The following is a 66,284-nucleotide window of genomic DNA, read 5'->3' as shown; positions in this document are numbered from 1 at the left end:
AAGTTCCTGTATATCTTTTATTATATTTATTATGAATATCTTATGCTTGTGGTTTTATGGTAAATTATATCAGCATAGACTGGGATTCAATCCCTACAACTATTCCAGACACCAACCTTCTGTTTAGCATTGGCTTATAGAAGTAAAAAACCATTTTTTTGACGGTCATGGGACTCGAACTCAGAGCCTGGGCGCTGTCCCTGAGCTTTTTCACTCAAGGGTAGTGCTCTACCACTTGAGCCACAGCGCCACTTCCGGTTTTCTCGTGGTTAATTGGAGATAAGAGTTTCAGGGAGTTTCCTGCCTGGGCTGGCTTTGAACCTGGATCCTCAGATCTCAGCTTCTTGACTAGCTGGGATTACCGGCGTGGGCCACCAGTGCCCAGCTAAAATGTGTTTTTATAGTGACTTTGTAGCCAGCAACTCTGCAGAGCCTTCTTTACACTTTACTAATTTCAATCTGTTGATTGCTTTGGCTTCCCGTGTTAGGAAGTATCGTATGAGAATAATGGCGGTTTGACCTCCTCTTACTAGCCCTTGTCGTGCTTCTTTCTGTGCTGTTTCTGCAATAATTGAATAGAAGTGGTAATAATAGTCTCCGTTGTTGAGCTCCCAGAATGGGAGAAGGCAAGCTTTCCATCCCACCATGAAGTGTAATTTTGCTGTGGGTTTGATAGCTCCCTTTAGCAGACTAAGTTTCCTTCTACTGTTAATTTACCAAGTGTTCTTTTAAAAATCACAAATAGATGTTGTCAAGTGTGTTTTCTGCACCTATTACAATGATTATAACTTTCTCCTTTATTCTGTTAATGTGTTAGATTACATTGATAAATGTTTAATGTAAAACTAATTTTGTATTCCTGGGATAAATCCACATGATTGTGATATATTATGTTCCCAATACTGCTGGGCTTGGTTGGGTAATATTTTGCATAAGAATTTTTGCACTTATTTTCATTGGTCTATAATTTGTCTTTTTCCTAAAGTCCTGTGGGCTTTAAGCACCAAGGTTATATATTTGTGCATGAATAGCTGGGTGTGTTCCTCCCTCCCTCCTCTTTTTTCCTATTCTCTGGATGCATTCTTGTAAAGCTCATACTAATTTCACGTTAAATGTTTGGTTGAATTTTTTGATGAAGCCATCAGCCTATTTGGACTAAGACACTTTTTTGGGTGTGTGTGGGAGGTGGTCAGTTGTGGGGCTGGAGCTCAGGGCCTGGGTGTACCCCTGAGCTTTTTTGCTCAAGGCTAGCACTCTACCACTTCAGCCACAGCTCTACTTCTGGCTTTTTTGGTACTTTGTTAGAGATAAGCGTCTCATGGACTTTCCTGCCTGGGTTGGCTTTGAACCATGCTTCTCAGAGTAGCTAAGACTGCAGTTTTGAGCTAGTAGTGCCCTTCTTTTTCTTTCTTTTTTTTTTTAAATTTAATTTTGTTGCCAAGGTGATGTACAGCGGGGTTACAGTTACATGGTGAGGCAATGAGACCTCTCCCTCCTTTTTCTCCCACTTTCCCCTCCCAATCCCTTCCACTATGATCATTTTTGTTTTTCAACTGGAGCATTTACTCCATTTGTATTTATTCTAATTATTAATATACTATTTTCATTAAGTCTATAACTTTCTATTTTCCCCTTGTTCTATGCTTTTACTCTCTCTGTCTTCTGTTGCACTGATACCATTGAATTATTCCCTTTTTCCTCTATGTAACTTCTAGAACCCCGGCTTGTTTTTGGTGTTTGGGATAGTACCTCGATTGAGGTATCTCTGACTTTCTCCTGTTTTCCATTCTTGAAATATAATTATAGGTATAAAAAGATCTGTTCATAGGACCCTGTGTGCTTCTCCATCTTATCTGCATTTTCTTTTTGTGCTGTATTCTGAATGTTTTTGTATGATCTATTTTCCAGGCTTTTTTCTTTGCTGTATCAAATCTACTATTAAAGTTACTCATTGTATTCTTTCAGTTTTTCTTGTAAGACTTTATATATTGAGTGTTTAATGCTTTCGGATGCTTGGCTGAACTTCTCAGCCTAACCTTTTATGTCCCTGAGCATGGAAAACAAGGTAAGTATGCTTGCTGTTAACATTTGTGTCTAAAACTGCATTCGTTTCAGCCTCTGTGGGGTTTCCCTTCTGTCTGTTCTTTTTTTTTTTTTTTGTCGGTTGTGGGGCTTGAACTCTGGGCCTGAGTGCTGTCCTTGAGCTCTTCAGCTCAAGGCTAATGCTCTACCACTTGAGCCACAGCGCCACTTCCGGTTTTCTAGTGGTTTATTGGAGATAAGAGTCTCACAGACTTTCCTTCCCAGGCTGGCTTTGAACTATGATCCTCAGATCTCAGCCTCCTGAGTAGCTAGGATTACAGGCGTGAGCCACGGGCGCCCGGCTTTCTCTGTTGGGTTGTTGTTTGTTTTTAATTTATGTGGTCTTTTCTCTGTGTCCCTGGTTATTTTGAGTTTTGTGCTGGGTACAGTACCTGCAAGAATAGTCTTTGAAATCCCTTGACTGTTTCATTTCCCTCCAGAGAGGATGTTAGTCTGATCCTTGGGACTATTTTGCTAATATGTTTTCTTTTTTTTTTTGGTGTCATTCCTAGGCTTGAACTCAGGGCCTGGACACTGTCCCCAAGCTCTTGTGTTTAGGCTGAGGCTCTACCCTTAAGCCATACCTCTGCTTCTGGCTTTTTGGTGTTTAATTGGAGACAAGAGTCTGACAGACTCTCTTGCCCAGCCGGCTTCAAACTGTGATTTTTCAGATCTCAGCTTCCTGAGTAGCTAGGATTATAGGCATGAGCCACGAGCACTATGAGTTAAAATAAATTTCAGTTTTTCTTTTCTTTTTGTCTTGTTTACTTGTTTTTGGGAAGGTAAGGGGGGAACAGAAATGGAGGGACAAAGAGGGAACAAATGTGGCAGTGATACTCACTGGACACTACAGTGACAATGAACTGTACAACTTGTGGGTGGGGACAAGAGGGAGAACCAGGAGAGAGGGGGGAGAGAGAGAGAGGGAGGGGAGATGGGGGGGAGAGAGAGAGATGGGGAGAGAGGGGGGAGAGAGACAGAGAGAGAGATGGGGGAGAGGGGGGGAGAGAGAGATGGGGGAGAGAGAGAGGGGAGAGAGAGAGAGATGGGGGAGACAGAGATGGGGGAGAGAGAGGGGGGATGGGGGGGAGAGAGAGACAGAGACAGAGAGATGGGGAGAGAGGGGGGAGAGAGAGGGGGGAGAGAGAGATGGGGGAGAGAGAGGGGGGAGAGAGAGATGGGGAGAGAGAGAGGGGGGTAGAGAGAGAGATGGGGGAGAGAGAGGGGGGGAGGTGGGGGAGAGAGAGGGGGGGAGAGAGAGATGGGGAGAGAGGGGGGGAGAGAGATGGGGGAGAAAGAGAGACAGAGAGATGGGGAGAGAGAGGGGGGGAGAGAGAGAGGGGGGAGAGGGGGAGGAGAGAGAGAGAAGCGGAGAGAGAGAGAGAGGGAGAGAGACAGAGAGGGGGGAGAGAGAGACAGAGAGAGATGGGGGAGAGAGAGAGAGAGGGGAGAGAGAGAGATGGGGAGAGAGAGATGGGGAGAGAGAGATGGGGGAGAGGGGGGGAGAGGTGGGGGATGGGGGAGAGAGAGGGGGAGAGAGAGAGACAGAGAGATGGGGGAGAGAGAGAGAGGTGGGGGAGAGAGGTGAGGGAGAGAGGGGGGGAGAGAAAGAGGGGGGAGAGGTGGGGGAGGGGGGGAGAGAGAGATGGGGGAGAGAGAGACAGAGAGAGACAGAGAGAGACAGAGATGGGGGAGAGAGAGAGGGGGGAGAGAGAGACAGAGAGATGGGGGAGAGAGAGAGGGGGAGAGAGATGGGAGAGAGAGAGAGATAGGGAGAGAGACAGAGATATGGGGAGAGAGGGGGGAGAGAGAGAGATGGGGAGAGAGAGAGAGATGGGGGAGAGAGAGGGGGGAGAGGTGGGGGAGGGGGGAGAGAGAGAAGGGGAGAGAGGGGGGAGAGAGAGGAGGAGGAGAGAGAGAGATAGGGGAGAGAGAGGAGGGAGAGAGGGGGAGTAGAGGGGGGAGAGAGAGAAGGAGAGAGAGAGAGAGAGAGAGAGAGAGAGAGAGAGAGAGAGAGAGAGAGGGAGGGAGGACTAGGGGCAACATTGTCCAAAGAAACTACTGTTTACCTGACTTATGTAACTGCAATCCTTCTCTACCTCACCTTTATAATAATAATAATAATTAATAATAAATAAAATAAGAATTCAGATATAATGACAAAAAGTGACAACACTATCCATTAGAGTTGATAGGCACATGACGTGCACCTTGACGTGGGGAGCCGGGCGGTGTACGTGGTAGTGAAAGCAGAGATGGCAGGGCAGCACCCACGGGGTCAGCGGGCAGGAAGGGCAGCACCCACGGGGTCAGTGGGCAGCGCAGGGCAGCACCCACGGGGTCAGTGGGCAGCGCAGGGCAGCACCCACGGGGTCAGCAGGCAGCGCAGGGCAGCACCCACGGGGTCAGCGGGCAGTGCAGGGCAGCACCCACGGGTTCAGCGGGCAGCGCAGGGCAGGACCCACGGGGTCAGCAGGCAGTGCAGGGCAGCACCCACGGGGTCAGCGGGCAATGCAGGGCAGCACCCACGGGGTCAGCGGGCAGCGCACAGAAGGAGAGGACCAGCCGGCTCCGGGGAGGAGGAGGGCAGCAGAGACACGGCCAGCCAGGCCCTCAGTGGGATGAAGCGGAGACCCAGGTAGCCGCAGTACTCTGGGTACTGCCCAGAAGCCTCTTCCTTCCGTCCACCTGTGACAGAGCCTTCTGGAGTCTGAGATGTAGTCTTCATCAAGCTCATGTTGGCCACCACTATCTCTTTCCATGTCACTGTTGTGGAAGCTTCCGGAGTCGATTTCCTGCATTAAGGACATGCAGTGCTTTCTTAGCAGCAAGGAGGGCCCTACTTGGGGGTCATCTGCACCCCATTACTGTGGTGGGGCTGTTTACCGACAGGAGCCCTCTGGCACTAGCAAGGGTCAGGCTTTGTGTGGTCACTAAATGATGTGGTCAGGTTTGGGTCTGAACCCGTGTCAGGTGCTCTGGTCTCCTGTTCAGCTGGGTCTGTACCTGTGTCAGGTGCTCTGGTCTCCTGTTCAGCTGGGTCTGTACCCGTGTCAGGTGCTCTCGTCTCCTGTTCAGCTGGGTCTGTACCTGTGTCAGGTGCTCTGGTCTCCTGCTCAGCTGGGTCTGTACCCATGTCAGGTGCTCTGGTCTCCTGCTCAGCTGGGTCTGTACCTGTGTCAGGTGCTCTGGTCTCCTGCTCAGCTGGGTCTGTACCTGTGTCAGGTGCTCTGGTCTCCTGTTCAGCTGGGTCTGTACCCGTGTCAGGTGCTCTGGTCTCCTGTTCAGCTGGGTCTGTACCTGTGTCAGGTGCTCTGGTCTCCTGTTCAGCTGGGTCTGTACCTGTGTCAGGTGCTCTGGTCTCCTGCTCAGTTTGAGTTTGTACTCAAACTCAGGAGGAAGGCAGGGAGGGGACCTGGGCCTCACTCCATGTGGGAAAGCACTGTCCAGTTAGTAGGGACAGCCCTTTCTCTATTCCTCGTTTTCCAAGGATGGAGAGTGTACTTTCATTTGGTGGCACTAGAGCTTGTACTTAGGGCCTTGTGATTGTTGTGACTCTACTGCTGAGGTGCAGGGCAGCCCCTGTGCTGTGGGACTGGCCACAACAATCTCCTGTGAATTTCAGGCTGTATCCCGAGCAGATGCCTTTGTTTCCTGGGAATTAGCACCTTTTCTTGATTTGTGAAATATCCTGTGTTCCTGCTGCAGAGCTCAATGGGAGGAAGCTCTTTGCTATCCAAGGAGCCCCTGAGATGGTGGAGTTTGGCTTGATGCTAACAAGGTGACACAGGCCTGGATAGCCTCAAGATGAGGCTGACCACTAGAGAGGCCAGGAGAGCAGCCGGTGCCCTGTCCATCCCATGGGGGGAGGTTGGGCAGGCTGGGCCCGGGGACCTGCCCGGCCCGTCAGGGGAGCACTGAGGACCCCACTAAGGGAACTCGCAGACGGCTGGTGCGTGGAGTGCCGTGGGATGGCCAAGAGGGCAGGGGTCCCTCAGTCCGTGAAGTTCTTGTGGTTCTGATCTGGCTGCTTACCAATACCCTTGTAGCACATCTTAAACAGGCAGGCAAACCTAAGAGGGCATTCCTGTGCGGTGACCTGCCCCTCCAAAGTAATCCAGGCCAACGGGGTGGGGTGGGGCTATGAGGACTTGCCCGGGGATGGTCTTGGGGACCGAGCCCTCAGCCTGTCAGTCTGTCTCAGCTAGATGGCAGCAGAAGAAACTGGAATCAGGAAAAGCCCAGCTGTGTCCGTGGAAGCCTTTGGTGGGAGAGCAGAGGTGTTGGACCGGCAGAGCTCTGCTCTTGGAGCAACAGGGCAGAGAGTGGAGAGCGTAATGTGACACACAGCTGATCTGCGCGTGTGCGTGTGTACATGCGTGTACACAGGGTATGTGTGCGTGTGTGTGCACAGGGTGTGTGTGTGCACATGGGCACAAGTGTGTGTGTGCGTGCATGTGTGCATGCGTGTGTGTGCAAGGGTGTGTGCATGTGTGCGCGCATGTGTGCACATGTCCATGTGTACCGTGTATGCAGTGGTGGCTCTCCTGTCAGGTGGTCTGCACTACTGAATGCACGCCAGCTGTGCACAGGTATGTGTGTGTGTGTGTGCGTGTGTGCACAATCCATGTGCACCGTGTATGCAGTGGTGGCTCTCCTGTCAGGTGGTCTGCACTATTGAATGCATGCTAGCTGTGCACAGGTATGTGTGTGTGCGCGTGTGCACATGTCCATGTGCACCGTGTGTGCAGTGGTGGCTCCCCTGTCAGGTGGTTTGCTCTACAGAACGCACACCAGCTGTGCAGAGGTGTGTGCGCGTGTGCACATGTCCATGTGCACCGTGTGTGCAGTGGTGGCTCCCCTGTCAGGTGGTTTGCTCTACAGAACGCACGCCAGCTGTGCACAGGTGTGTGTGCGTATGCACACGTCCATGTGCACCGTGTGTGCAGTGGCGGCTCCCCTGTCAGGTGGTTTGCTCTACTGAATGCACGCTAGCTGTGCACAGGTATGTGTGTGTGCGCGTGTGCACATGTCCATGTGCACCGTGTGTGCAGTGGCGGCTCCCCTGTCAGGTGGTTTGCTCTACTGAATGCACGCCAGCTGTGCACAGGTATGTGTGTGTGTGCGTGTGCACACGTCCGTGCACACCCGTGTGTGCAGTGGCGGCTTCCCTGTCAGGTGGCCTGTGCTACTGAATGCATACCCTCTGAGGCGTCCTTGACCTGTTGACAAGCCCATTGCAAACAGCCCTGATCTTTGAAAGTAAACTTTAGAACATCTCGTTAGCTGGATTTAAACAGACTTGACAGCCGTAAGCCTGACTGCCTCCTTGCGGCCAGGCAGTGTGGATCAAGGCCGGGCAGCGGCTGGCGGCAGCTTGCGCTAGAGCCTGTGTGTTTGCCCCGGGCCCTGCAGGGTGCTTTCTGGTGGGTGTTGGGGCCTCTGTCCTCAGGCTGTCCCTGCACTAGGCTAGACAGCACGCGGGTACCTTGGGGCCAGCTCGCGGGAGCCCAGCCTCAGGATGGTCATCACACCCATCCATGCCCCGCCGTGGAAGAAGAGGGCTGTCACAGAAGCTTGTCTGGCGCAGTGCGAAGCAGAAGCGGGTCTCCAGACACCAGATCTGCAGGTGCGAGAAGAGGGTGCTCCCAGGTTGGTTTGGATGGAGTTGACAATGGTGGCTGAGAAGCAGCTCCTGCCAGCGGCCGACATGTCAGACGGTGGTCCCGGTGACCACTGTGCTGGGCTCCAAGTCACACCACCAGTGGATCCACTTCGTGATGACAACAACAAACCAGAACCGGAGGTCACTAACACAAGGCATGGCTGAGGTCCTAGGCTGAGATAGATCCTTGGCTGAGGTCCTAGGCTGAGTCCTGGGCTGAGGTCCTAGGCTGAGTCCTGGGCTGAGTCCTAGGCTGAGTCCTAGGCTGAGTCCTGGGCTGAGTCCTGGGCTGAGTCCTGGGCTGAGTCCTAGGCTGAGGTCCTGGGCTGAGTCCTGGGCTGAGTCCTAGGCTGAGGTCCTAGGCTGAGGTCCTAGGCTGAGTCCTAGGCTGAGGTCCTGGGCTGAGTCCTAGGCTGAGTCCTAGGCTGAGTCCTGGGCTGAGTCCTGGGCTGAGGTCCTAGGCTGAGTCCTGGGCTGAGGTCCTGGGCTGAGTCCTAGGCTGAGTCCTGGGCTGAGGTCCTGGGCTGAGTCCTAGGCTGAGTCCTGGGCTGAGGTCCTAGGCTGAGGTCCTGGGCTGAGTCCTGGGCTGAGTCCTAGGCTGAGGTCCTAGGCTGAGGTCCTGGGCTGAGTCCTAGGCTGAGTCCTGGGCTGAGGTCCTAGGCTGAGTCCTGGGCTGAGGTCCTAGGCTGAGTCCTAGGCTGAGTCCTAGGCTGAGGTCCTGGGCTGAGGTCCTAGGCTGAGGTCCTAGGCTGAGTCCTGGGCTGAGGTCCTAGGCTGAGTCCTGGGCTGAGGTCCTAGGCTGAGTCCTGGGCTGAGGTCCTAGGCTGAGTCCTAGGCTGAGTCCTAGGCTGAGTCCTAGGCTGAGTCCTGGGCTGAGGTCCTAGGCTGAGTCCTAGGCTGAGTCCTGGGCTGAGTCCTAGGCTGAGTCCTGGGCTGAGTCCTAGGCTGAGTCCTAGGCTGAGTCCTAGGTTGAGGTCCTAGGCTGAGTCCTAGGCTGAGTCCTAGGCTGAGTCCTGGGCTGAGTCCTAGGCTGAGGTCCTAGGCTGAGTCCTAGGTTGAGGTCCTGGGCTGAGTCCTAGGCTGAGTCCTAGGCTGAGGTCCTGGGCTGAGGTCCTAGGCTGAGTCCTGGGCTGAGGTCCTAGGCTGAGTCCTAGGCTGAGTCCTAGGCTGAGGTCCTGGGCTGAGTCCTGGGCTGAGTCCTGGGCTGAGTCCTGGGCTGAGTCCTAGGCTGAGTCCTGGGCTGAGTCCTGGGCTGAGTCCTGGGCTGAGTCCTAGGCTGAGGTCCTGGGCTGAGATAGATCCTTGGCTGAGTCCTAGGCTGAGTCCTGGGCTGAGTCCTAGGCTGAGGTCCTAGGCTGAGTCCTAGGTTGAGGTCCTGGGCTGAGTCCTAGGCTGAGTCCTGGGCTGAGTCCTAGGTTGAGGTCCTGGCTGAGTCCTAGGCTGAGTCCTGGGCTGAGTCCTGGGCTGAGTCCTGGGCTGAGTCCTAGGCTGAGGTCCTAGGCTGAGTCCTGGGCTGAGTCCTAGGCTGAGGTCCTAGGCTGAGTCCTGGGCTGAGTCCTAGGCTGAGGTCCTAGGCTGAGTCCTAGGCTGAGTCCTGGGCTGAGTCCTAGGCTGAGTCCTAGGCTAGTCCTGGGCTGAGTCCTGGGCTGAGTCCTAGGCTGAGTCCTAGGCTGAGTCCTAGGCTGAGTCCTGTGCTGAGTCCTAGGCTGAGGTCCTAGGCTGAGGTCCTTGGCTGAGTCCTGGGCTGAGTCCTGGGCTGAGGTCCTTGGCTGAGTCCTGGGCTGAGTCCTGGGCTGTCCCGAGGAGCCTGAATGTGGGCCTGCAGTAGTCTCCCCACCACAGGACCAGGGTGGTCCCCAGAGGTCACTGCCTCTCTCACAAAGAAGCAGCTCCCCACGTGCCTGGCTTAAGTGGGGTGATGAAGTTCTGACAGGCTCTTCCGCTCCTTCCTCCTCGGGTCTCCTTCCTGACACTGATCTCTAGGAACCAGAACCCCTAGAGTCTGGGTATGGTGGGGGAAGGGAGGGGTGCTGGTCTGGGCCCTTCTGGGTTCTTCTCATGCAAGGCCCAGGCGCTTCCTTCCTCTCTCTGGAGGGTCTTTCTTCCCCACACGCAGCTTTGTCCGCAGAGCCTCTGGCAGTGGCCTGCCCTGGCCTGCGCTGTGCCAGCACTCTCCTCCACGTCTGCGTCCACCCCAAGCTTCCGTCCTCTGCTGGGTCGGCTCTGTGTGCTTCTGCCCCGGCCCACTGTGGTGCCCGTCTCCAGGTGCAGGCTGCAGCCGTATTACTCGACACTGGGCCTGAGTCTGCACCAGGTGGGAGCTGCCACATGCCGGCGGAGGGGGGCCACTCAGAGTAGGCTGAGGGAAATCATGGGGGTGTTCTGACACCCGTCCCACCCAGACCAAGGCCCACAAGACAACCCTGGGCTGGGACCACTGAACCCAAGAAATGCCAGCAGTCCTGGACAGCTGCCACTGCTGCAGGGAGCTGAGGCTCGGGGGTGGATGCTGTGGCCAGGCCGGGTATGGCCACTGTTGCTGCTTTGGGCGGGGATGTGACATGTGACAGGTAGTTTACATAGCATTGACAAGGGGCTGACCAGGAATACGTGACCTGCAGATTGATAGATCTCACAGCGTCCTGAGACTGATGCCCCTGCTCCCACAGGGCCATGGACAGCCCCCTCCACCCCCGCCCCTGCAGTCCAGGCTGGCCCTCCCAGAGGAGGGTCTGGGCTGCTGCTGGAGGGAGGGGTGGGGTGGGGAGAAGGGGGAGGGGAAGGCTGGGGAGGGGTGGGAAGAGGGAAGGGTGGAGTGGAGAGGGGGGCTTGGGCTCCTGGTGCAAAGCTATCAGTCAGGAGGAGCTTGGTGAGGAGCTCGGTGAGCCCAGAGGAGAGGACACTGGCTGCATGACCTGGCCAAGGAGGCCCAATGCCCACCGGCCTCCGCAGTCCAGCCCCATCTCCTGGACCGGACCCTGTGTCTGCAGCGTCCCAGCATGGGACCTCTTGAGGGCCCCAGTGTCCCCCCAACCCGGCTGCCCAGGCTTCTGAACTTGCTGTGCGTCAGCTGGCTCTATGTGGTGACACTGAGTCTGGGTGCTCTGGCTCCTCCCTGCTTCTAACCCGTGTGCCCAGTGCAGACAGCACCTTCTGCCACACACACAGCCATGTGTATCCTTCTACACACTCCCGTGTGCACACGCACCATCCTCACACCACCAGCACAGCACAAACTCCTGTGCACGCTCCTGCCACACGCTGACACCACACTGCCTGCCACACGCATGCTCACAAAGGTAGGAAGGGGACCCACACATCTGCAGGCAGGGCCCCGTGTGTCCCCTGGTTCAGTGTCTCGTGCTCCTGGACACAGCTACACTGGAAATCCTCACGCTCAGCGGCAGGGCACGCTGGTCCTGCCCCCATGTGGACGTGGGAGGAGAAAGCAGCATTGAAACACAAGCTTCCATGTTTAATGCAGAATTTTTCTGGCGGTGAGGCACTTCTTGACTCTGCCTAGGGCAGCAGGCGCTGAGGGCCAGAGCCTGGGGCTCAGGGGCCCAACCCTACCCTGCCCTCCTTCCCCATTAAGGATGAGAAACACGTTTGTGATTGAACAGCCACACCAGGGCCAGTAATGAAAAACACTGTATTTTGTCTGGATAGTCTGCATCTACAGTGTGTACACAGCTTAACATGGATTCTGTGCACATCAGCTACGGAAGCAGGTGAGAGGCTGGGGGCACAGGTGCTGGTTGCCCGATGCTCCTCTGCTGCACATCTGCTGACCCGAGGGGCATGGGGATCCTGTGCTAGGTGCAGCTCACACACTTGTGTCAGGGCTGCCAGGCTCCTTACTCAGATACGGACTGTCACCTAGCACAGCGCCTCCTTCGGCAGAGTGCTGTCCTGAGGCCGTGGACTCACCCACCCCCTTCCCCCAGGCCCTTGGAGATCACCTGCACCCTTCCCCCGGGCCCTCAGGGCTCACCTGCGCCCCATCTCCTGGGCCCTCGGAGCTCACCTGCACCCTTTCCCCAGGCCCTCAGGGCTCACCTACACCCCTTCCCCCGGGCCCTCGGGGGTCACCTGTCCCCTTCCCCCGGGCCCTTAGGGCTCACCTGCACCCCATCCCCTGGGCCCTCGGGGCTCACCTGTCCCCCTTCCCCCCGGGCCCTTGGATCTCACCTACACCCCTTCCCCTGGGTCCTTGGAGCTCACCTACACCCTTCCTCAAGTCCCTCGGGGCTCACCTGGCCCCTTCCCCTGGGCCCTCGGAGCTCACCTGCCCCCTTCTTCTGGGCCCTTGGGGTTCACCTGCCCCCTTCTTCTGGGCTCTTGGGGCTCACCTGCTCCCTTCCCCCGGGCCCTCAGAGCTCACCTACACCCCTTTCCCCAGGCCCTCGGGGCTCACCTACACCCCTTGCCCCGGGCCCTCGGGGCTCACCTGCCCTCTTCCCCCGGGCCCTTGGGGCTCACCTGCTCCCTTCCCCTGGGCCCTCGGAGCTCACCTACACCCCTTCCCCCTGGCCCTCGGGCTCACCTGCCCCCTTCCCCCGGGCCTTCAGGGCTCACCTGCCCCCTTCTTCTGGGCTCTTGGGGCTCGCCTGCTCCCTTCTCCTGGGCCCTCGGAGCTCACCTACACCCCTTCCCCCGGGCCCTTGGGGCTCACCTACACCCCTTCCCCTGGGCCCTCGGGGCTCACCTACACCCTTCCTCAAGTCCCTCGGGGCTCGCCTGCCCCCTTCCCCTGGGCCCTCGGAGCTCACCTGCCCCCTTCTTCTGGGCTCTAGGGGCTCGCCTGCTCCCTTCCCCCGGGCCCTCAGAGCTCACCTACACCCCTTCCCCCAGGCCCTCGGGGCTCACCTACACCCCTTCCCCCGGGCCCTCGGGGCTCACCTACACCCCTTGCCCTGGGCCCTCGGGGGTCACCTACACCCCTTGCCCTGGGCCCTCAGAGCTCACCTACACCCCTTGCCCTGGGCCCTCGGGGCTTGCCTGCCCTCTTCCCCTGGGCCCTTGGGGCTCACCTACACCCCTTCCCCCAGGCCCTCGGGGGTCACCTACACCCCTTCCCCCGGGCCCTCGGGGCTCACCTACACCCCTTGCCCTGGGCCCTTGGGGCTCACCTGCCCCCTTCTTCTGGGCCCTTGGGGCTCACCTGCTCCCTTCTCCCGGGCCCTCGGAGCTCACCTACACCCCTTCCCCCAGGCCCTCGGGGCTCACCTACACCCCTTGCCCTGGGCCCTCAGGGCTTGCCTGCCCTCTTCCCCCGGGCCCTTGGGGCTCACCTGCTCCCTTCCCCTGGGCCCTCAGAGCTCACCTACACCCCTTCCCCCGGGGCCCTCGGGCTCGCCTGCTCCCTTCTCCTGGGCCCTCGGGGCTCACCTACACCCCTTCCCCCAGGCCCTTGGGGCTCGCCTACATCCTTCCTCAAGTCCCTTGGGGCTCACCTGCCCCCTTCCCCCGGGCCCTCGGAGCTCACCTGCCTCCTTCCTCAAGTCCCTCTGGGCTCACCCACTCCCTTTCCCTGGGCCCTTGGGACTCACTCACTCCCTTCCCAAGGCGCAGAGTGGGAGGCCCTGCTCCTGGGAGCCGCCTGTCCAGGGGGCAGAGCACGATGCTGGTTCACAGGGACACTGGCACTCAGGTCTGCAATGGAAACCCCAGTGCTCATGTGGCTAGAAAACACACTAATTCTGTGTATGTACATGTGCATGTGTGTGCATGTGAGCATTGTATTGTATGCGCACATGGGTGGCAGTGTGCAGACACATGCCTGTATGTGTTTTGTAGTACCTGTGTGCATGTGTGCATGTGTGTATGTGAGCCTTGTATCATGTGCGCACACAGGTGGCAGTGTGCAGACACATGCATGCATGTGTGTTTTGTAGTATGTGCAGGTGTTTCTATACATGCTCACATGTGGTGTACGGATGTGAGGAGGCAGGTACGTGCATTGTGTGAACACACATGTGTGCCATGAGCACATGCACACAGACATGTGTGCACACACATGCATGGGTTCAATCATGTGGTGTGTGCATATGTGCTCGTGTAAATGTGTGTGCCAGCATATCGCAGACCGGGATGAGGCAGACAGGAGAGGGCAGACTCGGTCCCTGGGGTGTCCCCTGAAGGCGGCCCTCTGCCCTACTTCCTGGGCTCAGACTGGCCTGCATCGTGGTTAACATCTGTCCTTGACGTTGGGGTTTTTCTCAGAAATGCACAAAAGGAAAGACATTTTGTTTTGGAGACCACCAGACCCCACAAGCCGCTCTTCTTGGGAATGAGCACAGAATTGCGATGCTCACCTTGGCGAGGAGCTGGTCCTCACAGCGGATGGCTTTGGAAGTCAAGTGCTCGGGCATTTCCAACGGCATGGATCCAGGAGTCTGGCGGGGGAGGGGCGACAGGAGGGCAGCAGAGAGGCTGTGGAATCTCCCAGAGAAACCTAAACCCACGCCGGGGCGGGACACAGCGGACGGGACCCACTGAGAGCACCTGGGCTGTCCCCCGCTGTTCAGGCAGGACAGGGCCCTGGTGGGCGTGGAGGGCTGCGTGTGGGCGCCAGGCTGCCCGGGAATGGATGTATGGCACGGCCACGTTCCGCTTTGGGACCGGTGGCAGCTGGCCCGACCAGAGTGTGTTCCCGCTAGGGTCTCCCGCACAGAGTTGCAGCCGAGGGCGGCTTTGGCATCCCTTATGCTGGCTTCGTGTGGCAGACGGGCCCTCTGTGCTGAAGCCCCCCCAGGGACCAGTGGCACCCGGAGGAGGGTCACATTCGTGCCCCAACTACACAGTAGTTTCATTTTTCCAGGGCCCTGTTCGGATGTTGCCTGTGCTGTCAGTGCCGAACGGCAGGCCTTCCTGGATGCCGCCCCGGAGGAGCCCGTCGGGGCTGGGGCCGCTGAAGGACAGGGACGGTGTCCTGCGGAGCATCTCCAGATGGGCCGGGCCCGGAGGCAGCCGTGGGGGGCACCCGTAGAGTCCTGGGCTGGCCTCGCCGCCCTCAGGCTGGCTGACCAGGGGGAAGGGGCCGGCCTGGGCACAGCAGGCCAGCGTGTGCACCCCCACCGGGCCCTCCAGGGAGCTAGGGGGGCTGTCTGTGTGGGAGCTGGGGGCGCTGCCGTCCAGGCTGGAGGGGATGTGGTAGGCGTAGCTCTGATGAGCGGCGGCCTGGTGTCGGCTGAAGTAGTGGGGCTTAGTTCTGCCCTCGAGGCATCTGTGCGGGCGCGGGGTGTGCGGGAAGGCGTCTCCCTCGGCCATGTGCATGTGGGCCTCCTCCTCCATCAGCTGCTCGCAGTGCATTTTGGCACAGCAGGGGGTGGCCGGTGGCAGGCAGCCAATGTGGCCCTGAGCAGCCTGAAGGTTGGTCATCTTGCAGTGGCCGGATGGCAGGTGGCCGAAGCCCCTGGGCTGGCTGGCACAGGGGGAGTCTGGCAGGTGGGCGGTGTGCCCCAGTGCGTCCCCGTTGGCATCCAGGGCGGGGTGGGCGCCGGGCGTGGAGGTGGCGGCGTCCCCCCGGGAGGGGCAGCAGGACCACCAGCACTGCCACACGTCCTCCCGCTTGGCGCAGTGGTGGATGAGCACGAAGAGCCCCAGCGTCACGCAGAAGGCCCCGTACAGACAGCTGAAGACCATGTCCAGGAAGGGGCCTTGCGACACGGCCAAGGCCCCGAAGGTCCACGTGGCTGAGAACAGGAAGAGCGTGCAGGCGGCGGCCCTCAGCTGGGCCTGGAAGGAGTGCTCGTTCTGCAGCGGGGAGGCGGCCGGCCCGTCGCAGCCAGGCGGCGTGCGGGGCCGCGGCCCTGGGCAGTGGCCACCCTGGGGCCCCGCCAGCCGCCGCCGCTCCTCCAGGTGCTCCTGCAGCTCGTACCTGCGCTCGGGGTGGCGCCGCAGCTGGATGTAGGTGCCCAGGAAGTACACGCAGGTGACCAGCGTGATGAAGGCCGCTGGCCCATAGAAGGCCCCCAGGCTGGGCTCCCAGGCCATCCAGCAGCTGTGGGAAGGGCAGGTCAGGGGGCTGGGCTGGGCCGGGCCCCTCCCCAGCCCTGCAGGACCGAGGGGGCTCCAGAGTGGTATGGAAATAGCAAGGGGAGAAGAAACCCCATCGAAGCAGGTCAGGAATGAGATGAAGAACCAACCGGCGGGACAGAGGTGCTGCGAGGCAGAACCAGCCGGCGGGGCAGAGGCGCAGTGCAGGGCAGAGGCAGTGCAGGGCAGAGGCAGTGCAGGGCAGAGGCAGTGCAGGGCAGAGGCAGTGCAGGGCAGAGGAGCTCTGTGGGTCGAGTGGGGGGTCCTGGGCAGGGAAGGGGGCAGAGGAGCTCTGTGGGTCGAGTGGGGGGTCCTGGGCAGGGAAGGGGGCAGAGGAGCTCTGTGGGTCAGGTGGGGGGTCCTGGGCAGGGAAGGGGGCAGAGGTGCTCTGCGGGGGTCAGGTGGGGGGTCCTGGGCAGGGAAGGGGGCAGAGGTCTGCGGGGGTCAGGTGGGGGGTCCTGGGCAGGGAAGGGGGCAGAGGTCTGCGGGGGCCAGGTGGGGGGTCCTGGGCAGGGAAGGGGGCAGAGGTCTGCGGGGGTCAGGTGGGGGGTCCTGGGCAGGGAAGGGGGCAGAGGTCTGCGGGGGTCAGGTGGGGGGTCCTGGGCAGGGAAGGGGGCAGAGGTCTGCGGGGGTCAGGTGGGTGTCCTGGGCAGGGAAGGGGGCAGAGGTCTGCAGAGGTCAGGTGGGGGTCCTGGGCAGGAAAGGGGGCAGAGGTCTGCGGGGGCCAGGTGGGGGGTCCTGGGCAGGGAAGGGGGCAGAGGTCTGCGGGGGCCAGGTGGGGGTCCTGGGCAGGAAAGGGGGCAGGGGTGCTCTGTGGGTCGGGTGGGGGGTCCTGGGCAGGGAAGGGGTCAGAGGTCTGCAGGGGACAGGTGGGGGTCCTGGGCAGGGAAGGGGGCAGAGGTCTGCGGGGGCCAGGTGGGGGGTCCTGGGCAGGGAAGGGGGCAGAGGAGCTCTATGGGTCAGGTGGGGGGTCCTGGGCAGGGAAGGGGGCAGAGGAGCTCTGTGGGTCGGGTGGGGGGTCCTGGGCAGGGAAGGGGGCAGAGGAGCTCTGTGGGTCGGGTGGGGGGTCCTGGGCAGGGAAGGGGGCAGAGGAGCTCTATGGGTCAGGTGGGGGGTCCTGGGCAGGGAAGGGGGCAGAGGAGCTCTGTGGGTCGGGTGGGGGGTCCTGGGCAGGGAAGGGGGCAGAGGTCTGTGGGGGTCAGGTGGGGGTCCTGGGCAGGGAAGGGGGCAGGGGTGCTCTGTGGGTCAGGTGGGGGTCCTGGGCAGGGAAGGGGGCAGAGGAGCTCTGTGGGTCGGGTGGGGGGTCCTGGGCAGGGAAGGGGGCAGAGGAGCTCTGTGGGTCGGGTGGGGGGTCCTGAGCAGGGAAGGGGGCAGAGGAGCTCTGTGGGTCCGGTTGGCTCTGGGTCCTGGTCAGGGAAGTGTCAGATGTTGTGGGGAGGAGTGGAAAGAGCACAGGAAGCACTGGGGTTCTGGGGAGAAGAGGGTGTCACCAGAGCTCTGTCACCTTTAGGGGTGAGGCTGGGCAGTCACCAATCCCCATAGCATCTAGATCTGTGTGTGCTGCGTAATTCTCAGCTGCACCCAGGCCCTTCCTAGCTAAGGAAGTCATGCCTTGGGTGGCCATATGGAGCCTGTGGGAGGAGGGGGCTACGGGCGGAGGGGCGAGTGAGGGCATGTGGGAGGAGGGTGTGTGGAAGGAGGGTGTGTGGAAGGAAGGTGTGTAGGAGGAGGGGGCCTGTGCTAGGAGGGGGTGTGTGGGAGGAGGAGGGTGTGTGGGAGGAGGGTGTGTGTGTGTGGGAGGAGGGTGTGTGTGTGGGAGGAGGGTGTGTGTGTGTGGGAGGAGGGTGTGTGTGGGAGGAGGGTGTGTGTGAGGAGGAGGGTGTGTGTGGGAGGAGGGTGTGTGGGAGGAGGGTGTGTGTGGGAGGAGGGTGTGTGGGAGGAGGAGGGTGTGTGTGGGAGGAGGGTGTGTGTGTGGGAGGAGGAGGGTGTGTGTGTGGGAGGAGGGTGTGTGTGGGAGGAGGAGGGTGTGTGTGGGAGGAGGAGGGTGTGTGTGGGAGGAGGGTGTGTGGGAGGAGGGTGTGTGGGAGGAGGGTGTGTGTGGGAGGAGGGTGTGTGTGTGGGAGGAGGGTGTGTGTGTGGGAGGAGGGTGTGTGTGTGGGAGGAGGAGGGTGTGTGTGGGAGGAGGAGGGTGTGTGTGGGAGGAGGAGGGTGTGTGTGGGAGGAGGGTGTGTGTGTGGGAGGAGGGTGTGTGTGTGGGAGGAGGGTGTGTGTGTGGGAGGAGGAGGGTGTGTGTGGGAGGAGGAGGGTGTGTGTGGGAGGAGGAGGGTGTGTGTGGGAGGAGGGTGTGTGTGTGGGAGGAGGGGGTATGTGGGAGGAGGGTGTGTGTGGGAGGAGGAGGGTGTGTGTGGGAGGAGGGTGTGTGTGGGAGGAGGAGGGTGTGTGTGGGAGGAGGAGGGTGTGTGTGGGAGGAGGAGGGTGTGTGTGGGAGGAGGGTGTGTGTGGGAGGAGGAGGGTGTGTGTGGGAGGAGGGTGTGTGTGTGGGAGGAGGAGGGTGTGTGTGGGAGGAGGGTGTGTGTGGGAGGAGGGTGTGTGTGGGAGGAGGGTGTGTGGGAGGAGGGTGTGTGGGAGGAGGAGGGTGTGTGTGGGAGGAGGGTGTGTGGGAGGAGGAGGGTGTGTGGGAGGAGGGGGTGTGTGTGGGAGGAGGAGGGGGTGTTTTTGAGGAGGGTTCCTGTCAGGAGTGGGGGCTATCCACACTCAGAGGAAGCTGGGTGGGGCGTGGGGGGGTCGTGGAGTCACAGGTCAGAGGCCGGGCCCAGGGCTGGTGTCTGTCTGTCTCCCCAGGGCTGGTGTGTGTCCGTCTCCCCAGGGCTGGTGTGTGTCCGTGTCCCCAGGGCTGGTGTGTGTCCGTCTCCCGAGGGCTGGTGTGTGTCCGTGTCCCCAGGGCTGGTGTCTGTCCGTCTCCCGAGGGCTGGTGTCTGTCTGTCTCGGGGCCCCTCTCTCTGGGGTGCCTTGGCTGGGCGCAGGGAGGTGTAGCGTCATGCTGGCCCCTTAGCTGTGTCGTCCCGTCCCCCCATCTGAGCGTGGCGTCCGTGCGCTCCCCCAACATGGAACCAGCACTTACTAGGCAGTGTCCTCGTCGCCCGTTCCAGTCCCATAATTGCTGATGTTGGTGGCAGCGGTGACCCCACAGATGATGAAAGGAACCCCTCCGCTGATGAGGTAGAACCTGCCGGAAGACAGAGGGGCTGAGGCCTCAGAGTGGGCACCATGTTCCCTTTGGGGTGCCAAGGAGAGGTGGCTGGGTGCTGGGCCTGGCTAGCCTGGGGGCTGCAGACACCGGGCGCACGGTGAACCCGACCTCACGGGACCTGGGGCGCAGTGAACCCGACTTCATGGAACCTGGGGTGGGGCCAGGCAGCACGGGGCAGAGCCTGCTCTACCCGGGCCGTGGAGGAGACCATGACCCGCAGGTGCTGAGTGCTTATGCTCAGGTCTGGGGTCTTTGGCTGGAGCCCTCTGGACTTGTCCTCAGCCAGAGCGCAGGCCACACCCCAGCCCTTTGTCTCTGCATCAGCCAGTGGTCCCGTGACCAAGTGGGCAGTTTTACAGCCCTACCGGGCCTTAGGAGAAGGGCTCAGGCCCACCCAGCCCTCTGGAGCTGCCGGAGAGATGCTCACGTTTGAGCCTTGCCCTGCCCACGCTAGCAGGAGTTGGCTGTGGCCCGGCTGACCTCCCTCCCCAAGGCCTCGACTGCAGCTCCACAGAGGAGGATCAATCCAGCCCGCTAATCTGGTGTTGTGTGTCCTCCCTGCTCTCCCGAGACATGGTGGCCTCTTGTAGGGACCACCAAGGGACCAGCTCCAAGTGGGGCCCGCAGAAAGGGGCCAGTGTCCTGCCTATCTCAGATAACCGCGGGGAGCAGCGTGGCACCATGGCCCCACACACAGTTGTGTGCCCCCATTCCGGGGGTGGGACTGGGAGGGCTGCTAAGCAATCTTGGCCTCTCAGAGTTCTGCCTCCAAAGACCAACGTGCATGGGGTGTGGCACACAGTGACAGTCCCAGGACAGTGTGTGTGACCACAGTGACAGCCCCAGGACTGTGTGTGTGACCACAGTGACAGTCCCAGGACAGTGTGTGTGACCACAGTGACAGTCCCAGGACAGTGTGTGTGACCACAGTGACAGTCCCAGGACAGAGTGTGTGACCACAGTGACAGTCCCAGGACAGTGTGTGTGACCACAGTGACAGTCCCAGGACAGTGTGTGTGTGACCACAGTGACAGTCCCAGGACAGTGTGTGTGACCACAGTGACAGTCCCAGGACCGCGTGTGTATGACCACAGTGACAGTCCCAGGACTGTGTGTGTGACCACAGTGACAGTCCCAGGACAGTGTGTGTGACCACAGTGACAGTCCCAGGACAGTGTGTGTGACCACAGTGACAGTCCCAGGACAGTGTGTGTGACCACAGTGACAGTCCCAGGACCACGTGTGTGACCACAGTGACAGTCCCAGGACAGTGTGTGTGACCACAGTGACAGTCCCAGGACAGTGTGTGTGACCACAGTGACAGTCCAAGGACCGCGTGTGTGACCACAGTGACAGTCCCAGGACTGTGTGTGTGTGTGACCACAGTGACAGTCCCAGGACAGTGTGTGTGACCACAGTGACAGTCCCAGGACCGCGTGTGTGTGACCACAGTGACAGTCCCAGGACAGTGTGTGTGACCACAGTGACAGTCCCAGGACAGTGTGTGTGTGTGACCACAGTGACAGTCCCAGGACAGTGTGTGTGTGTGACCACAGAGACAGTCCCAGGACAGTGTGTGTGTGTGTGACCACAGTGACAGTCCCAGGACAGTGTGTGTGTGTGACCACAGTGACAGTCCCAGGACAGTGTGTGTGACCACAGTGACAGTCCCAGGACAGAGTGTATGACCACAGTGACAGTCCCAGGACAGTGTGTGTGACCACAGTGACAGTCCCAGGACTGTGTGTGTGTGACCACAGTGACAGTCCCAGGACAGTGTGTGTGTGTGACCACAGTGACAGTCCTAGGACAGTGTGTGTGACCACAGTGACAGTCCCAGGACTGTGTGTGTGACCACAGTGACAGTCCCAGGACCGCATGTGTGACCACAGTGACAGTCCCAGGACCGCGTGTGTGTGACCACAGTGACAGTCCCAGGACAGTGTGTGTGACCACAGTGACAGTCCCAGGACAGTGTGTGTGTGTGACCACAGTGACAGTCCTAGGACAGTGTGTGTGACCACAGTGACAGTCCCAGGACTGTGTGTGTGACCACAGTGACAGTCCCAGGACCGCATGTGTGACCACAGTGACAGTCCCAGGACCGCGTGTGTGTGACCACAGTGACAGTCCCAGGACAGTGTGTGTGACCACAGTGACAGTCCCAGGACAGTGTGTGTGTGACCACAGTGACAGTCCCAGGACAGTGTGTGTGACCACAGTGACAGTCCCAGGACCGCGTGTGTGTGACCACAGTGACAGTCCCAGGACCGCGTGTGTGTGACCACAGTGACAGTCCCAGGACAGTGTGTGTGTGTGACCACAGTGACAGTCCCAGGACAGTGTGTGTGTGACCACAGTGACAGTCCCAGGACAGTGTGTGTGTGACCACAGTGACAGTCCCAGGACCGCGTGTGTGTGACCACAGTGACAGTCCCAGGACAGTGTGTGTGTGTGACCACAGTGACAGTCCCAGGACAGTGTGTGTGTGTGACCACAGTGACAGTCCCAGGACAGTGTGTGTGTGACCACAGTGACAGTCCCAGGACAGTGTGTGTGACCACAGTGACAGTCCCAGGACAGTGTGTGTGACCACAGTGACAGTCCCAGGACAGTGTGTGTGTGTGACCACAGTGACAGTCCCAGGACAGTGTGTGTGACCACAGTGACAGTCCCAGGACCGCGTGTGTGTGACCACAGTGACAGTCCCAGGACAGTGTGTGTGACCACAGTGACAGTCCCAGGACAGTGTGTGTGTGTGACCACAGTGACAGTCCCAGGACAGTGTGTGTGTGTGACCACAGTGACAGTCCCAGGACCGCGTGTGTGTGACCACAGTGACAGTCCCAGGACAGTGTGTGTGTGTGACCACAGTGACAGTCCCAGGACAGTGTGTGTGTGACCACAGTGACAGTCCCAGGACAGTGTGTGTGACCACAGTGACAGTCCCAGGACAGTGTGTGTGTGTGACCACAGTGACAGTCCCAGGACAGTGTGTGTGTGTGTGACCACAGTGACAGTCCCAGGACAGTGTGTGTGACCACAGTGACAGTCCCAGGACTGTGTGTGTGTGACCACAGTGACAGTCCCAGGACAGTGTGTGTGACCACAGTGACAGTCCCAGGACCGCGTGTGTGTGACCACAGTGACAGTCCCAGGACAGTGTGTGTGTGTGTGTGACCACAGTGACAGTCCCAGGACAGTGTGTGTGTGTGACCACAGTGACAGTCCCAGGACAGTGTGTGTGACCACAGTGACAGTCCCAGGACAGTGTGTGTGACCACAGTAACAGTCCCAGGACAGCGTGTGTGACCACAGTGACAGTCCCAGGACAGTGTGTGTGACCACAGTGACAGTCCCAGGACCGCGTGTGTGTGACCACAGTGACAGTCCCAGGACAGTGTGTGTGACCACAGTGACAGTCCCAGGACAGTGTGTGTGACCACAGTGACAGTCCCAGGACCGCGTGTGTGTGACCACAGTGACAGTCCCAGGACAGTGTGTGTGACCACAGTGACAGTCCCAGGACAGTGTGTGTGACCACAGTGACAGTCCCAGGACAGTGTGTGTGACCACAGTGACAGTCCCAAGCAGTCTAGCTTGGCCCAATACTGGCAGATCAACAGGTTTTGGGGCAGAGAAAAGCGGTCTCCATACCACCCTCTGCATTTGTCATAGCCAGTTCTGAAATCAGAGTTGAGGATTTTAAGCCCCTCTTCCTAGCACGTGTGGGTCCAGAGCTCAGTAAAGGGGATGTGAATAAGAGTATTAGTTGACGGACTTAATTGCTCCTTCTGACACATCATATCAAGGGTGGTCTGGCCTCCTTCCCCTCCAGGCATGTGAACTCTTCACAGGACAGAGGTAGAAGACGCCTCCAAGTGAGCCTCTAAAATCCCAAGGATTGGAAACCACAGACAGGGCTCCTCTAGCCACAATTAAATGAGGAATTAATAGCAATAAGATCATTAGGAAAGCCCTAAATCTTTACTTAAAACACACTTGTAAACAATTCATAGGCCAAAGAAGAAGCCACAAAAATTTTAGGAAGCCTTTTAGACAGAATAATAAGGAACATTCCACGTGCCCAAACTTCTTGTATGTAGGTGAAGCACAATTTAGAGGGACATTCACAGAGTTAAATGCTTATACTAGAAAAAAGAAAGATCTAAAATTTAACAACTAAAGATTTCACCTTAATGATGTAGACAAACAGAAGATCAAAGTAGACTCAAATAGATGGAAATGATGAAGAGCAGAAAAAAATAATGAAAAGTCACCTCCCGAAAAAAGCCAACAAAACTCTAAGTGCCTAGTCAGAAAGAGACAAATTATGCATTAAGGGTTAAAAAGGAGGCTGTATCATGGACGCTAGAAGAAGTGTATGTGTACATAAGAAATAATCACATGGATGAGCTCCTAGGGCAAAAGGACAGATTAGGAAAGTTTAAAGCAAGGACAAATAGAACTACTTATAGCTAGTAAAAATGTCAGTTTCAGCAACGGAACATGAGTAGCTCATGGGCAGCACACCACATCTGAGATGATGCTAGCCTCACATCAGCGTTCAGATGGTGATGGACAGGGCCCTTCACTTGCCAGACCCAGGTACTGAGGCTGTGGGTGGGGAGCCAATCAAGGCCAGACCCAGGCAAGGAGGCTGTGGGTGGGGAGCCAATCAAAGCCAGACCCAGGCAAGGAGGCTGTGGGTGGGGAGCCAATCAAGGCCAGACCCAGGCACTGAGGCTGTGGGTGGGGAGCCAATCAAAGCCAGACCCAGGCAAGGAGGCTGTAGGTGGGGAGCCAATCAAGGCCAGACCCAGGCAAGGAGGCTGTGGGTGGGGAGCCAATCAAAGCCAGACCCAGGCAAGGAGGCTGTGGGTGGGGAGCCAATCAAAGCCAGACCCAGGCAAGGAGGCTGTGGGTGGGGAGCCAATCAAAGCCAGACCCAGGCAAGGAGGCTGTGGGTGGGGCGCCAATCAAGGCCAGACCCAGGCACTGAGGAAGCAGCGACCTTCTCTAATGGACAACATTAAAATCTCTAGCAATAATTATACCTGGGCAAATGGAAGCTACAGCATGACCAAATAAATCTGGGAGCCAGTTTGTTAATCATAGTCGTCATCTACGCAGTTCAGAATGAAACCGTGATCACTAATGGATGATGGAAAAAATCTGGGAAAATGAGCATGTGTTCACCACAAAAACACGGCCAAGTAGGCACAGAAGGCAGTGCCCTCAGATTCTAGAGGAGCCTACAAGAGGTTCTGCCAGATAGCTGATGAAGAACATGTCTCCATGTGGGGGTGACACGGGTGCAGGAAAGACACGGGTCTGCAGGACAGCGCCAGACCGAGACGTGTTTTGGAACGAGGCCATGCATAAACATCATCTGATGTGGATGTGGTATCAGGAGGCCACCGGACAGCAACTCAAATATCATTACAAGGACATAAAAGCACAGTCGGAATAACAGGCCTAGCCAAGTTGCTTTCTGTGAAAGCTGAGAAATTCATTCTGAAATTGGTATGGGAGTATCAAGGACGCATCTTACCAAGACACTATGTCGTGGGGAAAGGAAAATAATTGACAAAAGCAGGCAAAGACACAGAGCCACACAGGAGTGCCCCAGGATAGACCCACAGCCACATAGGAGAAGAGAGACCCAGGTTAGACCCACAGCCACATAGGAGAAGAGAGGTCCAGGTTAGACCCACACACAGGAGAGGTCCAGATTAGACCTATACACACACAGGAGAGGTGTTAGACCTACAGAAACACAGGAGAGATCCAGTTTAGACCCCCCCACACAGGAGAGGTCCAGATTAGACCCACAGACACAGGAGAGATCCAGATTAGACCCACAGACACAGGAGAGATCCAGGTTATACCCCCCCCCTCCCCACACAGGAGAGATCCAGGTTAGACCCACAGACACAGGAGAGGTCCAGGCCATACCCATAGTGGCATAGTGAAATGATTTTGAGCTCGTCAAATAAGGCAATCGGGAAGGACATTCCCTTCGACAGGAGTCGGAGGCCAGAAAATCCGTGTGGAAACTTGGTTTACCTACACTGAATACAACCTCGCCCCAAGGTATGTCTCCGTGGCAGAGTGCTGGCTTAGCACGTCGGGTGGTGGGGCCCTGTCTTTACCCATCCACATCAAATAGACCTGGAAGGAAGACCAAAGCCACAGGATCTGTAGCACACCAGCTAAGTTCACACTACACACACCACCTGAGTTCACACCACACACACCAGCTGAGTTCACACCACACACACCAGCTGAGTTCACACCACACACACCAGCTGAGTTCACATCACACACACCAGCTGAGTTCACACCACACACACCAGCTGAGTTCACACCACACACTCCAGCTGAGTTCACACCACACACTCCAGCTGAGTTCACACCACACACCAGCTAAGTTCACACCACACATACCAGCTGAGTTCACACCACACATACCAGCTGAGTTCACACCACACATACCAGCTGAGTTCACACCGCACACACCAGCTGAGTTCATACCACACACACCAGCTGAGTTCACACCACACACACCAGCTGAGTTCACACCACACACACCAGCTGAGTTCACACCGTACACACCAGCTGAGTTCATACCACACACACCAGCTGAGTTCACACCACACACACCAGCTAAGTTCACACCACACACTCCAGCTGAGTTCACACTACACACACCAGCTGAGTTCACACCACACACACCACCAGAGTTCACATCACACACACCAGCTGAGTTCACACCACACACACCAGCTGAGTTCACACCGCACACCAGCTGAGTTCACACAGCACACTCCAGCTGAGTTCACACCACACACACCAGCTGAGTTCACACCGCACACTCCAGCTGAGTTCACACCACACACACCAGCTGAGTTCACAACACACACCAGCTGAGTTCACAACACACACACCAGCTGAGTTCACACCGCACACTCCAGCTGATTTCACACCACACACTCCAGCTGAGTTCACACCACACATACCAGCTGAGTTCACACCACACACTCCAGCTGAGTTCACACCGCACACACCAGCTGAGTTCACATCACACACACCAGCTGAGTTCACACCACACACACCAGCTGAGTTCATACCACACATGTCTCTCCGGTCTGTGGGCAGGGTGTGGGGTGGGGCTCTCTGGGCTTGGCAGGGTGTGGGGTGGGGCTCTCTGGGCTTGGCAGGGTGTGGGGTGGGGCTCTCTGGGCTGTGGGCAGGGTGTGGGGTGGGGCTCTCTGGGCTGTGGGCAGGGTGTGGGGTGGGGCTCTCTGGGCTGTGGGCAGGGTGTGGGGTGTTCTCTGGGCTGTGGGCAGGGTGTGGGGTGGGGCTCTCTGGGCTTGGTAGGGTGTGGGGTGGTGCTCTCTGGGCTGTGGGCAGGGTGTGGGGTGGGGCTCTCCGGGCGGTGGGCAGGGTGTGGGGTGGGGCTCTCTGGGCTGTGGGCAGGGTGTGGGGTGGAGCAGAGGTGAGATGCAGGCTCCAGGCCACCCAGATGCTACCATACGCATGTATGCAAGAGACCCTGAAGCATGCTCGTGGGGACTTGAGCAACCAAGTTCAAGGAAGTCTCACTGCAACTCTAACTGAACACAGCCAGGCTTCCATTGTGAGCAGAGAACAGCCCCCTCCCAACTGCTGCTGTTTCCAGGGCCTCCCGCCTGCCAGGGGCATGCCTGACCACGGAGCCACAGCCTGAGCCACCAGCGGTCTGTGCACAGAGCTTTAAGCCAAGAAGCATCACAAAGTGATGGGAAGGAAGCGCAGAGGCCAGTGTGCGCACGCACACCTGTGTGCCTGGGGCAGGCACTGGAGATGCTTTGGGATGTCGGTGATGGACAGAGACAAGATGGTGGTCACAGCCACTGTCGGGGAAGACTGCCAGGCCCACAGCCTGCCCAGGGCCTCGGAACCCGTCGGACCACCCATCAGACCACGCCAGGCTCCGCTCAGGCCACGGGTCCCAGCGGAGGGTCACCGTGAATGTGTGCCATTGGCCTCCTTGGCTCCCTCTGCTGGGACAGTCCAGAAACTGTCACGACAGTGGCAGATGCCGGCAGCCAAGTTCCCCCCATGCACCTGCCGCACGTCAGTGGCCTACGCGCGCGGTGCCTCTCACTGCAAGTAACACTAACACGGGGGAAAAGCCGGTAAGTGGTGAACTCTGGCCTGCTGAGTTTGTGTGTGTGTGTGTGCGCGCGCGCACATGTGTGTGAGGGAGAGAGAGAGAGAGAGGAAGAGAGGTCTCTGGCCTACTTTGGGCAGATGGATGGACACAGGGAAGGAGGGTATAGACAGCAGGGAGCTGGGCGGGCGGAGGGGCAGGGGGTGGAGGCGAGGGACAGGCGGGTGCGCACCCAGGGCCGATGGTGGAACAGTGGGCGGCTCTTGGCTTTCAGCTCTGTGCGCGGGAGAGCGTTTTCACGCTTTGACCCTGAGTTGAGGAGAAAGTGGGGGTCTCAGAGAGCACCTCTCCCGCCAGGCCCCTGCCCGGGAGGAGGCAGCGCACGTCGGACAGCAAGGCCCGTCTTTGCTCAGGGCAGGCCTCTCAGCGGAGCTGTGGGGCGGGGGTGGGAGGGGGTGGGCCTGGGCCGCTCCGTCGCCAAGCTTCTCACACGCCCTGGCACGGGCCCAGCCCCTCCCCCTCCCCGGCACACCCAGGTCCCTCCTGGCTCTTGGTGTCAGGGCCTACTGGGCTCTTGCTGTCCCTACAGTCAGGAGGCCTCTGGGGGGCCCCAGCTCCCCTGGTCATGGCTCAGGTTGGACTCTCAGCTCTCAGACGTGCCTCGAGCTCCGGGGCCTTTGCCATCTGTGCCTCTGGAATTCCGTCTCTCATTGGGGACCCCTTTTCCCGCCCAGGCCCCTGGTGCACCGTGGGACCCTGCCTGGGTTCTGCTGATTCTTGAGTTGCTGCCTGACAAGGAGCGGTGCTTCCCGGTGTGCCCTGGCCTCTGCCCACAGCACCTCCCCCTCCGCCCCTGCCCTGCCTGGGGCCAGCCTCCGACTGCGGCACGCCAGCCCACGCGTCTCCTGGGCGCGGCCAGGGCTGCGCTCCCATCAGGGTGACTTTGGAAGCCAGGAATCCCTTAAGCAAGGGCCGCAGCTTCCCGAAGGACAAGGACCTCAGAGGCCCTTGACGGCACCCACGTCCTGTGTGGCCAGACACCTGTCCCCTCCGCCCGGCCCCGCCTGCCCCCAGCCGCTCCGCTCACCTGCACCCCGGGGCCACCCTCCTCTCCCTCTCAGTCACCCACGGTCTGGATAGCACGTCAGCTGCCGTGCGCCTGGCCGTCCCTGAACTGGAGGGAGGTGCCGAGCCTTCTAGAGGAATCCTGGCCACTTTTCTCTGGTGAGATCGGGAGTCCGGAGCCCCAGGTGTGCCCAGGGACCTGGTGCTGTGACCTACACCTCAGACCACACTCATGAGCAAGGGGGAGGATGATTGGCCGAGAGGACACTGTCACGGGAAGAATTGCATTGGCAGATGCAACTGCTGCCAATGCAGCAGGACACTCGGGGTGTGCCTGGGACGGACGCCTGGGTGTGCGCGGGGAGGCGGTGCCCCACAGGGGGCGTGCGAGACGTGGTGGGTGCACACCGCAGGTGGCGTGCGAGACGTGGTGGGTGCACACCGCAGGTGGCGTGCGAGACGCGGTGGGTGCACACTGCAGGTGGCGTGCGAGACGCGGTGGGTGCACACCGCAGGTGGTGTGCGAGACGTGGTGGGTGCACACTGCAGGTGGCGTGCGAGATGCGGTGGGTGCACACTGCAGGTGGTGTGCGAGACGCGGTGGGTGCACACTGCAGGTGGCGTGCGAGACGCGGTGGGTGCACACCGCAGGTGGCGTGCGAGACGCGGTGGGTGCACACTGCAGGTGGCGTGCGAGATGCTGTGGGTGCACACTGCAGGTGGCGTGCGAGATGCTGTGGGTGCACACTGCAGGTGGCGTGCGAGATGCTGTGGGTGCACACTGCAGGTGGCGTGCGAGATGCTGTGGGTGCACACTGCAGGTGGTGTGCGAGACGCGGTGGGTGCACACTGCAGGTGGCGTGCAAGACGCGGTGGGTGCACACCGCAGGTGGCGTGCGAGACGCGGTGGGTGCACACTGCAGGTGGTGTGCGAGACGCGGTGGGTGCACACTGCAGGTGGCGTGCGAGACGCGGTGGGTGCACACTGCAGGTGGCGTGCGAGACGTGGTGGGTGTACACTGCAGGTGGCGTGTGAGACGTGGTGGGTGCACACCGCAGGTGGTGCGAGACGCGGTGGGTGCACACTGCAGGTGGTGCGAGACGCGGTGGGTGCACACTGCAGGTGGCGTGCGAGACACGGTGGGTGCACACTGCAGGTGGCGTGTGAGATGCGGTGGGTGCACACTGCAGGTGGCGTGCGAGACGCGGTGGGTGCACACTGCAGGTGGCGTGAGAGATGCGGTGGGTGCACACTGCAGGTGGTGTGCGAGACGCGGTGGGTGCACACTGCAGGTGGCGTGAGAGATGCGGTGGGTGCACACCGCAGGTGGTGTGCGAGACGTGGTGGGTGCACACCGCAGGTGGCGTGCGAGACGCGGTGGGTGCACACCGCAGGTGGTGCGAGACGTGGTGGGTGCACACTGCAGGTGGCGTGCGAGACGCGGTGGGTGCACACTGCAGGTGGCGTGAGAGATGCGGTGGGTGCACACCGCAGGTGGTGTGCGAGACGTGGTGGGTGCACACCGCAGGTGGCGTGCGAGACGCGGTGGGTGCACACCGCAGGTGGTGCGAGACGTGGTGGGTGCACACTGCAGGTGGCGTGCGAGACGCGGTGGGTGCACACCGCAGGTGGCGTGCGAGACGCGGTGGGTGCACACCGCAGGTGGCGTGTGAGACATGGTGGGTGCACACCGCAGGTGGCGTGTGAGACATGGTGGGTGCACACCGCAGGTGGTGTGCAAGACGTGGTGGGTGTACACCGCAGGTGAAGGACAAGGTGCTGGACCTGGGCCGTCATGGTGGGCATGAAGGAGCTCTCCCAGGTGAGCTGTGCACAGAGCGGCGGTCAGGATGCGGATGCTTCTTTAGGGCTTGGCCGAGTCACCTTCTGGGCTTCCCTGCTCCCTCCAGTCCTCGGCCATGGTACAGAGCCAGGGGCTGTTTCCGTGCCAGGGCAACTTGGGTCTCACTCTGGATTTGTGAAGGCCACACTGCCCAGGCCCTGCCGCCCTCAGCCCTGCTGCCCAGGCCCTGCCGCCCTCAGCCCTGCTGCCCAGGCCCTGCCCCCCTCAGCCCTGCTGCCCAGGCCCTGCCCCCCTCAGCCCTGCTGCCCAGGCCCTGCCCCCCTCAGCCCTGCCCCCCTCAGCCCTGCCCCCCTCAGCCCTGCTGCCCAGGCCCTGCCCCCCTCAGCCCTGCTGCCCAGGCCCTGCCACCCTCAGCCCTGCTGCCCAGGCCCTGCCCCCCTCAGCCCTGCCCCCCTCAGCCCTGCTGCCCAGGCCCTGCCGCCCTCAGCCCTGCTGCCTAGGCCCTGCCCCCCTCAGCCCTGCTGCCCAGGCCCCTCACAGGCCCTGGCAGCCATGGGGTACATGGTGTGTGCTGTGCTGTGTTCAGGATGAGTGCTGCTGCTTTCCGTGGTCTCAGCACCCAGGGGTGACCTCCGTGTCCCAGGACAGATGGAGAGCTCCTGCTGCCTTCCAATGGCCAGCCTGACCTGGAGACCCTGCCTGCTCCCATCGGGCTCCTCAGCATGTCTGCTCCGGCCTCCCCTGTGGCTGCAGGCCTCCTCTGAGACCCCTGACTCCTTCGGCATCAGGGTCATCTCCCCAGCTGGTGGCCAGGGAGGCCACATTGCCTGTGTGGCTGCAGCTGCAAGGCCAGGGCTCCGAAGGTCCGAGGTCTCTCCCATTGCTCCCAAGTTACGTGCAGGGACACGTTCTGTCAGCAGAGGGCGCCAGAGGCCGCGGCAGGCGCCTTCCCCATGGCTTGTCACTTGTTGCTGGGCAGCCTTCAGGGCCCAGCCCACCGTCCTGCGCCGGCCACTGAGGGGCTCTGAACTCCGTGCCCAGCCTGTCCTCAGCCGGAGGGCAGCCTTGTCTGTGGCCAGCAGGTCTTGGAAGGGGAGGAGCTGGACCACAGCCTCTGTGCTGGGACGGGAGGCCCCGCTGGGGGTGCCCAGGCCTCTGCCTCTGGGCCGCAGGTGCCACGGCCACCCGCACCACACAGACCACAGGGCAGCGTCTGTCCTCTGCCAGCACCAGTGCTGACGCAGGGAGCCCTGGCGACATTGGCCTCTTCTGCATCGCCCCCTGGTGACAGCGCCCCCTGGTGACAGCATCCCCCTGGTGACAGCGCCCCCTGTGACAGCGCCCCCTGGTGACATTGGCCTCTTCTGCATCGCCCCCTGGTGACATTGGCCTCTTCTGCATCGCCCCCTGGTGACATTGGCCTCTTCTGCATCCCCCCCTGGTGACAGCGCCCCCTGGTGACATTGGCCTCTTCTGCATCGCCCCCTGGTGACAGCGCCCCCTGGTGACAGTGCCCCCTGGTGACAGCGCCCCCTGTGACAGCGCCCCCTGGTGACAGCGCCCCCTGGTGGCATCATCCCCTGGTGGCATCATCCCCTGGTGACAGCGCCCCCTGGTGACAGCGCCCCCTGGTGACAGCGCCCCCTGGTGACAGCGCCCCCGGTGACAGCGCCCCCTGGTGACAGCGCCCCCGGTGACAGTGCCCCCGGTGACAGCGTCCCCTGTGACAGCGCCCCCTGGTGACAGCGCCCCCTGTGACAGCGTCCCCTGGTGACATTGGCCTTTTCTGCATCGCCCCCTGGTGACAGCGCCCCCTGGTGACAGCGCCCCCTGGTGACAGCGCCCCTGGTGACAGTGTCCCCCGGTGACAGCGCCCCCTGGTGATAGCATCCCTTGGTGACAGTGTCCCCTGGTAATAGCGTCTTCTGGTGACAGCGTCCCCTGGTGACATCATCCCCTGGTGACAACATCCCCGGCTGAACTTGTCCCCTGGGTGACATCGTCCCCTGGTGACATCATCCCCTGGTGACCTTGTCCCCTGGTGACAGCATCCCCTGGTGACAGCGTCTTCTGGTGACGTCATCCCCTGGTGACAGCGTCCCCTGGTGACAGCGTCTTCTGGTGATGTCATCCCCTGGTGAACTTGTCCCCTGGTGACCTTGTTTCCTGGTGACGTCGTCCCCTGGTGACATCTGCTGGAGGATGCTCACACTCATTCTCAGCCTCTGGCATTCAGGATGGAGGAACCTGGCCCTGTCCATGAGCTTTTGGGCATGGCAGCTCCTCTGCGGGATGGATTAAGTCTCAGGCCTGCTGGCAGGGAGGGCGGCTCCTGCAGCTGCCCTCAGATGCAGTCTGTGTTCCTGGTATGGCCAGCTCACAGATGCTTTGTGCAGGACCCCAAGCCTGCAAGACAGCTGTCTAGGCTGGGTGTGCAGGGTGGGCCTGTGCTCCTGGGGTCAGGACCCCCGGGCTACGGCGGGTCCTGGGGTCTGTAGGCCCTGGGCTACGGCGGGTCCTGGGGTCAGGAGACCCTGGGCTACGGCGGGTCCTGGGGTCAGGAGACCCTGGGCTACGGCGGGTCCTGGGGTCAGGAGACCCTGGGCTACGGCTGGTCCTGGGGTCTATGACTGGTCTTGGGGTCCGGAGACCCAGGCTACGTCTCTGGTGTGACATGAGTCTCTCTAAGGGAGGTTCTGATTCTTCGTTGACTCCTAGGGTTTGGTGTTCCTGTTGGACACAGGAGTGGAGATCTTCGTCCTTCTGGAGTGTGGTTTAGTACACTCCAGACACAGCTTACCTATCTGACAGAGTATTGGCATAGACCTGCTGAGGGAGCAGGCTCTATCTGTCCTGATGGTGCCCCGAACGAGCCTGCCATGCCATCAGGAGACATGTGGGGAAGGGGCAGGAAGCCGCCAGGGTGGCTCCAGCAGAGGTGTCCTGGAGTCAGGAGAGGCTTGGGGTGAGGAGTGAGGAGTCAGGTTCTGGTGTGAATAGTGAGGAGTTGAGTGCTGGTGTGAGTAGTGAGGAGTCAGGTGCTGGTGTGAGGAGTGAGGAGTCAGGTGCTGGTGTGAGGAGTGAGGAGTCAGGTTTTGGTGTGAGGAGTGAGGAGTCAGGTTCTGGTGTGAGGAGTGAGGAGTCAGGTTCTGGTGTGAGGAGTGAGGAGTCAGGTTCTGGTGTGAGTAGTGAGGAGTCAGGTTCTGGTGTGAGTAGTGAGGAGTCAGGTTTTGGTGTGAGTAGTGAGAAGTCAGGTTCTGGTGTGAGTAGTGAGGAGTCAGGTGCTGGTGTGAGTAGTGAGGAGTCAGGTTCTGGTGTGAGGAGTGAGGGGTCAGGTGCTGGTGTGAGGAGTGATGAGTCAGGTTCTGGTGTGAGTAGTGAGGAGTCAGGTTTTGGTGTGAGAAGTGAGGAGTCAGGTTCTGGTGTGAGTAGTGAGGAGTCAGGTTTTGGTGTGAGCAGTGAGGAGTCAGGTTCTGGTGTGAGTAATGAGGAGTCAGGTTCTGGTGTGAGGAGTGAGGAGTCAGGTTCTGGTGTGAGGAGTCTGGTGCTGGTGTGAGTAGTGAGGAGTTAGGTTCTGGTGTGAGGAGTGAGGAGTCAGGTTCTGGTGTGAACAGTTAGGTTCCGGTGTGAGGAGTGAGGAATCAGGTGCTGGTGTGAGTAGTGAGGCGTCAGGTTCTGGTGTGAGTAGTGAGGAGTCAGGTTCTGGTGTGAGGAGTGAGGAGTCAGGTTCTGGTGTGAGTAGTGAGGAATCAGGGTTGTGGTGTGAGTAGTGAGGAGTCAGGTTCTGGTGTGAGTAGTAAGGTGTCAGTTTCTGGTGTGAGGAGTAAGGAGTCAGGTTCTGGTGTTAGTAGTGAGGAGTCAGGTGCTGGTGTGAGGAGTCAGGTGCTGGTGTGAGTAGTGAGGAGTCAGGTTCTGGTGTGAGGAGTGAGGAGTCAGGTTCTGTTGTGAGGAGTGAGGAGTCAGGTTCTGGTGTGAGTAGTGTGGAGTCAGGTTCTGGTGTGAGTAGTGAGGAGTCAGGGGCTGTTGTGAGGAGTCAGGTGCTGGTGTGAGTAGTGAGGAGTCCGGTTCTGGTGTGAGGAGTGAGGAGTCAGGGTTATGGTGTGAACAGTTAGGTTCCGGTGTGAGGAGTGAGGAGTCAGGGTTCTGGTGTGAGGAATGAAGAGTCAGGGTTCTGGTGTGAGTAGTGAGGCATCAGGTTCTGGTGTGAGGAATGAGGAGTCAGGGTTCTGGTGTGAGTAGTGAGGAGTCAGGTTCTGGTGTGATTAGTGAGGAGTCAGGTGCTGGTGTGAGTAGTGAGGAGTCAGGTTCTGTTGGGGCAGTGAGGAGTCAGGGATGGCCTGGTCAGGGATTTGGACCTCGGGCCCTGCCCCTAGTGTAGGACAGATGGGTGTGCCCATGCCCACTGATGCCATCGCCGGCTGCCTCCCGCCTGCCTCTTGTGCTCTGTGTCCCATTCTACTTAGGTCATGTCCTCTCCTCCTGGGAGAGCCTGAATGTCCTCCTCTGACCTTGTCCATCCTGCAGGTCACCTCTCTCCAGGGGACAATGTCCTCTGACATCACCCCTCCCAGGGGAGGCCTGGGAGGCCCCTTCCCAGATCCCTCCTGCAGGGTGAGGGTGGCACTGTTCCTCTGGGGCTGGGTGCGGGTCCAGAGGCAGTCTGACCTCCAGAGGGCTCACGTCGTGCTGGACGCAGCCCTGCTCACGTCATGCTGGACACGCAGCCCTGCTCATGTGGTGCTGGACACACAGCCCTGCTCACGTCATGCTGGACACGCAGCCCTGCTCACGTCATGCTAAACATGCAGCCCTGCTCACGTCATGCTAAACACGCAGCCCTGCTCACGTGGTGCTGGACACGCAGCCCTGCTCACGTGGTGCTGGACACACAGCCCTGCTCATGTGGTGCTGGACACACAGCCCTGCTCACGTCATGCTGGACACGCAGCCCTGCTCACGTCATGCTAAACATGCAGCCCTGCTCACGTGGTGCTGGACACGCAGCCCTGCTCATGTGGTGCTGGACACACAGCCCTGCTCACGTCGTGCTGGACACGCAGCCCTGCTCACGTCATGCTAAACATGCAGCCCTGCTCACGTCATGCTAAACACGCAGCCCTGCTCACGTGGTGCTGGACACGCAGCCCTGCTCATGTGGTGCTGGACACGCAGCCCTGCTCACGTCATGCTGGACACGCAGCCCTGCTCATGTGGTGCTGGACACGCAGCCCTGCTCACGTCGTGCTGGACACGCAGCCCTGCTCATGTGGTGCTGGACACGCAGCCCTGCTCACATCATGCTGGACACGCAGCCCTGCTCACGTGGTGCTGGACACGCAGCCCTGCTCACGTCGTGCTGGACACGCAGCCCTGCTCACGTCATGCTGGACACGCAGCCCTACTCACGTCATGCTAAACACGCAGTCCTGCTCACGTCGTGCTGGACATACAGCCCTGCTCACGTCATGCTGGACACACAGCCCTGCTCACGTCATGCTGGACACGCAGCCCTGCTCACGTCATGCTGGACATACAGCCCTGCTCACGTCATGCTGGACACGCAGCCCTGCTCATGTCATGCTGGACACGCAGCCCTGCTCACATCATGCTGGACACGCAGTCCTGCTCACGTCATGCTGGACACGCAGCCCTGCTCACGTCATGCTGGACACGCAGCCCTGCTCACATCATGCTGGACACGCAGTCCTGCTCACATCATGCTGGACACGCAGCCCTGCTCACGTCATGCTGGACACAGCCCTGCTCACGTCATGCTGGACACGCAGTCCTGCTCACATCATGCTGGACACGCAGCCCTGCTCACATCATTCTGGACACGCAGCCCTACTCACGTCATGCTGGACACGCAGCCCTGCTCACGTCATGCTGGACACGCAGCCCTGCTCACATCATGCTGGACATAGAGCCCTGCTCACATCATGCTGGACACACAGTCCTGCTCACGTCGTGCTGGACATGTAGCCCTGCTCACATCATGCTGGACACGCAGCCCTGCTCACATCATGCTGGACATAGAGCCCTGCTCACATCATGCTGGACACGCAGTCCTGCTCACGTCGTGCTGGACATGTAGCCCTGCTCACATCATGCTGGACACGCAGCCCTGCTCACATCATGCTGGACACGCAGCCCTGCTCACGTCATGCTGGACATGCAGCCCTGCTCACGTGGTGCTGGACATAGAGCCCTGCTCACGTCATGCTGGACACGCAGCCCTGCTCACGTCATGCTGGACACGCAGCCCTGCTCATGTCATGCTGGACACGCAGCCCTGCTCACGTGGTGCTGGACACGCAGCCCTGCTCACGTCATGCTGGACACACAGCCCTGCTCACGTCATGCTGGACACGCAGCCCTGCTCACGTCATGCTGGACACGCAGCCCTGCTCACGTCATGCTGGACACGCAGCCCTGCTCACGTCGTGCTGGACACGCAGCCCTGCTCATGTCATGCTGGACACGCAGCCCTGCTCACATCATGCTGGACATAGAGCCCTGCTCACGTCATGCTGGACACGCAGCCCTGCTCACGTCATGCTGGACACGCAGCCCTGCTCACGTCATGCTGGACACGCAGCCCTGCTCATGTCATGCTGGACACGCAGCCCTGCTCACGTGGTGCTGGACACGCAGCCCTGCTCACGTCATGCTGGACACACAGCCCTGCTCACGTCATGCTGGACACGCAGCCCTGCTCACGTCATGCTGGACACGCAGCCCTGCTCACGTCATGCTGGACACGCAGCCCTGCTCACGTCGTGCTGGACACGCAGCCCTGCTCATGTCATGCTGGACACGCAGCCCTGCTCACATCATGCTGGACATAGAGCCCTGCTCACGTCATGCTGGACACGCAGCCCTGCTCACGTCATGCTGGACACGCAGCCCTGCTCACGTCATGCTGGACACGCAGCCCTGCTCATGTCATGCTGGACACGCAGCCCTGCTCACGTGGTGCTGGACACGCAGCCCTGCTCACGTCATGCTGGACACGCAGCCCTGCTCACGTCATGCTGGACACGCAGCCCTGCTCACGTCATGCTGGACACGCAGCCCCACTGGCTAGAGGGACTCAGCCAGCTCCGGGCTTCGCTCCTCACAGGGCGGGATTTCGTATCACCACTCTTTACAAGCATGGGGAATGAAGAAGAAGCCATGAGCTGCTCAGGGACAGGCCAGAGGTCGCCATGATGCCCCTACGAACGAGCCTGGGGCTGCTCCATTTTGATCATGGCTAAAAGCCCCAGCATACTTGTAGAGGCGTGTTTTCTTCTCATAGATCCCCGCTGGCCTGTGGGAATCACACTCTGTACACTTGAATACGAAAGGCCTGGGGATGGGAGGGAAAAATTGGGAAGGAGCAAGGGGAGGCCTGGCCTTGTCCAAACAGAAATGCACTCCTTACCTGGCTGGGAACTGTAACCCCTCTGTACCCCACCATTAGAATAACAATAAAAAATAAAAATTGAAAAACAAATGCCAAAGGCCAGGAAGAAACCCAAGGGAAACTAGAAACTACTGTGATGGAGTAGAAGAGTAGCCAGCTGCACAGGACACAGCAACGCGGCTCTGAGCGAAACTCCGAGCAGAGAACATCTTCACTAAAGAAGAGAGATCTCAGGTCAACAGTCTAGTTTCAGACTGTAAGAAACGGGGAAAAGGAAATACAAACTAAACCCAAAGTGAGCAGAAGAAAGGGAATCAACCCTAAAAAACCACAGCAGAGACAATAAAATAGAGAACAGAAAGACAGAGAAACTAGATAATCCAAAGTTTGTTCTTTAGATAGGTCAATGGCACTGGCAGGCTGGACAGAGGAGAGAGGACTAACACTGATACTGAAGCACCTGCCAGTGGTTGGGCAGGAAGGCTGGTGTGGAAGCCATCATCTCCCTGTAGGCGTAGATGACATATCACCGTATACACAGAAGTCTTAAGAAGTAGGAAAACTCTTGGACCTAGTAAAGGAACTCAGCAGAGCTGCAGGATCTATGATTGATGCTGAAGAATTAGCTGTGTTTCTGTACACCAGCCATGAATGATTAGAAATCAATGGTAAGACAGCAATCCTATTTATAGTAAAAGGGAAAACTTGAGACCAAGGAGGCCCAAGGTTTGTGTGCTTCAAACCACAAGACATTGCTGGGGGAGCCGCCGTGGAAGGAGTGGCGGACGGTGCCCGTGGCTGGTCTGCGGACAGACTGCAGGCTGGCGTGGCCCCCAGAGGCCAGAGCGAGGCCTGGGCCCGCGGCCTTCTGCCCAGGGCCCTGAGTGGCACCTGACCTGCTTCCTCATCTTGGGGACGTGGGCCTTGATGGCTTCCTGGGACGTAAGCTCTGCTTCTGAATTGGTGCCCACGTGCCCAGCCTCACACGGACCAGACTCACTGCCCAGGTCAGTGCCTGTGCCCAGCCTCACACGGACCAGACTCACTGCCCAGGGCAGTGCCCACATGCCCAGCCTCACACGGGCCAGACTCACTGCCCAGGGCAGTGCCCACGTGCCCAGCCTCACACGGGCCAGACTCACTGCCCAGGGCAGTGCCCACGTGCCCAGCCTCACACGGGCCAGACTCACTGCCCAGGGCAGTGCCCACGTGCCCAGCCTCACACGGGCCAGACTCACTGCCCAGGGCAGTGCCTGTGCCCAGCCTCACACGGACCAGACTCACTGCCCAGGGCAGTGCCCACGTGCCCAGCCTCACACAGACCAGACTCACTGCCCAGGTCAGTGCCTGTGCCCAGCCTCACACGGGCCAGACTCACTGCCCAGGGCAGTGCTGTGCCCAGCCTCACACGGGCCAGACTCACTGCCCAGGTCAGTGCCTGTGCCCAGCCTCAAACAGACCAGACTCACTGCCCAGGTCAGTGCCTGTGCCCAGCCTCACATGGGCCAGACTCACTGCCCAGGTCAGTGCCCACATGCCCAGCCTCACACGGACCAGACTCACTGCCCAGGGCAGTGCTGTGCCCAGCCTCACACGGGCCAGACTCACTGCCCAGGTCAGTGCTGTGCCCAGCCTCACACGGACCAGACTCACTGCCCAGGTCAGTGCCTGTGCCCAGCCTCACACGGGCCAGACTCACTGCCCAGGGCAGTGCCTGTGCCCAGCCTCACACGGACCAGACTCACTGCTCAGGGCAGTGCTGTGCCCAGCCTCACACGGGCCAGACGGGCAGTGCCCACTGTGCTGTTCATGGTTCAGTTTTGGTTCAAGTGTGCAAATGGTGAGGCACCCTTGGCCCTGGTGGCCGGTGTCTGTCTTGTCTGAAGGGACGTCCGGTGTTCTGGCATGGCGGAGGTCGGGGAAGTGACCCTGGGCTGCCCTGGGGAGGGAGGTCCCACCCTCCTCGGTGTTGTTCCCGTGGTCCCGGCACACCTGGGCTCCCCACAAGGCCCCCGTGGTCCCTGACCGGTCCGCTGGGTTCCAGGGCCAGGCCATGATCACACACCAGTGCCGAGGTGGTTGCTGTTGTTACCCTGAGAGGCGGTGGGTGTCCTGGCTTCACTAAGACCAGGATGTACGCCAAAGCCACGGCCACACGGCCTCCAGGCCTGGCCCTCCAGGGGACACGGAGGGCCTCCTGCCAGGGAGCCACCTGTCCACAGGGCCAGCCAGCGTCCAGCCAGATGCTGAGGCAGAATCCCGTCCCGGCCTCTCGCCGCCCGTCTCTGCCCGCTGCCCCGGGTACCCCCTGGGACTCTGCCCCCACGCCAGCATCACCCACCCCTGCCCCACCGTGTCTGACCCAGGTCTACTGGTCCAAACCCTGACCCAGGGCCTCGCCCACTCCCGAATGCGGCCTCCGCCCCTCCCCCAGTGTGTGTGTGTGAGGGACCACCCTTGGGCTGAGCTCCTAGGGAGGGAGTCTGTTTGCCTTGCTAAGCCCTGCGGAGGCTCGTCCCCGGTCAGGGGTCCCCCCGGGTGGCGGCGGGGCCCGCGAGCACGCTCGAATACCTGAGCAGGGGCGGCTTGGGGTACGGCGGCTGGTCTGCACCAGGGCACGGAGGGGCCTTCCTGGTCACTTGCTTGTAGATGTTCCTGGCGGTCACTCCAATCCACAGCATGGTGGACAGTGTGGAATAGTGCAGCGCGATGCCCACCTGGGAGGGGACATGGCAGCTAGCCCCCTTCCCTTCCCAGGCCTCCGGCCCCTCCCCCGCTGCCCCCCTCCTCCAAAGCCCACCGTCCTGCACCGCACAGCCTTCCTCTGCTGCCGGGGGCTGAGCCTTGCAGCTTCTCTACACTTGTCCAGGGACTGGCAGAGGGCAAGGGGGCCCTGCGAGGGGTGGCTCCTCCGAAGGACCCAGGTGGAAGGAGGCGCAGCGGTGCCCCAGCCCCCCAGAGCTGTCACGGTGGCCGTGGCCTGGGTGAGGTTCAGACCCTGCCCGGGGGCGTCAGGGACTCCCAGCTACGGAGACAGCAGCCGGGGCTGCGGCCCAGCCGCGGGACGCACACGCCAACTCGCTGTCCATGCTGCACTTCATCTCCATCTGACTCCCTAACGTGGGGCTACCTTTGAGGTAACAGGCTGACATTTGGAAATGACAAGTAAAACATTGCTATAATTGGAGAAGACATAAATGTTTCAAGAATACAGAAATCCCTTGAATAACGCAAACATTGCATCATTATCATGAGTTATCAAATCCAGAGTTCAAGTTTTGCTTATGAGCAAACTCTTAATTGTTGATGAGGGTTTTGAGGGACGTGGAAAGTTGGGAGCTGCTCATGGTAGTGTGGCGTCGCGGGGACAGCGGACACCCAGCGGTCCCTTCTCACTGCTCTTGGGTGTGAAGGGTGCTGGGTGGACATCTCCAGCATGCAGGCCTTGCCCTGCCTGTGAGTGTAAGGGGCTGGAACCTCCCGGAGAGAATTCCGCAGCCCGGATGACAGGGAAGCCTGGCCAGGGGCACGGTCTGCAGCAAGACCCACGCCGACGCACAGACAACGCAGACTCCGCAGGGCTCTGACCCGGAGGGCCCCACCCAGGCCATGGGCTTGGGGATCCCAGGTGTACTCAAGCCGTCCTCAGGAAGGCTGTCTCTCAAACGCCAGCTCTAGGCTGGGCACACTGGGAGGCCCCAGGGCCACCTGGCTTCTGTGGCCCTCTGGCGGGGACGGAGGCCGGGCAGGATGCAGTCCCTGCTCCCAGGCTGGCGTTGAGGCACATCCAGGAAGGGGACCAACGGCGGCTGCCTGCCTCTGTTTATGATGTCACTCGGTACTACAATGAGGCTCATGGCCCTCTTCCTGTTTCCATGACAACTGCCTCTCCATCCATCCAGCTCTCTGGACCACTTCTCCCGGTTGTGTGGTGGTGATGCCGAGCTTGCATTTGAGGAGAGGGCAGGGCGGCCTGTCCTGAGTCCCCGGGAAGGCGTCTGGGGTGGCGGGTCAGGGTGGGGCACGCCGGGGTCCCAATGGCCTAGTGTTTAACCTGCTCTGCCCCACGTGCCTCCCTTCCCTCAGACCCGCTGGGCTGCTGACCAAAGCCAGCCTGGGCCTGGCTGGGGGAGGCCTCCGCGGTGCCAGCCGTGTGTGTTGGTGGCCGCAGGCAGGAAGCGGCTGGGTGCAGAGCGGCGCGGGGACAGGGCAGCTGCCGCGGGAAGCAGTTATGTGCCAGGGGCGTGTCACCCGCAGAGCCGAGGCTTCCATTTCCGCCCCTTGCCCCAGGAGTCCGGCATCTCCTGCACCTGTCTGCCGCCTCCTGCCGCGTTTGCCCGCGGTGGCGCTGCCGTGGTGCACGCGCGGGGTAGGTCTCTGGCTGGTCCAGCCTGTGCCTGGCAGGGGGTGTTTGTGAGGGATGGGGGGAGCTGCCAGAGACGCCTGGTGGCCACCGTCTTCCTTGTTGCCTTACCTGGCCTACCTGCCGTCCAGGCTCCTTGGGGTTGTCAGCAGGGAAGCATTTCTCACCAAGCATGCTCTCAGCCCTTGGAGCCCTTCTAGACCTGCTCTGCCCCGCCCCCAAGCCCCTGGGCTGGGCTGGCCTTGAGCGGCCGGCGTGCCCCAGACGTACCCTCCCAGGGCTGGAGATGGCCTCCAACCGGCACCGGGAAGCGGTTCCAGTGGGTTCTGTGGCAGGTAGGCCCCCCTCACGGAGCCGGTGGGGTGAAGTGCAGACACAAGGATAATGACCCACTTGATAGCTTTTCCAGCGGCTCCGGGCGGGCCATCACAGCCAGGGAGAAGGGATTTCCTGGCCCTTGCTGGGTTGTAGCTGTTCAGCTTGTGGAGAGACAGGGATGTGTCTCTGTTCATTTCAGGCCTGTGCTGCCAGCTTTTTCTAGGTCCAGCCGAGGCGGTGGGCCTGGCTTCCTGGGGTGGTATGCATGGTCACGGGGGTGTTTGAGACATCTCCTGGTGCACAGAGCTCCAGGGCAGGGGCTCTGTCTCCTGGGTGTGAACATCTTGCTCACAAAGTACAGCTAGGCCCAACTCATCTTAGTGCTGGGAACAAAAGCGCAGCCACGTGGTCCGAGTCAGGCCGGCCTCAGAGCCCGGAGAGGGGAGGACATGTGCTCCCCAGGGACAGCCTGACCCCAAGACTCCCTGTGCCGTGGACAGGCCAGGGGCGAGGTCGGCCTGCCAGGTGGCCTGGGCCTCCGTGGGGCATGCTGTTCCTGCTTCTAGGGCCATCAGTGGATGTTTGCTGAACTTGTGGAGCCTGGGTAAGGAGCGGGCCTGAGGACTGGTGTGCACGGGCTGCCATGGCGCCCCCTCCTGGCCAGAGCCATTTCAAGGGCTGGCGTAGGCATGGGTCAGGGAACCCCGGGCCTGGAGGTTACGCATATCAACACCTTTTTTCTTTTCTTTTTTTTTTTTTTTTTTTTGCCAGTGCTGGGGCTTGAACTCAGGGTCTAGGCGCTGTCCCCGAGCTGCTTTTGCTCAAGGCTAGCGCTCTACCACTGGAGCCACAGCACTACTTCTGGCTTTTTCTGCTTATGTGGTGCTGAGGAGTGGAACCCAGGGCCTCATGCATGCGAGGCGAGCGCTCTACCACTGAGCCACCTTCCCAGCCCTATCAACACCTTTTTCAATCAAACAGGACCAGGAGACACATGCAATGACAGTCATGTGTTTGTGTCAGTGTTTGTGTCCGTGCTGGGGCAGGCTCTCGCTTGCAGAGCTGGCAGGCGGCTCTGCGACCCAGGCCCGGCAGCTCGGAGGCCGCACACGCAGCGGCCCTGCAGATTGCAGCATGGGTCGGCTCCTGGAGGGTCTCAAGGGTGCTTCGAGAGAAGCGTTATGTCCTGAGTCCACTGTTTGCTGGACGGTGACCATTCTGATCCGGCCCCTGCAGCCTCAGAGCTGGCTGGCCCATGGCAATGATCTGATGCTGGGCAGTGCAGGTGGCTTCTGAGGGCCGGAGGCCGGAGCAGGGGCTGCGCCTCTCGGGAGCAGCAGTCGAGCAAACAGTGGGGTATTCTTTCATGAGAATCCACACATCTCCCCTTTGGTAAGAGGCCGACGGACACCTCTGATTTGTTACAGTACTCACCGCCTGGCACAGGATGGGGTGTTTGGTGCGGTTGATGCCACCGGCGAACACCGCAAAGGTCAGGGCGGTGTGGAAGCAGAAATTCAGCAGCGCGTGCCGGCCTTTCTGGCTGATGCGGATGGCGCTGTGGGGAGTGGAGATGAGAGCCGGGTGAGCGCCCGAGAGCAGGGAAAGGTCCCGCTCTGCCCCGGGGTGCCACGCCCCGTGGGGGGCGGTGGAAAGACTGCAGTGCTGGGCCTTCGGGGGCAGGATCACGCAGGCGGGGTGCCTCGCGGGGCAGCTCCAAGCCGGCCACCTGGCTGCTTGGCAATGGAGGGTTTGAGGCCTGAACTATGACTTGTCCACTGCCTCAGAGACAGAATCACCTCCTGGCTCCAGGCAGACGCTGGCCTCTCTGAGCAGCTGTTAGCGATAGCTGTGCCGGTGGCCTGGCCTGGGCATGGCCCCTGCCGCGTGGCTGTAGCTGGCACTGGTGTTGCTTAGCCTGGGACGTGGACTCCATCAGGCCTCCGAGACGGTGCTGCTCCCACCTCGCGGGCCAGCTGTGGTCTGCGGGTGTGGTGCCGCCCCCACCTCGCGGGTGTGTTCTCCGTCCTCACGCCACCCAACTCCCCTGCAGAAACCTGATCACCGCGCAAGTGTTGGAGGGGCAGAGCCTCTGGGCGTGAGGCTCTGGCTCTCAGAACTGCCTGTGGAGCCTACCAGACAGGAGCAGGCCAAGGCCTCACCAGAGACCAACCCTGCCAGTGCCTTGGGTCTGGACTTGCAGCTTCTAGAACAGTGATAAACCAAGGCAAACTCGAAACTGTGCTATCAGCGACCCTTGCTCTAGTAATTTGTTTCGGTGGCCTGAACAGATCCAGACCACAGGTTCACCCAAGTGGTGGCCCTGGTCAGGATCCTGTGAACTCAAATCTCATCTGAGAATCTTCGTGCCTGTGGGTGTGGCTGAGACCGAAGCATCGCCTGTGATTTCTTGATTTTGGGTGTGGAATGGCCACCGCCAGGGCCCTGTTCATGCTTTCCAGTGCTTTTCCAAGACTCAGGCAGATGGACACACAGCGGTCATCACAGCTCTCAGGCAGAGGTGGCCAAGCACACCCTCAGAAGCATAAAAGGCCTGGACTCCCTTCCTGAATAAAAGGCCTGGACTTCCTTCCTGAATAAAAGGCCTGGACTCCCTTCCTGAATAAAAGGCACATGCAAAGGCAGTACTAGGGTTCTTCCGTACATGGCCTTTTGGACACCCGTGCCAACATGTTTCTGTATTTCACCCAGTTGCTCTTAAAGACAGACCAACAGAGACCGTGACTGGAGGATGTGCCTACGGCTGCTTCTATGGGAGGTCCTGAGTCTGGGGGCAAAACTGAGTGCTTGGTAGCATGTGGCTTTTCCTTGAGTAACTCTGTGTTATCTGAAGTGGGAGACCTCATCCTGGGAGTGAGACCCGGCCTGGTCCTGACAGTGAGACCTGGCCTGGTCCTGACAGTGAGGCCTGGCCTGGTCCTGACAGTGAGACCTGGCCTGGTCCTGACAGTGAGGCCTGGCCTGGTCCTGACAGTGAGACCTGGCCTGGTCCTGGGAGTGAGGCCTGGCCTGGTCCTGGGAGTGAGGCCTGGCCTGGTCCTGACAGTGAGACCTGGCCTGGTCCTGGGAGTGAGGCCTGGCCTGGTCCTGGGAGTGAGGCCTGGCCTGGTCCTGGGAGTGAGGCCTTGCCTGCTCCTGGGAGTGAGACCTGGCCTGGTCCTGACAGTGAGGCCTGGCCTGGTCCTGGGAGTGAGGCCTGGCCTGGTCCTGGGAGTGAGGCCTGGCCTGGTCCTGGGAGTGAGGCCTGGCCTGGTCCTGGGAGTGAGGCCTGGCCTGGTCCTGGGAGTGAGGCCTGGCCTGGTCCTGACAGTGAGACCTGGCCTGGTCCTGGGAGTGAGGCCTGGCCTGGTCCTGGGAGTGAGGCCTGGCCTGGTCCTGGGAGTGAGGCCTGGCCTGGGCCTGACAGTGAAGCCTGGCCTTTGCCTGACAGTGAGGCCTGGCCTGGTCCTGGGAGTGAGGCCTGGCCTGGTCCTGGGAGTGAGGCCTGGCCTGGTCCTGGCAGTGAGGCCTGGCCTGGTCCTGGGAGTGAGACCTGGCCTGGTCCTGGGAGTGAGGCCTGGCCTGGTCCTGACAGTGAGACCTGGCCTGGTCCTGGGAGTGAGGCCTGGCCTGGTCCTGGGAGTGAGGCCTGGCCTGGTCCTGGGAGTGAGGCCTGGCCTGGTCCTGGGAGTGAGACCTGGCCTGGTCCTGGGAGTGAGGCCTGGGCCCACCAGCCTTACCTCTGGTGCACAATGTAGGTGATGACAGATGTGAGCAGGCATAGCAGCATGACGGCGGTGCAGGCGTACACCACGGGGTGCAGGAATTCCCCTGGGTACTGGGGCAGGGAGAGGACAGTCTTCAAATCCTGGAAGGGAATCAGAGGAGACCCATGTGGTTGGTGTGGCCAGGAGTCTAGACACACGGCCAGGACTTCTGGGGTGGTTCAAGAGGTTTCCTCACTTGAACGGCTAGTGGATGAGAGCTCTGCCTAGTGGTCCAGCGGGGCGGGGTGTGTGCATGAAGGCCGCAGCCCAGCCCCAGGCTGCCAGCGGTCCGGTGGGGGCTTCCTCACCCCTCCACCCATGCTGCTGGCCGAGGCGGGACGTGGCCGGCCTGGTGGCACCCTGTGTCCCGCAGGGCCTGCGTTACAAGAGGGAGCGGGGCGGCGAGTGCCCCGCCTTCCTGTGCCTCTCGCCCACTGACATTCTGATGTTCAGTATCTCAGGACGCTCAGCCTCGGGTTTCTGCAGCTCCTGGGCTGTGATGTGATGGAGGAGTGGCCGCGTGCCTGGGCGTGGCCCGGGGCCCCTCACGTCTGCATCACATCTCCGCTCTGCACCGTGGCCGCGGCCAGAGGTCAAAGGAGAGCACGCTGCCCATGTGGATGTGGCCAGTGTCCAGACTGGAGCTGGATTGTCCTCCCTGGGCCTCTGGGTTTGGTTTCAGCTAGAAGGCTGTGTGTTGGCCTCTGTGGTCGAGGGAGACCCTGGCTTGCATTGGTGGGCAGCTGGGGTGGTCCATGCTGTGTCCTGACACCTGTCCCTCAGCTATCCAGACCATGGGTGGCTGATGGACTGGGAAGGGTAGAGTTGGATACAGCAGAATGGGAATGGCCCTCGTGACCCTGCATAGTGCCCTGTTCTTCCAGATTGCCAGACAAAACCACCCAGGGGGCAGGAATGAGGTGGACGCTGGAGAGGCATCTAGACTGTGGGCAGGGAGAGGTGGACGCTGGAGAGCTGTCTAGACTGTGGGGAGGGAGCGGTGGACACTGGAGAGCCGTCTAGACTGTGGGTAGGGAGAGGTGGATGCTGGAGAGCCGTCTAGACTGTGGGCAGGGAGAGGTGGACGCTGGAGAGCCGTCTAGACTGTGGGGAGGGAGAGGTGGACACTGGAGAGCTGTCTAGACTGTGGAGAGGGAGAGGTGGACGCTGGAGAGCCGTCTAGACTGTGGGCAGGGAGAGGTGGACACTGGAGAGCCGTCTAGGCTGTGGGCAGGGAGAGGTGGATGCTGGAGAGCTGTCTAGGGTGTGGGCAGGGAGAGGTGGACACTGGAGAGCCGTCTAGGCTGTGGGCAGGGAGAGGTGGACGCTGGAGAGCCGTCTAGGGTGTGGGGAGGGAGAGGTGGACACTGGAGAGCCGTCTAGGGTGTGGGGAGGGAGAGGTGGACGCTGGAGAGCCGTCTAGACTGTGGGCAGGGAGAGGTGGACGCTGGAGAGCCGTCTAGACTGTGGGGAGGGAGAGGTGGACGCTGGAGAGCCGTCTAGACTGTGGGCAGGGAGAGGTGGACGCTGGAGAGCCGTCTAGGGTGTGGGGAGGGAGAGGTGGACGCTGGAGAGCCGTCTAGACTGTGGGCAGGGAGAGGTGGACGCTGGAGAGCCGTCTAGACTGTGGGGAGGGAGAGGTGGACACTGGAGAGCCATCTAGGGTGTGGGCAGGGAGAGGTGGACGCTGGAGAGCCGTCTAGACTGTGGGGAGGGAGAGGTGGACACTGGAGAGCCGTCTAGGGTGTGGGGAGGGAGAGGTGGACGCTGGAGAGCCGTCTAGGGTGTGGGGAGGGAGAGGTGGACGCTGGAGAGCCGTCTAGGGTGTGGGGGATGAGGCTCCCTCCACCTGACCAGAACGTGGCCGCCCTGCCCAAGGCCCTCAGCGTGCTCTCTGGTCAGGACCTCCTATCGCCCCAGCTCACAGAGGAAGCCCTCTGTTGTCTCGGCCGACCTGCGTGCCCGCCCCACGAGTCTCCTCCGGGAGTCTGGAAATGCCTACAAGGTGGCCCGGGTGCTTGCACCAGGGCCGGGAGGGGCTGCCGGTCCTCTGCAGGGCTCAGCAGGACGACGTGTGTCCTCAGGCCGTGTCTGTCACTGGCCCGCCTAGACACTGAGGCCCCGCTCTGTCTGGACTCAGCTCCTCAGTGTGCCTGACGTTTGCCCTGAGTGCTGGTGGAGAGATGGGGCTCCGTGGTACACCAGCTTTCGGGGGGCTCCCAGGGCCTCCTAGCTGCTGGTGTTGGGCATCAGTGACCCCGAGCGTGAGTCATGGCTCAGCACGTTTCCACAGAAACAACTCAGGAAGTCACGGAAAACGTGCTCCTTGGTGACCTCCAGATAGCCGGCGATCCATTGACTCCATTGATCCCCTCAATAGATGCACCGATGTAGAACGCGCAGCCTGCACCAAGCTGGCTGGGCTCAGGGCCAGGTCGCACATGGAAGCCGGGCCTCGGGCGAGGCCTCTGACTGCCCTCCCCTAGCTCCTCTGTGGACCTGGATCCTGGGCCTGAGGGCGTCCCCACTGGGGACAGATGACAATGAGATCAAGCAATGAGGGTCTGGGTTCCTACTGTTTGTCTCCAAATCAGTGATCAGCAGTGTCTCTCTGCATTTTTAGAGGTGACATTTAAAATTCAAAGTAGGCAATGCAACGTGGAGATACATTTTGTATTTTAAAGTTCACACATGGGCAAGTTCTCCAGAGGAGTCTACCGTGCACACGTTCCTGAGGGAGGAGCCGACAGTCCTCTGTGTGGTTGGGGTAGAGCCTGCCTGGCTCCAGCCGACAGTCCCCGAGCACCTGGACACACAGCCCTCTTGTGAGCAGGGACAGAGACGCAGCAGGATCTCAGATCAGTGCTTCCGATGCCCAGGGGCAGGAGTTGAGCGTTGCCAGAGCCCTATTGAAGCACAGCTAAGGTGAACGTCGTGATAAGCGTGCCTCAGTGTTCGCTTTTTCTTTACACAGCCGGGATGTAGGGGTGGGTGATCTGGGCCCCTTGGAGCGCTGAGACCCTTCCCGGCCAGGCTGTCTGCAGCGAGGACCAGCATTGCCAGGCCGTCCGCCAGCCCCCAGTGCTGGCTCCGTGCCTTGGCCTTCCTCTCGTGGAAGCAGGTGCGGCGCAGGGCTGGCTCCGAGGACGCTGCCCCGGCAGGGCTGCCCTGGACGGCCACCCGGCGGTAGCGAGCTCCAGATGCCTGTGCAGACATGGCCATCCAGGCGAGAGGGTGTCTCCCAGGGCCGTGCAGAGAGGCGTAAACACAGTCCTTCCTGCGTGTTTGCGTGTGTGTGTTTGTGTGTGTGTATGTGTGTGTGTGTTTGCGTGTGTGTATGTGTGCATTTGTGTGCATTTGTATGTGTGTTTGTGCGTGTTTGTGTGTGTGTTTGTGCATGTTTATGTGTATATGTGCGTATTTGTGTGTGTTTGCGTGTGTTTATGTGCGTATGTGTGTTTGCATGTGTATGTGTGTGCATTTGTGTGTTTGCATGTGTGTGTTTGCGTGTATGTGTTTGTGTGTATGTGTTTGTGTGTGTTTGCATGTGTGTGTTTGTGCATGTGTGTTTGTATGTGTGCATTTGTGTGCGCATGTGTGTGCATGTGTGTGTTTGTGTGTGTGTTTGTGTGTGTGTATGTATGTGTGTTTGCATGTGTGTGTTTGCATGTGTGTGTGTTTGTGTGTGTTTGCATGTGTGTGTTTGTGTGTATGTGTGTGTTTGCGTGTGTGTTTGTGTGTGTGTATGTGTGTTTGTGTGTATTTGCATGTGTGCGTTTGTGCATGTGTGTTTGTATGTGTGCGTTTGTGTGCGCATGTGTGTGTTTGCATGTGTGTGTTTGCATGTGTGTTTGTTTGTGCGTGTGTTTGCATGTGTGTTTGCGTGTGTGTATGTGTGTGTGTGTGTGTAGTCCTGGGCTTTGAACTCATGGCCTCACACTCTCCAGGCCAGCCCTCTCCCCTTCCCGCCACACCTCTAGCCCTGTTTTTCACTGGTGAGTTTTAGAGTAGGGTCTTGCCTCCCACTCAGGCTCATGGCTGAGCGGCTGAGCTTCCTGGAGGTGCCGGGATCACAGACGTGTGCCACTGCACCCAGCTTCCCTCCGTGGAGACGCACTTCAGCTCAAGCTGGCCTGGCATCATCATCCTCCTCATCTCAGCCCCCCAGGTAGCGGGATGGCAGCCTTGGGTTGAGGAGGGAACTCTTGTGAACTTCTCTGCCCAGATGGTCCTCGGATCACAAGCCTTCCATTGTCAGCTTCCCGAGTAGCAGAGCCACCGGTCCTGGGCTTAGCCCTGTGTTTGCGTGGAGACTGCTAGGACTGGAGCACTGATGGCCGCGCGGGCACACACACCGGTCTGTCGGTGTCGGTCACTCTGGGAGCCAGGCAGGACACCTCCGATGCCCTCCGGCGAGGCGACCCTCGGCCCCCAGAATCTTCTCCCGAGTGTTCTTTCTTGCCTACTTTTGGTTAGTAGGGTGGCCCAGCTGGTAGCAAAGAAAACAGAAGAGGTCGTGGCAGACGCGGCCCAGGGCAGGAGGGCGAGTCAGCGTGAGGCCGCCTGTGTGATGCAGGGCCTGGAGGGAGCAGCCCCGGGGGCGTCACCACGCTGTGGCGGCGCACAGATAACCCGACCGCGGTCCAGGCAGGGAGGGGCCACGCGGGCAGCGCGAGCCGCGGCTGGGCAGCGCCGGGGCAGAAGGCAGAGGGCTTGTGGTCTGTGCTCGCAGGAAGAGCTGTGGCACGCAGTCCCTGCTCCAGCCCAGGAGCCTCAGCCTTGCGCAGGCTAAGGCGTCAGCGCCGGGCTGCACAAGAGCCGGGACACCAGGGGACGCCACTCTGGTCTGCTGCCCAGCCCTGCCGGTCCAGGCAAGGGCGGGGGTGGCTGGCCCGAGGCCTCCTTGCCCACCCGAGGTGCCTGCCCGATTGTCCGGGCATCGTACAGACGGCTTGCAAAGGCCCCAGGGCTCTGTGGTCCCTCTGGGACGTTGATCCTGCAGACGACGCGGGCGCCCTCTAAACCCATCACACAGAGGAGAGCGTCACCACCCCTCGGGCGGCGGCCGGTCCCAGCTGGCCAGGAAGAAAGTGCAGGCCCCGCGTCCTCCAAGCCTCCGCCGGGCCTAGGGAAGACCTAGACCCCAGCCCACGCTGGAGGAGGTGGCTTTCTGGTGTGATCTCCCTGCTCCATTCACTGGCCAGGTAATACCAGACTCTGCTGGCTCCCAGAACTGTTTACTTAGCTACAGTCGGAACTGAGCAGGGAAGGAGCTTGCAGGTCCAGCGACACGGGGCTGTGGAAAAGCCCAGCGAACCCGTGGGCCCGGCGAGAGGGCCCAGCGCCGCCTGCTCTGTCTGCAGACACAGCTGCTGCGGAAGGCCCGTGGAGGCTCTGCTTCCCGGGGGGCGGCAGCGCCCGCTCCCGTCGCAGCCCCGCGGGCGCCCGGGGTCAGTGTGACTTGTGCTCTGAGAGCCGTGGCTTCCTCTTCCGTTTGCGTCTTTTCTATATGGATGTGTCCTTTCTGATGTGCTCTGCAAATTGAATGACTCAGGACGGGGCGTCGGGGAAGGCAAGATGGGAGGAGAGAGACCACGCGGGTGGTGGGTCACCTCTGATCAAAATGCGGCCTTTATGACTGAGCAGGGAGGAAGTGACGCCTTGGGTCTGGGACCCCTGCCACAGGCACATCCTGAGGGGGGCAGGGGGCAGGGGGCGGGGGGTCAGGGGGCGGGGGGCATGGGGCGGGGGGGCGGCTCCCAGCAAGGGACAACCGTTCCCTTCTGGTTTTTCCTGACTCCTTATTCTTCTTGGTTCATCTGTTTGGACTTCCTGATTCGTGTTTTCGTTCCTTTTCCTAGTTTTTCTTCTTGGTTCTGCACCAATGCAGATAGATTTAATTAGAGTCTGATGTGTGCTTTTTTCTCCCACCTTTTTTTATTGTTATTTTCCAAATGGTGGTATGGTTTACATGTCCATTTATGTATGCAATACATTTCGATCAGTATCACCTTGTATCATCCCCATCTATACCCATATCCTGAAGTTTCCTAGTTCCTCTTCCTTCCTTCCTTTCTTCCTTCCTTCCTTCCTTTCTTCCTTCCTTCCTTCCTTTCTTCCTTTCTTTCTTCCTTCCTTCCTTTCTTCCTTCCTTTCTTCCTTCCTTCCTTCCTTCCTTCCTTTCTTTCTTTCTTCCTTCCTTTCTTCCTTCCTTCCTTCCTTTCTTCCTTTCTTCCTTCTTCCTTCCTTCCTTTCTTTCTTCCTTCCTTCCTTTCTTTCTTCCTTTCTTTCTTTCTTTCTTTCTTTCTTTCTTTCTTTCTTTCTTTCTTTCTTTTTTTCTTTCCTCTCTCTCTCTCTCTCTCTCTCTCTCTCTCTCTCTCTCTCTCTCTCTCTCTCTCTCTCTCTCTCTCTCTCTTGTTTTTGTTGGGAGAATGGGTCTCGAAATTAGCACCTGATGTTTGGCTCCTGGGCTGGTGCTCTACCAAGTGAGCCACAACTCCGCCGACCCAGTTCCCTTCTCATGTGCATATATTGGGCATTATTCTTGTCTTTCTTTTAATGCTAATGGCATCTTATTGACTTATCAGCTTTTCATGGAAATACTTCAAGGGAAGGCAGAATGCAAAAAAAGAGCAATATTTCATTGAAACATTAGATACCCAAAGTGGACATTACCTGAATACAGTTTGCTATAGCCTTCCTTTTGGAGGGATACATAGGACTGTGAAATTAAGAAGCTATATGGAGAAAAAACACATTGGGAAGTACCATGGAGACTTCCTTCCATATTGGTAGCTTCTTGTTTAAAGTCTGTAATCCAAGGAGACTGTTATGTGGGATGTGCGAGAAAGGCGGATTTTAGAAGCTTTTAGTAATTTAGACATCGGGCTAAACAAAAGGCAGCCATTTGAAAACAATCCGAGGGAGTTACGCGGTGTTTATAAACATGACCAACTTCTCTGTTGTGCTGGAGGAGGCTCCTGGGCCCCGCTCACCTCCGAGCCACCTGCCTGGCGCTGCACACTCCACGGTGGGGCTGTGGCATCCTGACACCCATTTTTGGCCCAGGTTCTGGTCCTGGCTCTTCCTGAGCTGACCTGCACGGCTAGAGCCTCACAGGGGCTCTCGGAATCCCAGCGTTCAGGATCACCTCCAGGGTGTTGGCGTGAGAGGTGAGCTCCGTGAGCAGAGGCGTGTTCCGTGAGCCCCGTGAGCTCCATGAGCAGAGGCGTGTTCCGTGAGCAGAGGCGTGTTCCGTGAGCAGAGGCGTGTTCCCTGAGCAGAGGCGTGCTCCCTGAGCAGAGGCGTGTTCCATGAGCAGAGGCGTGCTCCGTGAGCAGAGGCGTGCTCTGTGTGAGCAGAGGCGTGTTCCCTGAGCAGAGGCGTGCTCCCTGAGCAGAGGCGTGTTCCATGAGCAGAGGCGTGCTCCGTGAGCAGAGGCGTGCTCTGTGTGAGCAGAGGCGTGTTCCCTGAGCAGAGGCGTGCTCCCTGAGCAGAGGCGTGTTCCGTGAGCAGAGGCGTGTTCCCTGAGCAGAGGCGTGCTCCCTGAGCAGAGGCGTGCTCCCTGAGCAGAGGCGTGCTCTGTGTGAGCAGAGGCGTGCTCCGTGAGCAGAGGCGTGTTCCCTGAGCAGAGGCGTGCTCCCTGAGCAGAGGCGTGTTCCGTGAGCAGAGGCGTGTTCCCTGAGCAGAGGCGTGCTCCCTGAGCAGAGGTGTGTTCCCTGAGCAGAGGCGTGCTCCCTGAGCAGAGGCGTGTTCCCTGAGCAGAGGCGTGCTCCGTGAGCAGAGGCGTGCTCCGTGAGCAGAGGCGTGTTCCGTGAGCAGAGGCGTGCTCCGTGAGCAGAGGCGTGTTCCCTGAGCAGAGGCGTGCTCCCTGAGCAGAGGCGTGCTCCCTGAGCAGAGGCGTGTTCCGTGAGCAGAGGCATGTTCCCTGAGCAGAGGCGTGCTCCGTGAGCAGAGGCGTGCTCCGTGAGCAGAGGTGTGTTCCCTGAGCAGAGGCGTGCTCCCTGAGCAGAGGCGTGTTCCATGAGCAGAGGCGTGCTCCGTGAGCAGAGGCGTGTTCCCTGAGCAGAGGCGTGTTCCCTGAGCAGAGGCGTGTTCCCTGAGCAGAGGCGTGCTCCGTGAGCAGAGGCGTGTTCCGTGAGCAGAGGCGTGCTCCCTGAGCAGAGGTGTGCTCTGTGTGAGCAGAGGCGTGCTCTGTGTGAGCAGAGGCGTGCTCCGTGAGCAGAGGCGTGTTCCGTGAGCAGAGGCGTGCTCCCTGAGCAGAGGTGTGCTCTGTGTGAGCAGAGGCGTGCTCTGTGTGAGCAGAGGCGTGCTCCCTGAGCAGAGGCGTGTTCCCTGAGCAGAGGCGTGCTCCCTGAGCAGAGGCGTGCTCTGTGTGAGCAGAGGCGTGTTCCCTGAGCAGAGGCGTGTTCCCTGAGCAGAGGCGTGCTCCCTGAGCAGAGGCGTGTTCCGTGAGCAGAGGCGTGTTCCCTGAGCAGAGGCGTGCTCTGTGTGAGCAGAGGCGTGCTCCGTGAGCAGAGGCATGCTCCGTGAGCAGAGGCGTGTTCCCTGAGCAGAGGCGTGTTCCGTGAGCAGAGGCGTGTTCCCTGAGCAGAGGCGTGTTTCCTGAGCAGAGGCGTGCTCTGTGTGAGCAGAGGCGTGCTCCCTGAGCAGAGGCGTGCTCCGTGAGCAGAGGCGTGCTCCGTGAGCAGAGGCGTGTTCCGTGGGCAGAGGCGTGCTCCGTGAGCAGAGGCGTGTTCCCTGAGCAGAGGCGTGCTCCCTGAGCAGAGGCGTGTTCCGTGAGCAGAGGCGTGTTCCCTGAGCAGAGGCGTGCTCCCTGAGCAGAGGCGTGCTCCGTGAGCAGAGGCGTGCTCCGTGAGCAGAGGCGTGCTCTGTGTGAGCAGAGGCGTGTTCCCTGAGCAGAGGCGTGCTCCCTGAGCAGAGGCGTGTTCCCTGAGCAGAGGCGTGCTCCGTGAGCAGAGGCGTGTTCCGTGAGCAGAGGCGTGCTCCCTGAGCAGAGGTGTGCTCTGTGTGAGCAGAGGCGTGCTCTGTGTGAGCAGAGGCGTGCTCCGTGAGCAGAGGCGTGTTCCGTGAGCAGAGGCGTGCTCCGTGAGCAGAGGCGTGCTCCGTGAGCAGAGGCGTGTTCCGTGAGCAGAGGCGTGTTCCGTGAGCAGAGGCGTGCTCCCTGAGCAGAGGCGTGCTCTGTGTGAGCAGAGGCGTGCTCCGTGAGCAGAGGCGTGTTCCCTGAGCAGAGGCGTGTTCCATGAGCAGAGGCGTGCTCCCTGAGCAGAGGCGTGTTCCCTGAGCAGAGGCGTGCTCCCTGAGCAGAGGCGTGTTCCCTGAGCAGAGGCGTGCTCCCTGAGCAGAGGCGTGCTCTGTGTGAGCAGAGGCGTGCTCCGTGAGCAGAGGCGTGCTCTGTGTGAGCAGAGGCGTGCTCCGTGAGCAGAGGCGTGCTCCGTGAGCAGAGGCGTGTTCCCTGAGCAGAGGCGTGCTCCGTGAGCAGAGGCGTGCTCTGTGTGAGCAGAGGCGTGCTCCGTGAGCAGAGGCGTGCTCCGTGAGCAGAGGCGTGTTCCGTGAGCAGAGGCGTGCTCCGTGAGCAGAGGCGTGTTCCCTGAGCAGAGGCGTGCTCCCTGAGCAGAGGCGTGTTCCGTGAGCAGAGGCGTGTTCCCTGAGCAGAGGTGTGCTCCGTGAGCAGAGGCGTGTTCCGTGAGCAGAGGCGTGTTCCGTGAGCAGAGGCGTGTTCCCTGAGCAGAGGCGTGTTCCGTGAGCAGAGGCGTGCTCCGTGAGCAGAGGCGTGCTCCGTGAGCAGAGGCGTGCTCCGTGAGCAGAGGCGTGTTCTGTGAGCAGAGGCGTGTTCCGTGAGCAGAGGCGTGTTCCCTGAGCAGAGGCGTGTTCCGTGAGCAGAGGCGTGTTCCGTGAGCAGAGGCGTGTTCCGTGAGCAGAGGCGTGCTCCGTGAGCAGAGGCGTGCTCCCTGAGCAGAGGCGTGTTCCCTGAGCAGAGGCGTGCTCCGTGAGCAGAGGCGTGCTCCCTGAGCAGAGGCGTGTTCCCTGAGCAGAGGCGTGTTCCCTGAGCAGAGGCGTGCTCCGTGAGCAGAGGCGTGCTCCCTGAGCAGAGGCGTGTTCCCTGAGCAGAGGCGTGCTCCGTGAGCAGAGGCGTGTTCCCTGAGCAGAGGCGTGCTCCCTGAGCAGAGGCGTGCTCCCTGAGCAGAGGCGTGTTCCCTGAGCAGAGGCGTGTTCCCTGAGCAGAGGCGTGCTCCCTGAGCAGAGGCGTGTTCCGTGAGCAGAGGCGTGTTCCCTGAGCAGAGGTGTGCTCCGTGAGCAGAGGCGTGTTCCGTGAGCAGAGGCGTGTTCCGTGAGCAGAGGCGTGTTCCCTGAGCAGAGGCGTGTTCCGTGAGCAGAGGCGTGCTCCGTGAGCAGAGGCGTGCTCCGTGAGCAGAGGCGTGCTCCGTGAGCAGAGGCGTGTTCTGTGAGCAGAGGCGTGTTCCGTGAGCAGAGGCGTGTTCCCTGAGCAGAGGCGTGTTCCGTGAGCAGAGGCGTGTTCCGTGAGCAGAGGCGTGTTCCGTGAGCAGAGGCGTGCTCCGTGAGCAGAGGCGTGCTCCCTGAGCAGAGGCGTGTTCCCTGAGCAGAGGCGTGCTCCCTGAGCAGAGGCGTGTTCCCTGAGCAGAGGCGTGTTCCGTGAGTAGAGGCGTGTTCCGTGAGCAGAGGCGTGCTCCCTGAGCAGAGGCGTGCTCCCTGAGCAGTGGTACTATGTCCTAGGGTTCCATCCCTGCTCTGGACTAGGGCCTTTGGGCTTTTAATCCCAGCATGCCCTCTTGAATGTGGGTGGTTATGTGGAAAAGGACGGCAGCCTGGCATGTTCTCTCTCTAGATATTGAGAGCCTCTGCGCAAATGGGCTGGGCCAGGTTTGTCTGCCTAATCCTGGCCTTGAGTTCCCTGCAGAGCTTCGCAAAGACCACTGCAGTGGAAGCTAGGCGACCTCTGACCCAAGTGAGCAGGGCTGAAGGAGGTCTCTGTAAGGACCCAAGTCCTGCTGGTGCTGTATCCACAGCATCCACGCCACAGCAAGCCGTGGAGGGAGAGAGTGTATGCAGCACTGTCCTGATCACCAGAGAGGAGGCTCCACTCAAATGCATACCTATGGAGAGCCAGGAGCTAACCCACCATGCCACCCCACCCCGCATCCATATCACATCGCCTCCACCGTGCCAGTAGACGCCATGCCGCCTGCCCATCAACACCCCATCACACCATCTACACCATCAACACCCCATCACACGATCTACACCATCAACACCCCATCACCCCATCTACACCAACAATACGACACCATCTACACCATCAACACCCTATCACACCATCTACACCATCAACACCCATCACCCCATATACACCATCAACACCCATCACCCCATCTACACCATCAACACCCATCACCCCATCTACACCATCAACACCCATCACCCCATCTACACCATCAACACCCCATCACACCATCTACACCATCAACACTCTATCACACCATCTACACCATCAACACCATCAACACTCCATCACCCCATCTACACCATCAACACCCCATCACCCCATCTACACCATCAACACTCCATCACCCCATCTACACCATCAACACCCCATCACACCATCTACACCATCAACACTCCATCACCCCATCTACACCATCAACACCACATCACACCATCTACACCATCAACACTCCATCACCCCATCTACACCATCAACACCACATCACACCATCTACACCATCAATGCCCCATCACCCCATCTACACCATCAACACCCCATCACACCATCTACACCATCAATGCCCCATCACCCCATCTACACCATCAACACCCCATCACACCATCTACACCATCAACGCCCCATCACCCCATCTACACCATCAACACCCCATCACCCCATCTACACCATCAACACCCCATCACCCCATCTACACCATCAACACCCCATCACACCATCTACACCATCAACACCCCATCACACCATCTACACCATCAACACCCCATCACACCATCTACACCATCAATGCCCCATCATACCATCTACACCATCAACACCCCATCACACCATCTACACCATCAACACCTCATCACCCCATCTACACCATCAACACCACATCACACCATCTACACCATCAACACCCATCACACCATCTACACCATCAACACCACATCACACCATCTACACCATCAACACCACATCACACCATCTACACCATCAATGCCCCATCATACCATCTACACCATCAACACCCCATCACACCATCTACACCATCAACACCCCATCACCCCATCTACACCATCAACACCCATCACCCCATCTACACCATCAACACCTCATCACCCCATCTACACCATCAACACCACATCACCCCATCTACACCATCAATGCCCCATCACACCATCTACACCATCAACACCACATCACACCATCTACACCATCAACACCCCATCACCCCATCTACACCATCAATGCCCCATCACCCCATCTACATCATCAACACCTCATCACCCCATCTACACCATCAATGCCCCACCATCCCATCTACATCATCAATGCCCCATCATACCATCTACACCATCAACACCCCATCACACCATCTACACCACCAACACCACACCATCTACACCATCAATACCCCATCACCCCATCTACACAATCAACACCCCATCACACCATCTACACCACCAACACCACATCACACCATCTACACCCTATCATACCATCTACAACATCAACACCCCATCACCCCATCTACACCATCAACACCCAATCACCCCATCTACACCACCAACACCCCATCACACCATCTACACCACCAATACCACACCATCTACACCAACAATACCCCATCACCCCATCTACACAATCAACACCCCATCACACCATCTACAATATCAACACCACATCACACCATCTACACCATCAACACCCCATCACCCCATCTACACCATCAACACCCCATCATACCATCAACACCATCAACACCACACCATTCCATTTATACCATCAATACCCCATCACACCATCTACACCATTAACACCCCATCACACCATCTACACCACCAATACCACACCATCTACACTATCAACACCCCATCAAACCATCTATACCATCAAAACCCCATCACACCATCTACACCATCAACACCCATCACCCCATATACACCATCAACACCCATCACCCCATCTACACCATCAACACCCCATCACCCCATCTATACCATCAACACCCCATCACCCCATCTACACCATCAACACCCCATCACCCCATCTACACCATCAACACTCCATCACCCCATCTACACCATCAACACCCCATCACCCCATCTACACCATCAACACCCCATCACCCCATCTACACCATCAACACCCCATCATACCATCAACACCATCAACACCACACCATTCCATTTATACCATCAATACCCCATCACACCATCTACACCATTAACACCCCATCACACCATCTACACCACCAATACCACACCATCTACACTATCAACACCCCATCAAACCATCTATACCATCAAAACCCCATCACACCATCTACACCATCAACACCCATCACCCCATATACACCATCAACACCCATCACCCCATCTACACCATCAACACCCCATCACCCCATCTATACCATCAACACCCCATCACCCCATCTACACCATCAACACCCCATCACCCCATCTACACCATCAACACTCCATCACCCCATCTACACCATCAACACCCCATCACCCCATCTACACCATCAACACCCCATCACCCCATCTACACCATCAACACCCCATCACCCCATCTACACCATCAACACCACATCACCCCATCTACACCATCAACACCCCATCACCCCATCTACACCATCAACACCCCATCACACCATCTACACCATCAACACCACATCATACCATCTACACCAACACCCCATCACACCATCTACACCAACACCCCATCACACCATCTACACCATCAATACCACATTATACCATCTACACCATCAACACCCCATCACCCCATCTACACCATCAACACCCCATCACACCATCTACACCATCAACACCTCATCACACCATCTACACCATCAACACCACATCACACCATCTACACCATCAACACCCCATCACACCATCTACACCATCAACACCACATCACACCATCTACACCATCAACACCCCATCACACCATCCACACCATCAACACCCCATCACACCATCCACACCACATCATCTACACCATGTGACCTTACATCACACCATCCACACCACATCATCCATGCCATATTATCAACACCGCGTCCCGCCATTTGTACCATGACACCTCATACCAAGCTGCCATTGTCACCCCATCCACGCCATGCCCGCACAATACATTCACATCGTGCACAAATACCACTCCATCCACACCACGCCGTACTCTCCTACCCCATCCCGTGCCACCCCACGGCTGTGCCAGGCTTCCCCATACTCTGCCGTCCGGTATTGCTGCGCTCCACACTGGTCCACCCATGTGGCTGTACACCACCTACGTCCACTCTACCCCATTCCCCACGGAGCCATGGGACACCACCCGCCAGCTCTATCCCAAACCACGCCACGCCACCTGTCCCCATCTCACACCACACAGGCTCAGTCTGGACATCCCCGCACACCCTTGCAATCACCACCATCCGACAATCCCTCCTCCCACCGTGTTTCCTCCTGGAGCACCTTCCTATACCTTGAACTCACAACCCGCTTGCTACACCATCCAAAGAGACCCCATAGGACACCAGGCTGTTCCACCAGGCTATTCACACTGTGCTATGCGGTCCTGCGACCCACGCCATTCTGTCTCCTATCACACGGTGACTTGTCTGTCACACCAGCCCTCCTTCAGCTTCTGGCTTCGGGAGCAGCATTGCTGGGAAAGCAGACCTGTGCACACAAAGCACTTCTGGTTTGCTCACCAGCCTCAGGAAGCAGGCAGACAGAAAGAAAAGGCTGCGTACTTCTTAGAGTCACTCAGAGATGCCATTTCATTCTTAAAGAATGCGTTTGTGGCGCTAAATGTGAAGATCATATGGTGACAGAGGCAAAGTCATCTGTGGCTGGATGCTTGCTGGATTTACACAGCCGTGGGACTGCAGGGCCAGCAGAGTTCTGCTGGGACCGGGGGTCCCACGCGGGACGCAGAGGAAGGGGGAGTGTGCGGGGAGGTCTGGGGCTGGGGAGGGGAGGCGGGAGGGGCTCCGAGCTGGGCACCAGACCGGGGGTCCCACGCGGGACGTACAGGAAGGGGGAATGTGTGCGCAGGGTGTGTGCAGGGGCGGTCTGGGGCTGGGGAGGGGAGGCGGGAGGGGCGCCGAGCTGGGCACCAGACCCCGCCAGCACGTCACACAGGCAGGGGCCGCACCTGCTCTGAAGGCCGGCCTCCCGTTGGTCAAGGGCGCCATTCCATTTCGTAAGCATCTTACATCTGAGGTCGAAAGCTGTGAATCATGGCAATGCAGGACGGACAGCCATGCTGGGTGTGGCGCCAGGGGCAGCAGGTGCCCGGGTCGGAGGTGCTGGTGCCGGGCCGGCCTGCCATTCTCTGGCAGCTTCCCGGGCCCCACACAGGTCACCTTGCAGGATGTCTGGAAGGGAGCATGGCCCAACCTCCAGCCTCCAGGCTCCTAGCAGCCCTGAGAGGAGGCTGGATTTTGGCAGAGAACATCTCTGTCGTTTGGACAAGGGAGGAAAACGAGGCTGTGACTCACACAGAGCGCTCCTCGGGAGGCAGACACCCAGGTCTGCAGGGAGGCGCTCAGCGCGTGTCTGGGCCCTGGACGTGTGCCCTACGGGCTGTCGGCACCTCTGCACGTGCAGCCGCCCCAGGGCCCTGTCACCGTCCCTTACGAACACACACAGAGCATTATTCACTCCACACCAACCTTCCTGGGGTCCAGGCCGGCAGCAACCACCATAAAAGCCTGTGGGAGCCTTCAGGATGGGCCTGCTGGGTCCCGGGCACCGTGGTAGCCAGCTGACCATGCCGACCCCTTTCTGGTCAGAGAAGCACCCCTCCCTCTCCTCATCACAGCCCGCTGGCTTTCTGACGGGCAGGAGAAGGGTCTAAGGAGCAGGCCCGGGGGTCCCGAGTGGGGCCACCCCGTCCGGGAGCCAAGCGAGGTTCCTCGGGCAGGGTCCCCTCGCGATGGAGCCACTCTGTTGGTTCAGTGATTTGACATTGGCATGTGCCTGCAGCGGATCAGTATGAAGAGCTGCGAGTGAGCAGCGAGCAGAGCAGACGCAGAGCCCGGTCGGGCGGTGGGGGGAGGCCCCGGCGTGGCTGGGCCGCCGCCTCCACCTCCTCACAGAGCCCCCCTGCCCCAGGGCTAGGCACGCGTGCGTTCACTGACTAAGCGCTCCACAACTTACTTTTCTGCCTGGCCACCAGATGCGAGGGCAGCAGGCCGCCGCCCGGCCGCCCGGCTGGCGGGGCTGGGGGCTGTGGACTCACCATGGGCCCTGTGGAGTTCGGAAGGCAGGGTGCAGGTGGAGCGGTGGCTGGGGGCTGTGGACTCACCATGGGCCCTGTGGAGTTCGGAAGGCAGGGTGCAGGTGGAGCGGTGGCTGGGGGCTGTGGACTCACCATGGGCCCTGTGGAGTTCGGAAGGCAGGGTGCAGGTGGAGCGGTGGCTGGGGGCTGTGTACTCACCATGGGCCCTGTGGAGTTCGGAAGGCAGGGTGCAGGTGGAGCGGTGGTGTCGGCAGGGGCCGCTAGGTTGCACCCTCCTCCCCTCCGGCCTCCATGGCCTCCCGGAAGGTCACCGTCCTGCCGGCAGCTGCGGTCAGCCGGGCTCTGGGCAGGACGCGGCGGGCGGCTGGGGGTCCGGAGGCCACGCCCACCTGTGAGGACAGAGGCACCGTGGGCTGTCTCCTGCCTCCCCTCCTCCACCCTCCCTCCCGGCTGGCCACAGCCTCTGACCCTGCCACCCTGGGCCCCTGAGCTCGGGGACCTGCGTGAAGCTGCCTGCTGCCCGACACTGCCCCTCACCCTTCTTCCTGCCTAAAACCAATCCCCGCTCGCCACCCCAACACAGGAGCTCAACTCGGTCGCGTGGGGCTGCACAAAGCCAGATAAACATGTCTGTCAGTTTAAATCAAGAGAACAAGTAAGCCCGAATTCATCTCCTAGTACTCGGCCAGACCCGGCGGCCAGGCCGGGCTGTGGCTGGACCTGGGGGCTCTCATCCCCCGGGACGCTCTTGCCGCTGCCCGGGAGGCCCAAACTTCCTGCCTCCCCACAGAGCGGCCTGGCGGGGAGGTGAGACCAGCCCTGTAAGCAGCCTCTGCAGTGGCCGGAGCCGGACCCCGAGGGCCCCTCTGCAGCCCAGACCCCCGGACAACACAGCTCGACTTCTCACCTATTTTGCTAAAAACCGCTGTGGAGGCACAGGTCCTACAGCTCTCCTCCTTGTCGCAGACGCAAAGTGGCAGGGTCCCCAGGTCAGGGAACGGCTCTCCATCCCAGAGAGCCTTGGACCGGAGCCTGGGCGCGGAGCGATCAACAGATTGCAGGGCTGCAGCTGCGGGCTTGTGGCCGGCGCGTGGTGGTGGTGAGGAATGAGTCAGAGACACCGAGAGCAGGCAGCAGGCATTCAATACGATCTCAGCAGGCAGCTCCGGGCCGGGACACCGGTGCCCGCGCGTCTTCCCGTCTTCCTGCCGCAGCCAGGGACCAGGACCGGCCGGGAAGCAGCAGCCGTAACCATGGGGACGGGGGAGGTGCTCGGCTCCCTGTGGCACAGGAGGAATGGTTCTTCCCAGCCAGCCTGGCCCGCCCGCCGCCGCCCGCCCGCCCATCACACTGCAGAGCCGATTTAAAGAGACAACAGACAACCCACCAGGCTGGCGGCTACCTTCCAACAGAGGCAGCCAACCCCCATGGAAGCGCCCCCGGAGGAGGACGCGAGGGCACCTTTGAAAGGAAATCCTTCTGTGGAGGGCTCTACGTGAAAAAGGAGATGGATTTCGGAGGGATTTTTATAGTCCTCACATTTAAATAGTCTCACATCCACGTATGCCTGGTCTGAGATGAAGCTGGTGTGAGTCAGCAGGGCGGCCCGCGTGCGTGGATGGAGCCGGCCTCCTGCCCCTCCCCAGGGGACCCCGGCCCGGCACTCAGGGGGAAGGTGGTGGGGAGGGAGTGGGCAGGCTGGCTGCTGCCTGGTCAGCCGTAGATCCTTCACAAGGTTAATTCTTGGCAGTGGCAGCAGGGGCCCAGTGCTGCCATGAAGACGGGAGCCTCCGGCCAGGGCCTCCTCCCCCCTCTCTGGCCTGACACGGCTACTTCACTTCCCCAGGGCCGGGGCGTCCACACAGGCCCAGGGTCCCCCAGCACCTTGCTCTCTGGGTTTTGAGGGGCTGTTAACAATCTCGAAGGCAGATAGGACCCAGGACAGCTCAGGTCAGCTTTGCCTCTGAGTAGGGGTGCCGGCTGTCCCGCCCCAGTGTGAGGATGGTGATGAGCCCTGACCTGCGGCTCAGGGTGCGGGCGGGTAGGGTGACTTGTCAGTCACAGTTCCCACGAGGCCGGCCACCTTCAGGCCACCCAGCTTCCTCGGGCAGCTCCTCGGGGAATACAGGGAGCCCAGGATCTCCCCAAGGTGGGCCGTGTGTGTGTGCGCACGTGCATGTGTTTGTGTGTGCGTGCATGTGTGCGTGTGTGTGCGTGTGTGTATGTGTGTGTGTATATGTGTGTGCGTGTGCGCAAGTGAGTGTGTATGTGTGTGTATGTGTGTGTGTATGTGTGTGTGCGTGTATGTGTGTGTGCATGTGTACGTGTGTGTATGTGTGTGCGCGTGTATATGTGTGTGTGCGCAAGTGAGTGTGTATGTGTGTACGTGTGTGTATGTGTGTGCATGTGTGTATGTGTGTGTGCATGTGTGCATGCGTGTGTGTATGTGTGTGTGCGTGTGTGTATGTGTGTATGTGTATGTGTGAGTGTGTGCGTGTGTGTGCATGTGTATGTGTGTGTGTTTGTATGTGTGTGTATGTGCGTGTGTGTTTGTGCGTGTGTGTTTGTGCGTGTGTATGTGTGTGTGTGCGTGTGCGTATGTGTTTGTGTGTGTATGTGTGTGTGCGTGTATATGTCTGTGTATGTGTGTGTGCGTGTGTGCATGTGTGTGTATGTGTGTGCATGTGTGTATGTTTGTGTATGTGTGTGTGTTTGTGTATGTGTGTGTATGTGTGTGTGCATGTGTGTGTATGTGTGTGCGCGTGTGTGTATGTGTATGTGTGTGCATGTGTGTGTATGTGTGTGCGCATCTGTATGTGTGTATGTGCGTGTGTGTGTGTGTGTGTGTTTGTGTACTCCTTGCTGACTTCCACAAAGTTGAGGGCAGAGTGTGGGGTGCACAGGTGGACGCAGGTCCCGTGTCCCCCCGCAGGACTCCTGACCCTTCTTAGGCTGACTCAGGGCGGGGGAAGGGAAGCCAGGGTTTTATGGCTCTGGTGCTGGCGCAGCTGGCCAAGGCTCCTGGGCCCTCTGGAGGGTGCAGAGTGAGGGCTGGTCGTGTTCTTCTAGCAGTGCGGTCAGTCCTGGGCTACAGTCTCCAAGCTCTTGTCTGGCACCCTGCCCAATGGCGCCCGCTGTGGCTCTGGGCGCTGACTGCAGGTGGTGTCTGCACAGAGCACGAGGGACTGCAGATGCTCGGATCGGAGGCCGGGGCTCAAAGCTGTGGAAGCAGGTCTCATCTCCAGTTAGCCAATTAAATTCAGAGATTCTGTCCCCAAGCCAGAACCAGAGGCATGGCTCGAGTGGTAGAATGCTAGCCGTGAGGGGATTAACAGCCAAGCAAGAGCAAAGCCCTGAGTTCAAGGCCTAGTCCCCACACACCTGCACAAAGCGGATCCTTTTACAGGTACCTGTGGCAGGGGATGGCCGCGCTGGCCTGGGGCCGACGTCTTCCTCAGCAGGGCCAGGCTCCCGGCTTCTACCTGTGGCAGGGGATGGCCGCGCTGGCCTGGGGCCGGCGTCTTCCTCAGCAGGGCCAGGCTCCCGGCTCCTACCTGTGGCAGGGGATGGCCGCGCTGGCCTGGGGCCGGCGTCTTCCTCAGCAGGGCCAGGCTCCCGGCTCCTACCTGTGGCAGGGGACGGAGGCCTTCCTGACCCCTCCGCCCCGGGCTCCACCGTGGCCGCTCCCTCCTCTAGGGCCGTGTCTGGCCTTGCTGCTCTCATGCTCTGCCTTCCAACAAGCTCAGTCTTCTGGATGTCTGTGAAGGGCGTCCACTAGCTGTCACGTAGGCTGGACAGTCACTGAAGACCTAGGATCTTGGCCACAGAGGTGGCACCTTGAGTTTGGTTGGGAAAAGCTGTGTTCTGTGACACAAAGGCACAG

The 66,284-nt window shown here is 59.7% G+C and overlaps 1 protein-coding gene across 2 annotated transcripts; it reads right to left on the bottom strand.

Moving 5' to 3' along the window:
* Positions 1-11,709: 11,709 nt before the first annotated feature.
* Adgra1 (adhesion G protein-coupled receptor A1) lies at positions 11,710-63,624 on the bottom strand. 2 transcript variants are annotated; one of them, XM_070011360.1, is made up of 7 exons: positions 63,309-63,624; positions 62,600-62,790; positions 45,895-46,022; positions 43,589-43,712; positions 40,045-40,190; positions 18,909-19,013; positions 11,710-15,752 (listed from the first exon to the last, which is right to left on the bottom strand). In XM_070011360.1, exons 2-7 carry the CDS (start codon positions 62,600-62,602, stop codon positions 14,546-14,548), a joined length of 1,713 nt encoding a protein of 570 aa, XP_069867461.1. In that variant the 5' UTR covers positions 62,603-62,790; positions 63,309-63,624; the 3' UTR covers positions 11,710-14,545. The 2 variants fall into 2 exon arrangements, with proteins under 2 accessions (XP_069867461.1, XP_069867460.1); XM_070011359.1 differs by lacking the exons at positions 62,600-62,790; positions 63,309-63,624 and adding an exon at positions 62,402-62,478.
* Positions 63,625-66,284: the final 2,660 nt, after the last annotated feature.

This window comes from Dipodomys merriami, unplaced genomic scaffold, assembly GCF_024711535.1.
Source record: "Dipodomys merriami isolate MVZ:Mamm:240054 unplaced genomic scaffold, mDipMer1.0.p SCAF_82, whole genome shotgun sequence".
Lineage (NCBI taxonomy): Eukaryota > Metazoa > Chordata > Mammalia > Rodentia > Heteromyidae > Dipodomys > Dipodomys merriami.
Note: the sequence above shows the minus strand (reverse complement) of the source record. Positions and strands in the feature narration are given on the sequence as shown.

Excerpts from the sequence above, each read along its gene's own strand:
- Adgra1 (XM_070011359.1), bottom strand. The coding sequence starts at position 62,470 with ATGGTGAGTCCACAGCCCCCAGCCACCGCTCCACCTGCACCCTGCCTT. Across the intron at positions 46,023-62,401 it reads CGAACTCCACAGGGCCCATG|GATTTGAAGACTGTCCTCTC; the intron begins GTGAGTCCACAG and ends ATTCCCTTCCAG. Across the intron at positions 40,191-43,588 it reads ACCCCATCCTGTGCCAGGCG|GTGGGCATCGCGCTGCACTA; the intron begins GTGAGTACTGTA and ends GTCCCCTCCCAG.